Below are 71,348 nucleotides of genomic sequence, written 5' to 3'. Positions count from 1 at the left end.
GCATCCACACATGCCAGTCGATAAGTCCAATTCTGCCGCACAGCGTCTACGGCAGATCGTTCATTCGGCTTTGGATAGGCCGATAGAAACTGGGAGGAACAATGAGTCTATGCAGGTTCTTCGTAGTGCTGTCATGTCGCTTGCAAGTAGGTCATATGATGGGTCTGATTCATGCCACTGGGCTGATGGGATTCCTCTGAATCTTAGGCTTTATGAAATGCTGCTGCAGTCATGCTTTGATGCTAACGATGATTCATCAGTTATTGAGGAGTTTGATGAACTAATGGAACAGATTAAGAAGACCTGGGGAATCCTTGGACTGAACCAGACACTCCATAATCTCTGTTTTACTTGGGTTTTGTTTCACCGATTTGTTGTGACCGGACAGGTAGATTTGGACCTGCTTTCTGCAGCTGATGGCCAGCTAGCTGAAGTAGCAAAGGATGCAAAAACAACAAAGGATGCAGAATATTCCAAAGTTTTGAGTTCTACGTTGACTTCAATATTAGGATGGGCTGAGAAAAGGCTGCTTGCATATCATGAAACTTTTGACCGTGGAAATGTTGAGACCATGCAGGGAATTGTTTCTTTAGGAGTTGCAGCAGCTAAAATTTTAGTTGAAGACATTTCTACTGAGTATCGGCGAAGAAGAAGAACTGAAGTCAATGTGGCCCGTGAAAGGATTGATACTTACATCAGGTCATCACTACGTACTGCTTTTGCTCAGGCAAGTCCTTACTGTTTGTAATTGGCTTTTCCACATTGTAAAAGTTGGTAGAATTGACTTATAGTGTCACATGGTTTGGTTACATGGACATTGGCCATTTATACTTAACATAAGAGAATTGGAATCTTTTTCCTAAGAAAAAAAAAGTCTTACCTCAGCTGAGTTTCTGTAATCTTATAAAACAGGTTTTAGATTGTCAGTACCACTACAGTTTTTTGTGACTGTAAGTGGAAAAGCTACTCTATTAGCAACGAAGCATGACCGCTTCATTGAGTTGTCATGTTTACGTGTTGAACACATTTCAGACATGACATTTGTTTGACATGCATGTCTTACGTGTCCAACTATGTCTTAATAAAATATCAAAAAATATTTTGTCAGACATGCTTGGACACACCTAAATAGGATTATGAGTCGGTGTATCCAACCTTATTTTTGACCTATATTCTTCAAATGAATTTAGAAATAGTATGTATTATTAATAGGAAACATTATCTAAAATACTTTATATAATTAGAAAAAGACATTAAACATAAAAAGTTAGTTTGTTCTTTAATATCAATAAAATATCTAGATATTATAATTTATCTAAAAATTCTTTATATTTATATGTACACCATCTTTTTGTGTCTAACTAAAATTTAAAATGTGTCCTGTCTTATGTTCTATCCCGTGTCTATGTAAGTATCCATACTTGATAGACTATTAGTGGAAAAATTACTACTCTTATAAAAGCTAGACTATTAAGTTTATCCAGCAACTTATCCAGTCTAAGAACTAAGCTTAGGTGAATCCATGTTATTTGGTGTAGTTTTGGATAATACATTGTGAATTGTGATCTTGATTACATTTATCATTTTACTTGAATCCTTCAGCTATCTATCTGTCTCTATTTTCTGATACACACTTATGCTGAAATGTGCTTGTTTTGCTTGTTTATAGATAATGGAGAAAGCAGACTCAAGCAGGAGAGCATCAAAAAATCAGCCAAATGCTCTCCCACTCCTTGCCATCCTTGCAAAGGATGTAGGTAGCTTGGCAGTTACTGAAAAGCAAGTGTTTAGTCCAATACTTAAGAGATGGCATCCTTTGGCAGCAGGTCTTGCTGTTGCCACCCTTCATCAATGCTATGGGAATGAATTGAAGCAATTCATATCGGGCATCACAGAACTGACACCAGATGCTGTTCAAGTGTTGAGAACCGCCGATCAGTTGGAGAAAGACCTTGTGCAGATAGCAGTTGAAGATTCAGTGGAGAGTGATGATGGTGGTAAAGCAATAATCCGTGAGATGCCTCCTTATGAGGCTGAAGCTGCAATTGCAAATCTGGTGAAAATATGGATTAAGACTAGATTAGACAGACTGAAGGAGTGGGTTGATAGAAATCTTCAGCAAGAGGTTTGCTCTCTCCTTATTTTATGTTTTATCTAATTGATGATTTTCAATGTGTACATGACATCTGCTTTTTTTTTTGTTCTAATCATGCATAAATTGGTTACATTTAATTAAACTAACCCAGTTTATTGTGATTTCCTAGCATTGGATTGCACAAACAAATCAAGAAGGATATGCTCCATCTGCTGTTGAAGTTTTGCGGATCATGAATGAAACTTTGGATGCATACTTTCAGCTCCCAATACCGATGCATCCTGCTTTGCTTCCTGAAGTGATGGCTGGCCTTGACAGATGCCTTCAGTACTATGTTACCAAAGCAAAATCTGGATGCGGTATTATGATATTTGAAATTTAATGGTTGAGCCGTGAAATTTGACATCCTTAATAACTATTGTTTTTTGTTCTTCTATTCAGGATCACGAAATTCATTTGTTCCAACAATGCCAGCATTGACCAGATGCACCATGGAGTCAAAGTTTCAAGGCTTTGGGAAGAAAAAGGAAAAATCTCCCAATTCCCAGAAGCGAAATCCTCAGGTAGCAACAAATGGGGATAGCTCTTCTGGGATACCACAACTCTGTGTGCGTATAAATACTTTGCAATGGATCCTGGGTGAATTTGATGTCCTGGAAAAAAGAATAATTACACTTTTACGGAACTCTGAATCTGCTCAAGTAGAGGATTTTTCAAATGGATTAGCGAAAAAGTTTGAATTGTCTCCAGCAGCTTGTCTAGAAGGAATTCAACAACTATGTGAGGCAGTGGCATATAGAATTGTCTTTCATGATCTTAGACAGGTTTTATGGGATGGTTTATATATTGGGGATCCATCATCTTCCAGGATTGAGCCATTTCTCCAGGAACTTGAGCGGAAGCTGATGTTTGTTTCAGACACTGTTCATGAAAGAATCCGCACCCGTCTTATCACTGAAATAATGAGAGCTTCCTTTGATGGATTCTTGCTTGTATTGCTTGCTGGTGGTCCATCCCGTGCTTTTTCCCGGAAGGACTCTCAGATCATCGAGGATGATTTCAAATTTCTTAAGGAACTATTTTGGGCAAATGGGGATGGCTTGCCTTCTGAATTAATAGACAAGTTTTCAACTACTGTGAGATCTATCCTTCCCCTTTTCAGAACTGACACAGAGACCATTATAGAGCGGTTTAGACGAGTAACCCTGGAGACATATAAATCCTCTGCAAGGTCTAGGCTTCCATTACCTCCAACTTCTGGCCAGTGGGATCCATCTGAACCAAACACGTTATTACGTGTTCTATGCTATAGAAACGATGAAATAGCCTCTAAGTTTCTTAAAAAGACATATGATCTACCTAAGAAACTCTAAACAACACTGAAACAGTAAATGGGATGGAAAATTGGGATGTCGGTGGGAACTATGCATTCTGCTTAACAGCCTGGTTATTCTTGTATTTATTACAACATTGCCCAGCTAATATATGTGCATTATTCTTCAGGATGCGACTCTCTTGTAGCCAAAAGCTTATTGCTACTGGCATATTCTTAGAGTATGAAGTGAGGCAGCTCAAATGGTAGCTAGAATGGCTGGCTTACATCAGAAGGTAGTTGAATATATTCTTTCTGATTCATTTATTATTCTAAGATATATTTCACGGTGCTTCTTTGTTCTTTCTACGTTTATTTTTTTTGGTCTGTCCCTCGCTCTTCTCTCTTTCTCTCTCTATATATATATATTATATGAAAGTGATGTTCTTGGTCTCTTATTCTTTTGTTAAATTCCTCTGTGGGTTGCCCCATTTCTACTAGTGCATTGTATAGCTTATTGGTTGATTGAAAATAGCTTAATTGTTCTTAGTTGGGATCTAGCATTGTGTCAGTTTATTGGGAAAATTTTGTTATGTAATATATATCATTGTGTGTACACACTATAACGGTTCAGATATCATTTATCATAAATGAGATGTGAACCCCACTTAAATTAGACACGTATATCTTGCGATTACGGGGATTGAGTATAAGTTGGCGTGATGTCTCATTCATTTGGTTAAAAAATATTACTTGCAAAACAAGTCTAGTTTATTAGATAATTTGGGCTGTCGGACGCAGTATAATGGAGTTTCTACTTTGGAAGAGATGGGATGCGCCAAGTGTGGACAGCTAGAAACAGCTGCGGCTGCGTGATTGATGGAAAGTGTAATCTTGATCTGCCAGAACAATCACTTTCCGTAAATTAAAATAAGGACATTTATGTGGCCACTCATGTTGTACACTTAAATTTACACCTCCCATAAAAGGCTTGTTATTTCATTAAGTAGATAATTATCTGAAAAGAAAAGGACAAAAGAGCATAATTAAAGAAAGAGAAGAATGTTATTTTTTTTTATTTAATGTGACATTTAAGTGTACAATTTGAGTGATCTTCATCATTACAAGTTAGGGAGCTAATTTCTTTGACACGTACCCACAAAAATCATAATTACAATGTATATTTTATTTTTTTTTTCCATATATCCTCCTTTTGGAAAATCATAAATCGTTACTTTCTCTTGTAAATTATATTTAAAGTGTGATTAAATAATATTTTTAAGAGAAATTTTTGGCATTTTCGTCAAAGTACTTATAATTTTGTTATGGTGGATAACTTGGACTGTTTGACGAGCGGTACACTCGCTGTATTGGGCTATTGGCAATAAATATCCTAAGCAGCCGTAGTTAATGTGTGTATATTTTATCAATGAGAATAATCACATGATTTTGCGATGTCAACATCGTCAACTTGTACTTTATGATGTCTGCTGAGTTAAATATTAAAGTAGTTTCTGAATTTACATTCGAGTTTTAAAGTGATTTTTAAAATTAATAATTACTCAAATTCGTTTTTAAAATTATCCTTGAAACTCATAGTAATCTCTAAAATAATTTTTATCCATCATTGTCATTGAAAAAGATTGGAATGACGCCGTTTTGTATTTATTTAAAAAAAAAAAAAAAGAAAACCCGAGTCTTCCCCTCTCTAACTCGAGCTCCTTCTTCTTCCCATTTCTCTCTGTTGCCACTTCTTGTCGGCTTCCGTTACGGTGTCGTGTTGTGCCACACGTTTTCCCTTTTTCAACTTAGTCTTTTATACTCTTGTCTCCTCTCTATCTTTTTCTTTCTCTGCCTCTTCCTCTTCTCTTGTCCCCTCTCAGTCTCTCTTTGCCTCCTTTATTCCAAAATTAATTATTCCATTACCTCATTTTGTTTTACTTCATACACAACCAACCATCAATTTTCATAGATGAATTAACTAAACATTCTCATTACTCATCAATTTTCAGTCAATAAAAGCTAAAAATAAAAAAATAAAAAGGGTTAAGTACGATTTTGGTTCCTAAGGTAGGAGTTAAAAATTTTTTTCGTCCCCAACCTTTTTTTGTTTACAAAATCGTCCTTAAGATTTAACTTAATTTTAAAATCGTCCTTCGGACGAAAGTACTCTTCCCCCTTCTTCCTCAAAATTAACAAAAGCAGAACCTGAAGCTGAAGCTAAAGCTGAACCAGAAGTTGAAGCAGAAGCATATGCAACACCAATAAAACAACAACTAGAAGTACAACAAAAACAACAACAACAATGGATAATGGAATCAAAAGAACAACAACAACAAAAGCAACTAGAAGCAGAAGAACAACAACAATAATGGACTAAAACAAGAACCCAGAAAATCATCATCATCATCATCAAGAACCCAGAAAAACAAGAACCCAGATGCAGAACTCAGAACTCAGAAAAATAAGAAAATCATCATCATCGTCAAAACTCAGAACCATTGACAAAACTCAGAACTAAAATTCTTCCTCTTTCATTAACAAAACTCATATGCAATTGCAATAATCAGAAATTCCTAAATTCATCTTCAATTACAAGAACCAAAAATCCATAAATATAATTACCAAAAATTCCTTTGAAAACCCTTGTTGCAGATTTCGCACACGACCACGACCACCACCTCTTGGATGACGACGAAGAACACGAGGGTGCAGGCCAGACGCGTCGCGGCAAAGCTAGGGCGCAAGTCGCAGCGCTGCGAAGTCGAGGTGCGGCAAGATGAGGGCGACAGCGAGGCGACGACAACAGTGAAGGCGAGGAGAAACGGTGAACGACGATGAGGAGTGGCGGCGGGGAGCAGCGACAATGGCCCTTCCCCCTTCCCCTTCCCTTCCCTTCCCTTCCCTTCTCCCTTTTCTTTCCCAAACCAAACACCCCCGGATGATATCCTTCCCCCTTTCCCCTTCCCTCGTAACCCTTTTTTTCTTTTTTTTTTAGTTAGGGGTCTTTTCGGAATAAAAATAAAAAATTTGGTAAAAAGGACGATCTTAAAATTAAGTTAAACCTTGAGGACAATTTGTAAGCAAACAAAAGTTGGGGATGAAAAAAATTTTTAGCCCCTACTTTAAGGACCAAAATCGTACTTAACCCTAAAAAAAAGGAAAGAAAAATTGATGTGCTTCTTAAGAAGTGATCACTGAAATAGGACCTGTGGTTTGACATCAAAAGGTTGAGAATGGCGAACTCCGCTGCTACTCTTGTCTCTGCTACATCGGTCGAGTTCGAGAACAACTCTGACAGCAGAACGATGACATAGCGACGCAGCTGGTGTAGAAGAAAAAGCAGAGAGGCGACGCGACAACGCGCTGACTTGTTTGAGCCAAGAGTTGTGAACTGGAGTAGAAGACGCGAGTCGGTTCTATAAGCTAAGATCGACGATGGTAACGGCTCTCGGTGCAGCTGAAAAACAGAAGGCACCGAGTGCAGCGCCATAATAATAATAACGAAAAACTAATAGAGCAGTAGAAGTTGGAAAAAGGGGAGGAGAAAGGAAAGGAAAAGGGAAAGGGCCTCAAGTTGGAGAAGGGAAAGGGCCTCAGATTGGGGAAGGAGAAGGAAAAGGAAAAGGGAAAGGGAAAGGAAAATGGAAAGGGAACTGAGAATGGGTTGGGGAAGGGGAAGGGGAGCATGGAAGGGAAAGGTGAACTGGGGAAGGGTTGGGATGGGGAGTGTGTTTTTTTTTTTTTTTAATAAATACAAAAAGACGTCATTTCAGTCTTTCTCAATGGTAAGGATGAATAGAAATTATTTTAGGGACTACTATGAGTTCCGGAGGGCAATTTCAGAGATAAATTTGAGTAATTATTAACTTTAGGGATCACTTTAAGGCTCGAGTGCAAGTTCATGAATTACTTTAAGATTTAACTCGATGTTCGTTTAAAGAAAAAAGAATTAACTTATTTTCAAAAATTGTTTATAAAAACATATTAATCTCATTTATTTGAAAATCCAAAATCTAATTTAGTAATAATTTATTTTCAGAAAAAAAATTATGTCAAAACTTAAAATTTATTTTTTCTCGGAAGGTAAATAGTTGATAATTTTTATGTTAAAAGAATAAAAAGTAGCATATAAAATTATTATTATATCCCTCAATTATTATATTTCTTGTTAAAGAATTCTTTTATTGACATTAGGGGTGTTCATGGTTTGGTTAATCCAAAAACCAAACTAGTTTTTTGGTTATCTAAAAATATAGTCTTGATTAATTAATCAAATTGATTGTATATGATAAAATCGGTTATTAACCGATTAGTAAAATTTGAAACCGATTTTTAACCAGTTATTAAAATAAAAACCGATTTTCACACCAAAAAATTGGGTTTTCACCAAAAAATTGGTTTTTATACCAAAAAATTAGTTTTGCAATTAAAAATCGGTTTTTACACAAAAATTAATTTTTACATACAAAAACCCAAAAATTTTAACATTTTTTTAAATTGAATTTTTTTATCTAAATTTTTTTTCTTTCTAAATGATACGTGTAACATTTGTAAATAATGAAATACCTTCCATTGCTTCGTTCTTTTTTCTTTCTTATCTCTTTTCAGCATTTTCTATAAATAATTTTTTCTAATGTAAATAATTTTCTTTCTAAATGATACGAGTAACTTTTTCTTATCTCCATCTCTCTCCCCCTCCTCTCCCTCTCCTCCTCTCTTCCTTTTTTTTCTCTCTCTCTCTCTCTCTCCCATTTTTCTCTCTCCCCTTTCTCTTTCTTTCTCTCTCCTCTCCCCTCTCTCCCCTATCTCTCTCCTTTCCCCTTCTCTCTCTCTCTCCCTCCTCTCTCTCCCCTCCCCTCTCTTTCTCTCTCTCCTTTTTTTCCTTTTCTCTATTTCTCTCTCTCGCTCTCTCTCTCTTTCCTTTTCTTTTTTCTCTCTCCCCTTCCCTCTCTTTCTCTCGGCCGCGCCGCTTACTTACTAAGCGCTGGTTCTATCCCGGCCAAGCAAGCAAGGGGACCTAGGTGGGAATAGTGAAAGAAAAGAAAGAGATGGGGAAGAAGCAGGGTAGAGTAGTTGGTTAACTCGTTAGGCTCATGACCTGAAGCTTGCAGGTTCAAATCTTGCCCCGCCATGTCTTGATTTAAAAAAGTCAACACTTGAACCCTAGTTTCCATCGAGCAGAAGCAAGACGGACCATCTTGAGGGAAGAGGGCTGTATCCCTGATGGCTATGAATGGCGCGAAGTACTCTTGTGTACCGCAGATTTAGATCCAAATGCACTCGGCTCGCGCGCAACCCCGCCCCGTCAAAGCGTGATTTCCGGTGAAACTCCTGGCGTCAAGATCTGGCACATTTCTCCCATGCTTTTCTTTGTTGGTAAACCCAACTAGCGATTGACAACAAAGAAGTCTTTCCTCTTGTTGGGGGGAGCAGAATTCTCACGATAGGAAAAAGAAAAATGAGGAACCAACGATTCTCTCTCCTTAAACAACCGATATCCTCCACACTTAATCAACATTTGATAGATTATCCAACCCCGAGCAATCCTAGTTATTGGTGGGGCTTCGGTTCGTTAGCTGGTATTTGCCCTCTTTCTCTCTCTTATTCTCTCTCTCTCTTCCCCTTCTTCTCTTTTCTTATCTCTCCCCTTTCTCTCTCTCTCTCCTCCTCTATGTCTTCCTCCTCTCTCTCTTTTCTCTCTCCTCTCTCTCGCTTTGGAGAGAAGAGGAGAAAAGAGAGAGGAGAGGGATAGAGAGTGAGAGAAGGCTGAAAGAGAAAGAGAAAAGAGAGAGTAGAAGAAGAAAGAAGAGAAGGAGAGAGAAGGAAGAGAGGAAGAGGAGGAGAGAGAGAGAGAAGGGGAGAGAGAGAAAAAAAGAAAAGGAAAGAGAGAGGAGCGAGAGAGAGAAATAGAGAAAAGGAAAAAAAGGAGAGAGAGAGAAAGAGAGGGGAGGGGAGAGAGAGAGAGAGAGAGAGAGAGAGAGAGAGAGAGGAGAGAGGGAAGGAGAGGAGAGAGAGGAGTGAGAGAGAGAGAGGAGGAGGAGGAGATAGAGGATGGGAGAGATGAGTAGAAAGGAAGGGGAGGAGAGAGATAAAGAGAGAGAAGGGAGGGGGAGAAAGAGGGCAAAGAGAGAGAGAAAGAGATAGAGGGGAGAGAAGGAGAGAAAGAGAGAGGGGAGAGAGCAAAGGAGAGAGAGGGAGAGAAGGATAGAGAGATAAGGGAGAGAGAAAGAAAGTGGAGGTGGAGAGAGAGAGAGAGAGAGAGAGAGAGAAGGGAGGGAGAAAGTGAAAGAGACAGATAGGGGAGAGAGAAGAGGACAGAAAGAGGAGAGAGAGAGAGAGAGAGAGAGAGAGGAGATAGAGAGGGAAGAGTGAGAAAGAGAAAGAGAGAGAAGGAAGAGAGAGAGAGAGAAAAGAAGAGAGAGGGGAAGAAAGGGGGAGAGAGAGGGGAAAGAAGGGGGAGAGAGAGGGGGAAAAGAAGAGAGAGAAGGGGAGAAAGATAATGAAAAATTTAATTTGGTTAACCAATTCTAAAAAATATGGATATGATTTTTAAAATTATTTTATTAAATTGGTTAACCAAAATTTAGTTATAATTTTTTAACCGGTTAACTATATTTTAGTTTTTTTATGAACACCCCTAATTGACATTGAAGATGTTTAGAAATTAAAGATATATTCTAAAAATATATATAATAAAACATATTTGTAACTCATTCATCGTACTATTAAAATTAACTTTCAATTATTTATAATATTAAACAAACAATTTTTTATTGTAGTTAGAAATAATGTTTCCAAATATAATATTCCTAGAAATATAATTCGATGAAATATATTTTTTATTATCGAAATGAAAGCTCACTTAAAATGGCATTTTACATATGTCCTGCCGTCCTGGGATCAAATTCAGGCTACAAGGGGAATGAATACATATCTTATACATGTTATTGACACAAATTTTACATATCTTTAGGCTTAAACAATACACATATAGAACGAGGCACCGAGGATTGATGCAAGGTGCAAAATAGAATGATCAAATAAAGCGATAAGTAGGCATGCCATGCCACCCTGCAAAACTGGAACATGATCACCTAGCTCATTGCCTTTTGTGTGTTGAACAATTTGTTCCTCTCATACATACTAATTTTTCGGCTCCGGTGATTGGAGGCACTCCTTTACAATTTCCTTGATCCTTCTCTTCATTTGTTTATCTTTCACACCAGCAAGCATGTCCCGGTAGAACATTTCCAACCTCATTAGCGTCCTATGATCTGCAGTCTCCAACATGTTCTCCCATTCTTTTGCAATGTTGAATGAACCTGAATCCTTCAATGAAGCAGGGACATCTTGCTCAGCAAAAGGTTTTCCGAAAACACAACCATGAAGTATGCTAGCATATTGTTCCATTGTGGATAGCTTCAATTGAAGCTGCTTCAGCTCATTCAGTGCCGAGGATAATTTCTCATCTGTTTCTGTTTTTACTTCGGCCTCCTTTTCTTTCTCTCTGTCCTGCTCGAGGGAGCTCTTTGATTCCTCTTCCTCTGAATCTTCGGTCGCTGGAGGCCACCGCACCTTGGTGGGGGTATAACAGTCCAATTCGTTACCGGTTCCAAGAACTCCACATCGCCCTCTACCCCAAGACCACACCTTATATCCATCCCGCGCAACAATAACAGTATGTGCAGCTCCACATGCAACTTGAACCGGATCTGGAAACTTAGGTTGGTATGGAGCACAAGGTTTAAGCAAGGGTGAGAGGGCATCACCAGAATCTGATGAACCACGACCAGCATCAGGGCATAAGCCAAGACCCTTCTCCATTCCCCATGACCACACATCCCCTGATGAGGAAACCACACTTGTATGAAACAAGCCGCAATCGATACCAATAAGAGATATATCTTGCGGCAAGTCTTGAACAGGTGTAGGAAATAATGCGCTTTGTGTTGTTCCATGCCCGAGTTGGCCATTATCCCCAAGGCCAAAAGTCCAGCACTTGCTTTCCAACTCGGTAGATTTCTTTTTGCGAGTGAGCAAGGCAGTGTGAGCAGCACCACATGCTATGTCATAAATTGTCCAAGGGGACTCCTCATCAAATGTTTTCACAACTTCTGGATGTGCCCTGTTCTCCCTATCCCCCAATCCTAACTGGCCATGGTTGTTAAAACCCCAAGAGTAGCAGACCAAATCTTCACCATTGTTTGATTCTCCGGCACTAACCAATGCTACAACATGCTCATTTCCACATGCAACCTTGGCAACATTAAGGCCATGAAAGGCCAGTATTGGCATTGGAATGAAACTACTTACAAGAGAGAATTCACCTTTGCTTTCTTGTGGGCAGTTTCCCCACATCCAGAGGGTGCCACGATTATCAATAGCCATAGACATCATTCCTCCTGCTTTGACAGCATGTATCTGCCAAAATTAAATGGGCAAAAACACACATTAAGACATTCTCACGATGTTTTATGTTTTAGGATGAAATTCATGTTTCTTATTGTACCTTAATTGATCCTTTTCCTTGTACTTCAGAGACACCAGTTGAAGAATCAAGTGGGTGCGACTCGGGAAACTTATTCAATAAGTGGGGCGCTAGGTTATAAACTCCACCAATAGAATTTTCATCAGGTGTGTCCTCTCCGTCAGTGCCAAGTTGACCATCCATACAGTAGTCAAGGATGTAGATACTAATCATGAATATAAAGTAAACAAAACTCTTAAAGTAAAAATAAGTAATATCCGTAACTGAATTCGACTAAGTGACTCCCAGCATATTAAGGATACAAATATTGTAACCCCAACTCCAAACGGACCCGTCATCTGTCAACACACAGAAGGAAGAGTTATTGCGGCAAAAAACAAATTCCAATAAGATGAACCTGCCTAAGATTACACCAGATACCTAGTATTCATGGTGCTACATATCTATGTCAGCACAAAATTCCAAAGACATCCACATGATATTCACTCTTGCAAAAGCAGGGTATAGTAATTGACCCATTTTTGAAGGGAGAGAGACTGAATTCTTCTTCCCTTGTTAGCACTTATCAATGTTTACTCTGAGACCCAAAGGACATAAAAAAGGCAAAAATTGGGCATATTTATTCACACCATTACACTTGCAATGCAATTAAGAAGATGCATAAAATTTGTTATACAGTCTCAAATATTTTTCTCCATATTAATTTCATATAGTTGATGTTAGCAACTATTACTACTCAAAAAGTAGCCTTACATATAGTTTTAAAATGCAGCCAATAATACAGCAAGAGTCTGGCAACATATCATTAAAAATCATTCTAATGTCTTAGCTGACATAACAATTTATCATATATTCCTTATTCCCTTATATAAGCTTATAAAGAAAAAGGGTTCAATTGTTCCTCTTTTGATCAAATTAATTAAACATATGCTAAAAAAAGCCAGATACTACATTGTAGTGAATCTTTCATTTATTTGTTTATACCGGTTAATCTAAGAATTCTGCAATAGTAAAATGTGTTAGAATGCATACAAACCTTTAAATATCATATGACCAAACAAGTCTTCAGTATAAGCAGACTGAAGGACTTCACAAAACAATTCAACTGAATCAGTCAAATATTATAACATTTTACTCTTGCTTGGTGCAATGAAAGCCATACACCATACCCTTTATCTTTAAGTTCCACCCACAAGTACCAAGTAGTGAAAATCAAAATCTTCTCACTTTCACTCCACTCCCAACTTACCTCCCCTGTTGTCACTCAACACCTTTGTCACTTATGTTCAAATACACAAAACCATAGCTTTTTATTTATTTCTTTCTTCCGAAAAAAAAAAAATCTTTTGAAACATGATTAGAAAAGTTAAAAGATGCAATCTGCATACACTATCAGCAGAAAGTTTTACCCAGAACCTAATCTAACAGCAAAAGTTTCAAACTTTAATACATACACTTTAATTGGTCATATAAGACCACAAATTTGATTAGATGACGCTGCAAACAAGTTTACACTACTCTTAATGTATCAAAATTAATTAACTTCAAAAAAGAAAAATAATAAATAAATAAATAAAGGGAAATTGAGAAGGTGTGAAGAGTTACACTGTTACAGAACCTGCAAGAGCAAGATTATGATAAGCACCAGAAGCAATAGCAACAATTTTGGGTGTGTCTGCTTCTCCTCCATTAGGGTTCTGAAACTTGACCTGAACTGGTAAAAGCTCATCCTTTTCTGAACCATGGCCAAGCCTCCCAAACATTCCTCTTCCCCATGAGTACACACTCCCATCCCCTGCATCCAACAACACCGGAACATTATTTCCCTCTTTTACACACAGAAAAAAAACAGAGAAATTTGAGGGTCTCTTTGAATATAGCGGTGTTACCGGTAAGAAGGAGAGTGTGCGCTTCCCCGGCAGTGACGGCGATGACCTTGTGCGATGGGTTGCCGGAGTTTGGAATGTTTCCGGCGTCGTCCATGGTCTCCGGCGAGTTCGCAAAACCAGAAGCTGAGCTGCCACTCACATCACAGAACACAGATGCTGTCGACTGTTTTTCCTGATAAGCTCGATTCGATCGCGTCAATTATTGCAGATCATTTCTATTTTTTCTTATTGTATTAATTTATTCTATTTTATAGTTACTTAAATAATATAATTTCGATAGTGGATATTGTTTCTCTATAATTGACAATATTATTTTTTATTATATATTATTTCAAATTAACTTTAATAAACAATTTCTCTCATTATAACCATGGAATAAAATAATAAAAATAAAAAGTAATTTAGTTATAAAACTTTAACCCACTTTATACTCTCCCTTGGGAAATGTTATCCTTTGACAATATGATAAAATAGTATAGCAAGTAATCACATTTTTATATACGGATTAAAATATTAAAAAAATGTTAAGCTAAGTGGTAAAAGAATCCAAAAATTGTTTAATCGATTGTGATTTGTCAACGAACACTATTACGGATTCAAATATCATTTTTAATTTAAAAAAAATAATAATTCAATTCTTAAAATATATATAATATAAAAAATACTAGAATTTTTTTTGTCAATAATTAATCAATAGTATTTAAAAGTATAAATTAAAAAGATATTGTCAAATTATTAAATTATAAAAAATTAGATTAATAATTAAAAACACTGATTAAAAATACTAAATTCTGTTTGATTCTTGAAATTTTTTCTATAATGTGTGACATCAACCAAAAAAAAAAGATGAGAATATAGTATTATTTAAAATAATCATGTAAAATAATTTATAACAGGTTAGACCTTTCTATACTATAGCAAATTCATTCACAAGAATGAATAAGGATATGCGTATATCCACCATTTTGAATGCTGCAAAGAACAATGGTAAATAACATTTTATGAAGGTTGTTCAGTTGTTCCAACAGATATGAGAATAATGAGACGCTATCTAATTTCAAAAGGAAGGATAGGAATATACCTTATCCCCCAAAATAGAAGATACATACTACTACAAAAGCAGTTGGCAAAACAACAACAACATGTGTGAATTGCACGTAATGGTATGTGATTTTTGATTGATTTGCCTAGCTAGGCAGGTAGCTTAAGCGTGCTGCATGGGTAATTACCTCATCATCAAATTACGCTTTGGAATTCTCCGCCCTACAAACTAACTAAATAAAGCTTCCTTCCTTCCTCTGATCTTACTCTTTCCCTTCACGTGCCCCCAAAGACAAAGAATATTCACAGCCACAATTAACCACACCCCTTCAATTTCCCATCATATCTATAACTATATCCTAAATTCCCATTCTTCCAACTACCCCCACAAACAAACAAACAAACAAACAAACAAAACCACCAACTGTCATAACAACCCTCTCTCCATAACAATGGAATCCGTTGCTTCTAATTCTGATAATAATAATTCTTCTTCGTCATCCTCGTCATCTTCGTCGCAGCAGAATCATCACCACCACCACCCCCGGTTCAAGCCGAGCCAACCAATCTCAGACCGGATAGTCCGTGCCCTGAGGCACCGCCTCCTCCTCCTCCACCGCTCCACCACCACCTTCTTCGTCTTTGGCGCCACCGGGAACGTCTACACGGTGAACCTCTCGTCCACACCATCATGCACGTGCCCGGACCGAACCACCCCATGCAAGCACATCCTCTTCGTCCTCATCCGTGTCCTGGGCGTGCCCCTCGACGACGCCTGCCTAAGGCGGAGGACCCTCCGACCCTGCCAGGTCCAGCGCCTGATGGCGGCACCCACGCTCCCCGAGGCAGTGGCGGGGGACGCGCTGAAGCAGAGGTTCCGGCAGGTGTTCTTGGAGGGAGGAGGATCGTCATTATCGTCGTCGTCGATCGAGACGGAGGAGGGTGCCACGTGTCCCGTGTGCATGGAAGAGATGGGGAAGGAAGAGAAGCTTGTGGCATGTGGGACATGCAGGAACCCTATCCATGAAGAGTGCCTTATGAGGTGGAAGAGGAGCAGTGGGAGGAGATCGGCGAGTTGCGTGATATGCAGGGCACGGTGGCGGAATAGGGCGGAACAGGATAAGTATGTTAACCTCTCCGCGTATGTTAGCGAGGATGATGATGTCATGCCACCCCCTTCTTCGTCTCTCTGCACTGATCATCCCTAGGTTGTCAATATACTTAATGTTTGTAAAGTGGTAGCATTTAATGGGAGCTGATTCTGAAGAATAAATGTAAAGATTTAATTTATGTTGCAATTAGTGTAGTTAGAAAGTTGTGTTCATGAGAGTTATTTAACTGTGTTGTGTATGAAGTTGATTGACTTTCTGACACCACAATTTGGATCGGAACAAGATCCCACTTGGCATGTCTACTGCGGTACTGCCATCCCCTCTGGCTCTCCCAAATGCATGGATGTTATGGTGCTGCATTTTTTCTATAAGTAATATTTTTTGTGTTTTATAAAATACAGAATAGAAGTTCACTTCTCAATATAATTTTCCCTTAGTGGCCAAGCACTTCATCCCACATTAATTCTCTAGATTACTTTCATACTTTGTGCTCAAGTTTTGGAGTTTAGCTAGGCACGTTTTCCTACTGATCCTTATCCTTTCTCTTGGCTCGATCATATCTTACTTTCAAGAACAAAGGCCATTCTGAAGATTTGACTAAGTTTTCTCTATACCTTTTAAGTTTTGTTGATCTTCACTACCACCCCACCCCTTAATCCCACTACACCACTGCAATCTCACCGCACCCCAACTAAAGATGGATTCAAAATAGGTGATAGAGAAAGAAAAAAAAATTGTAGGAATGCATTGATGAAAATTTGGATTTGTTACAGGAAGAAGCATCAAAAGCCAAAATTTCCTGCATGTGGTATTATAGACCAAGAATTACTTCAACCCTCTTACTCGCTTATTCCACCATATTTCACGACTTTGGAATAATCTCATCTTGCAGAACAAACTCTAAATCATAGATGAAGCTACAAAATTGCTTCACCACTTTCTTCTGATTTTTCTGCTAGTTTGATATCAAATCCTTTGTTACACCCATCACAGCAATAAACTTGTCAGCCACACTATCATTATTCTTCGATTTAATGATGAAGAATAATAGAAGTTAATGAAGGATTGCAAGGGTTTTGGTTCCAAATAGCACGTTTTGGTTAAGGATGAAAATGTGACAAAGGTGAAAGAGCTTAGCAGTGAAAACAACACAAATATTCAATACAAGAACAATATAAAAGCACTAACAACTATATATGGTATGAGCAAGTAAATATATAAAGCAAAGCAGTAGTAAGAACACATCAAGATTTGAACGGAGAAAACTCCTTCAATGTGAGAAATAAAAATTACGAGTCGTTTAGACTAATGAAATAGCTCCATTATAGTTAAATGAGGTACAAGAGAGTCTTAAACAAAACACAAATTATGCATATAACCAGCCAAAATATCAAGATACCAAAGCTTACAAATGAGAAGCAAGAAGATGAAAAATATCTAAAAAACAGAGCTGTTATTTGAAGCATATTTCTCTTTTTTGCAGACCTTCAATTAAAATTTTCACCGTCCAGAATGAAGAACAAGATGAGTGAAGCTGCAGTTCAAATTTCAGACCAATCCAACGGTGAACAAATGAGAAACTGCTGTTCAAAATTTGCTGCTCTATATAAAAATGGAAAATCTATTTTCTCTCTTGTAAATTCAATTTCTCTCACTGAAGATCTCCAATCAACATCTTCACCGTCGAGCATAAAGAACAAGATAAGAGGAACATGTAGTTCAAATTTCAAGTCGATCCAACGATGAACGAATGAAAAACTGTTATTTAAAATTTACTGCTTTGCATAAAAATAAAAATTCTATTTTTCCTCTTCTCTCTCACTTTGTGACTACTCCCTCACTCTCAAAAAGACCCCAAAAATCTTATTAGAGTAGTGACACAAGGGTGCAAACATACACCCTAAAAAAATTGGACTTGGACCTCACAAAGGAGAGAAAAAACCCAATAAATCTTTCCCTTCTCGACTAGGTGGGGGCCCTCACCATGCCGACGATCAAACAACATGTTTCAAGCTTATCTCTTGACAATGCTTTTGTCATCATATCAGCACCATTATAATCAGTGTGAACATCCTCAAGTTCCAACAACTTGGAATCTAACACATCCCATATCCAGTGATACCTAACATCAATATGTTTAGATCTTGCACGAAAAGTAGAATTCTTGGTAAGATGAATAACACTTTGACTATCACACAATAACACATCACGGTTTTGTTTGAAACCAAGCGCTACAAGAAACTTCTTCATCCACAATAACTTTTTACATGCTTCATTTGTTGCAATAAACTTTGCCTCCGTGGTAGAAAGTACAACACACTTCTGTAGCCTTGACTGCCATGAAATAACTCCCCCTGCAAACTTGACCGAATAACCTAAAGTAGACTTTCGAGAATCAATATCTCCTGCCATGTTTACATTAGTAAAGCCAACTAACAAAGGTTTCTCACCACCAAAACTCAAACTCAAGTTAGTTGTACCTTTGAGATATCTTATAATCTATTTAACAGCATTCCAATGTTCTTTACCTGGATTAGAAAGAAAACGACTCACAGTACCAATACCATAGCATACATCAAGATTCCAACAGTTGAGGCATAAGAAATTTCATCCATTACTTGTTTCTCCTCATTAGTGGTTGGACACTGCTTGGTACTCAACTTAAAATGAGGAGCAAAAGAACTAGCGACACATTTGGCATCATTCATGCCAAACTTTTGAAGTACCTTCTTTATGTACTTCTCTTGTGACAAATAAAGCTTCTTGGAATATCTATAACGAGTAACAGTCATGTCCAAAATCTGTTTGACAGGACCCAAGTCTTTCATAGCAAAAAATTTGTTCAACAGTTTCTTCAACTCATTAATCCTCAAAACATTCTTACCCACAATCAAAATATCATACACATAAAGCAAAAGAATGATAACATCATCATCAGAAAACTTTTGCACAAATACACAATAATCTGAAGTTGTCTTACAGTAACCATGCTTACCCATAACGGATTCAAACTTCTTGTACCATTGTCTTGGAACTTGCTTCAACCCATAAAGACTAGTATTAAGTTTGCACACAAGGCCTTCCTTTCCTTTAACAACAAAATCCTCCGGTTGTTCCATGTAGATCTCGTTATCCAAATCATCATGAAAAAAAGCTATTTTCATATCTATTTTCTCAATCTCCAGATCAAGAGAAGCTACTAATCCAAGCATAGTACGAATGGATGACATCCTCACAATAGGAGAAAAAATTTTCTCATAATCAACATCTTTTCTCTGGTTAAAGCCTCTAACAACCAATCTAGCTTTATACTGAGGTTTAGAATTGTGTTCTTCATTCTTGATTTTGAATACCCATTTGTTCTTCAAAACTTCCATACCCTTAGGTAGCTTCACCAACTCATAGGTATCATTCTCAAGCAAAGACTTCATTTCTTCTTGTATAACTTCAAGCCATTGAGCTTTACTTCCTTCTTCAACAGCCTCTCCATACATTCAGGTTCTCTCCTATCAGTTAACAAAACAAACTCATATGGAGAATACCTTTACGAAGTCTTCCTTTCTCTTGTACACCTTCTGAGTGTATTTGCAAAAATTTTTAAAGCCGGTTGTTCATCTTGATCATCATCACCAACTTCATCAAGTATCAGATCAACTGTTCCATCTTCACTTGCACCTGTATCATGCTCATTATTTTGAGTTTCAACTCTACCATCTTCTACCATAGGCATAGAGAGAGTAATATTCAAGTCAGAAAAATCATCACTAGGCTGAATCATTAGCTTCTCCGCATTATCAATATCCTTCAATGTTTAGTCTTTAACAAAGACAACATCTCTACTCCAAATCACCTTCTTACTAACAGGATAATAAAACTTATAACTAAACTCATCCATGTCATAGCAAATAAAAATACATTGCCTAATCTTTACATCAAACTTGGATCTCTCATCTTTAAAAATTTGAACAAATACTTTATATCCAAAGACTCTTAAATGATCACAAGAAATATACCTTCTTTGGCACTTCAAATTGCAAGGGAACATATGGTGTCCGGTTCAAGACATGAACAACAGTGTTAAAAGCTTCACCCCAAAAGAATTTTGCCAATCCAGACTGTGACATTAAGACCCCAGATTTTTGAAAATTAAATAATAAATTATTTAATGATTTATTTTATTTATTCGAGAATATATTTTTAGAAATTTTTATATTAATTGAGTACTTTTTTATTATTGATTTAAAAGTTTTAATAATAAAAAAATAAAAAGAATTTTATATACTTTAATTTGAATATTTAGATTTTGAACTTTATATTATGAATAAAAGGAAATTAGTTTAAGTATCTCTAATTATTGAATTAGAATATTTATTTGAAAATAAATTTTAAGTTGATAATTAAATAGTATTTTTATAAATATTATTATTGGATTAATATTGGTTTTCAATTACTTTATTACCCCTACTTTTATTAAAATTACCTAAACTACCTAAACCCTAACCCTAAAACTCAACACACCTAACTCTAACCCTAATTTCTCCTTCGCAGTCACCACCCCATCCCCTTTTGTTACACACACAGCTAAAAAAAGAAAACAGAGAGAGAGAGAGAGAGAGAGAGAGAGAGAGAGGCCTTGCCACCGCCGATTCGTCGCACGCGGGGAGCCCATGGCCGTCGTGGAGAGAGGGATCAATGCGATCGAAGAGAGGTGGAAGGAGACCTGCGCTGCCGTCAGAACCAGTGTTGCCCAGTTGCCGCGCCTTGTCGTTGTCGGGGAGCCTCCATTGTCGCCGTCATCGTCGTCGGATAGGGCAGGAAAGTGGACACGCAAGAGGGACTTCTGCTGCTGGGTTGACGTCACCTCTACTGCTGTCTACACTGTCGTTGTCGCCCTCTTCACGAGCTGTCGCCGTCGAACCCATCAGAAACTGCCGCCGTCGCTGTTTGGGTTTGATCAGAGGAGAGGAGATGGCGGTGGTGGATGTTGGCGCTACTGCATGCGAGAAAGAGAGGCTGGTACACTGTCTTCAAGTTGCTGCATTGTCACCGAAGGTGCCACTGCTCTGTTTTCTCGGTTATTCATAAGTCCGGTAAGATATTCCTTGTTCCGAACCCTTTTAGTCGCTATTTCTGTTATATGTTGCTGAGAAATTTGTGGCGTTATTGCGATAGGGTTGAATTTTTGAGGTTGCATGTAGCGATTAGAGTTGCTGCGGTTATTGGGATAGTGGAGTGCAGCTGTGGTTGCAGCTGCCGCTGAGTGCGGGATGAGAGAAAAGGATTTCTTTGACGCGTTTGGTTTATGGGTTTCGATTATTCAAGGTAGGAGCGCTTTTCTTAAACTTATTTTACTTTCGAGAGTTGTTACAAGTCAATATTAATGTGAAAAGTATATTTTTGTGATTTCATAAGTCTTATGGATTGAATTGAGTTATTTTGGATGAATGAAATTGTTTGATTGATTGATTGATCGATTTAAAACGTTGAGTATTCTGAATAGCTGGCTAATGTTGTTGAATTGGTTTTTTCTTGAATTACTGGAAGAGATTTATCGGAATTCAGTTTAATTTTTAAAATGATTTGACTTTAGAAAATATTTAATATTAAATTTTGGTTTGATATTAAATCCGATTTGATATTGGGATTTGGTTTAAAACAAATTTGAAAAGGATTTGATATTTGAAACGGTTTGATTATTGAAAATGATTTCCGATTTGGCAATGATTGAGAAGGATTTGAGGGATGTTTAGATGGACCCTTGAAGGGTGGCAAAGTCTGAATTTTAGAGGAGATGCTGCCCAAATTTTTATAAAAATTAGAGGTTTCGTTTGAAATGGTTATTTAAAAAGATTTGGATTTAAGGGTTATTTGATTTAATTTTAAGTTATTAAGAAAATGATTACATTTTGAGTTTGATTTATTTAGAAAGGGATGAATTATGTTTTGAGTTAGGATTGTTGATGGATGGAATGTGATGTGTGATAATGATGATGGAATTTAAATGAAGGATGATGAGGGTTGATTTTTAATTATGAATTTAAACGAATGTGAATGAATAATAATAAATTTGAGAATGAATGAGACATAATTAATGGCAATGATGATATTGATGAATTGGATGTGGGAAAGACGGTAGGGTGCTAATCCCTCGATCATTTTACCCTGCATTCTTTGTGATTGTGATGTGTTGGATATAGGGAGGGCGGTAGGGCGCTAATCCCTCAATTTATTCTCCCGTATTCTTTGTGATTGTATCTTGTGGGATGTGAGGAAGGTGGTAGAGCACTAATCTCCCGACGTTTTTCCTCACATTCTTTCTCTCTGTCTGCAAAGTGGTAGAGCACTAATCCCTCGACCGGTATGACATGGCCTCCCTAGGGGAAGGTGGTAGGGCACTAATCACCCTATTTATTCTTCCTAGTGTATGCTTCCAAGAGAAGGTGGTATGGTACTAATCCCCTGATTTTATGCCTCCTGGAGATGCACAGTCGAGGGACAGTATCCGTGTTAGCTACCGGATGTGTCGGGTTCTGGCAGTATAACTAATGCGTGAGCTCACGGCCAGTAGGACAGGCATGCATCATATGCATTTGTATGCTTTGTTTGAGTTTGAATTTGTTTTGGTTTGCCTAATTGCTTAACTGTTATTAACTGCTATCTGGGCTATTTGCTATAACTGCTATCTATACCTATGCTTTTCTTATTTGTTTTGTCTGTGTTTGTTCTAGTGTGGTACTTTTGAGATTGAGTATTAGTGCTGAATTGTTGATAGTATTGGTTGATTGCGTGATGGGTGGGAGGCTGTGATTGGTTTCTGATTGAGGTTTAGTTAAGTATGAAAAATCAAGTTGGTTCAGCTTAGACTTAATGAACCTATGCTTGGAACAGGTTGGTCATTCATACAGCCTAAGAAACATTTTAAGATTTTCTTATACGAAAAGAAAGGTTTTGAATTTGGATAATTAACTAATTTCTTTTAAAAATGGTTTTGGATTTTGAAATGTTAAACCATTGGTTTTCAAAAGATTCATAAGACAATGATGATCACTGTGCTTGGAAAAAGTTTTCTTTTTAAAATATCTTCTTATGACAATTCTGAAAATCCGTGGTGAGACCATGTGGTTAGGTTTTCACCCTCCTACAGATTTATCTTTTCAGGAATCAGATGAAGAGGCTTACAAAGAGTTTAATTGCGTTTTGCTTATACAATATTGTTAGATTAGTTTAGTTATCATTTATTTATCCCTCACCATTAATATTGTATCTTGTAAAGAGGGTTAGGAGTTTTGATTATTATGTTTGTAAGTTATTGTATAAGGAACTTAGTTATTGTGTGTGGGTGTGTGTGTTTGTGTGTGTGTATAGGCATTTTCAAACAAAAGTATTTATATTTTTTTTAAAAAAATAGTTTATACGGTTTCAGTTTTACAAAGGCTTCTATTGTATTATTAAGTATATGGAAGTCGTCGTAATACTCCTTGCTATCAGAGTGGCGCAGCCGGAAGCGTGTCATTCTAGTAATAAGGGTGTTACAACAATAAGAACCTAACTCTTTCAACCAATGTTCTGTTCATCCTTTCAACCAAGCCATTCAACTGAGGAGTCTTCGAAGGAGTCTTCTGATGTCTTATACCATGCTCTTTCTAATAAGTATCAAATGGACCTGAGTACTCACCACTATTGTCAATACGAATGTATTTCAACTTCTTCCTAGTTTCTTTTTCAACAGATGCTTGAAATTACTTGAACAATTCAAAACTCGATCTTTGGCCTTCAAAGTTTAAACCCATAATTTCCTAAAATGGTTATCAATAAAGGTTACAAAATAGATAGACCCTCTAAGTATTTTTGTCTTCATTGGCCCACATACATCAGAATAGCACTAAGTCAAGTATTTCCAACTTCCTTAAAGGTGGATGACTCTTGAGAGAAACCCTGTTTTGTTTCCCAGCAAAGCAATGGTTGCACTTTTGTAAAGCAACCTTGTAGCCAGATAAAAGATTCCTTTTGGATAACATATTCATGCATTTCTCACTTATATGACATAATATCTTATGCCATAAGTCAGTTCCATCAACAATCTCAGTAGCATTAATAACATCTTTCACAATCTTTGCTTGAGTTAAATAAAGAGTAGAGTATCGTGTACCTCTTGCAACAACCATGGAACCCTTGGTGAGTGATAAACCCCAATTTTAGGGTTTATCTTGTGTTGAATTTAGTAAATTTTATCAACTTATCTCACATTTATTCAATGAAATAGCATGGTTTTGTGAATTTCTCCTAAATTATGCTTAAGAGTAAAAACATGCTTTTAAGACTCTTAAAATGCTAGATTTAATTTCCTTTAATTCCATTTGATGCCTTGATGTGTTTGTTAAGTAATTTCAGGCTTAGAGGGCAAAGATTGGATTGAAGAAATGAAGAAAAAGCATGTAAAAGTGGAGAATTCATGAAGAAATGAAGTTTTGGAAATCTGCCGGTTGTGCGTATGCGTGACCTTGCGCGTACGCGTGACCTGCGATTTCGCCGAGCCGCGTGTACGCATGACACGAAGCACGTGACTCACTTAAAGAAAATGTGGCTGGCAATTTCTGGACCTCATCAAGTCCAAATCTAACTCATTTCTGAAGTATTTTAGGCCAAATTCAAGAAGGAACAAGGAGGGAGCAATTAGTATAGCTTAGGAACCATGCTTTAGGTCTAGAGAGAAAAGCTCCATTTTTTCTCTAGAATTATGGTAGATTTAGTTCTAATTCTCTTAGATTTAGGTTTTAATTCTTGCTTTGATCTAGTTTCATTTACTTTTCCTTGTTCAATTGTCTTAATTCTCTTAGTTTTTGTTAATTTCTCTTTTATGCCACTTTTTAGCTTATGAACACTCTTGTTAATTTTGATTCCTTTGATGCAATTTGATGTTTCTATGTTTATTGTTGCTTAATTGAGTTGTTATTATTATTTTCTTACATTTGGTAGTTTTAGATTTTATTATTATTGCAATTTAATATGCTTTTCTTTTTATGCACATCAAGTATTTGATAAAATGTTGGCTTAGTTTTAGAGTAGATTTTGAACACTCTTGGCTTGAAAAGAGAAGTTTGATAATCTTGAGTCATTAATACCCAATTTATGTTGGTGATATAGAGTTTTTAGTTAATCTTGTTTCCATTGATGCTACTTATGGATTGGAATTAACTAGGCCTATTTGACTTTCTCTCAATATGGGGATAACGTAATAGGATTAACTCTTGATAATTATTGTGCTATAATTAATGACTAGGATAGAAGACCTTGATTCTCAATCCTTGTCATGAATACCTCTTTAGTATTTGTTATCTTTAGTTATTTTTTTATTTTATTGTCATTTATATTATTACCTTTTTATCATCAACTCCCTTGATCTCATAACCAATAACTGAGCATTCGATTGCAATTACTAGGAAGAACGATCCGAGATTCTAATCCCGGTTATTTTGTTTTGAAATGGGTTGAACTTGTGACAACCAAAACTAAACTTTGATGGAGAATCTATTGTTGGTCTAGACTATGCTTGCAACAAAGAGCTTCTTTTTATTGAGAAATTTTAGACCGGCATAAATTCAACCCATCAAGTTTTTGGCACTGTTGCTGAAAAATTGTAATGTATACTTGTTATTGGTTATTGTTCACATGTAAATATTGTGAATAGTTTGCTTTTTGTTTGTTTTCTAGTTTTGGTTTAGGAGTTTGTCTTCTTTGTTGTTATTAGCTTTTGTTTTTACTTTCTCTTTTCACTATGAAATCTCACCCTTTTGGCTATGAGTTTGGTTCAAAATATGTTATAGAAAATAAAAGTTTCAATGAGGGTTTGCATCAAGGATTTGGTAATCAAAGGTGGGAGGAGCCTCAAGCCTATGGACACTCTTCATGGCACATCTAAACATATCGTTGCGGCATGCATCACGATACAACTGTAAAGAGATGGATGGGCCACTCGTTCTACTTTTTGTTTGGGTGTGGGAGTGTATGTCGTTCTTGGCACCTATTCCTCGCAATGAGCTCGTCGATGTTCGTGTTCCACTTGCGCGCCGGTATTGTTTATCGTTATTATTGTTGTTGTTGTTGTTGTTGTTGTTGTTGTTGTTGTTGTTGTTGTTGTTGTTGTTGTTGTCGTCGTCGTTGTCGTCGTCATTCTGATTACAATCATTCTAATCTTGTTTAGGTGGAGTCATTGGCGCCGGCTAACAAAATATACGCGAAGGTCTATGACGCACTTCAGGCGACAACTCGATGACATGGGAGTCAACGAGGTAGGTTTTAACAACTTATATTAAGCTTCTTATTCAGAATAATAATTTTACTAATCAGTCTCGTGGTTACTAATGTGCAGTTTATATGGCGGCCGTATATGGCTGTGGTAGTTCCTGACGACCTCGCCATAAATTTGTTTATGTGCTCCACAAATTTCCCGTTAGTGTCATTCAAGTGTATAGAGTGGAACCCAACAGACCGAGTTAAACAATAATTCGAGCTGCAATATATTCGACCAGACCCAGCTTTTCAGATTGGTGATGCTCATTGCAGGTGGTTGACCGACCCACAGAACCATGACTGGAGAGACAGGAACAATGAATGGATTAACATGTGGAGTTCTGGCCACTATAATACACTACAGTTAAGGAACAAGATTGTCGACTTTCATCCTCTCTTAGTGTACTACAAGTGGTACACACAGCAGTACGGGCATCACCTACGATTGTCAAATAGAGTTACAGGTGAAGAGGCCAACGCGAATGAACCACAAGAACAACCATCATCACCAGCTGGACCTCAGCAGCAAAATCTTCCTCATGAGCAACAGTTTTAGGTGCCGAGATATGAGCACCAGTATCAAGCACTGGGCTATCACCAAGGGTTTCAGGTATCATTAAGGTTATTATCAGTGTTGTTACGTTATTAATTATTATTATTGTTACTGTGAATGCTAGTTTAACGGTGCTAATATTATTTAGGTTCTGGCATATGAGCACCACTTTTAGGTGCCGGCATATGACACCAGTTCTAGATGCCAGGGTATGAGTACCAGTATCAGGTGTCGGCATATGCCCAGCAGTTTCAGGTGCCGACCTATGGCCAACAGCAACAGTTTCTGGTATATGAGCAACAACAGCAGTGGCCAGTTGATCAGCAACAACCATACATACCGGAACCACAACCACAGCAGGTAGCAGAACCCTACATATCACAGATGGTAATTCTAGCCGATGGTTACTTCAGTCTGTTGGTTGGAATTTATGACATCAGCTTGTCTCAGGTCCTGAAGGACAGATTATCTATTTGAGCCAGAGCAGCAAGGGCTTGCTGCTTCTGAGAAGTTTGTTGGTTGTCGCGCCACATCAGTTAATGCTAGTGACTTCTCGATGGATCGATCTCCGGGTCATGTAGATCCTCCTTGTCCTTCTGCACCACCGTGTACCGAGTTATTCGATTTGAATGAATACTCGCAGCTGGAAGAGGAATTTGGAGGAGATGACCTGCAGCACGAGTATGAGTATGGTGGAGCGAGTGCTCCGGGCATGAGTGGTTTCTGTTTGTACAACATTGGCGGTGTCAGCATGCCAGATGTCGGTGCTTCTGATGATTGCGATGGTCTGGATGCCGGTATGTCTCAGGGTCATCCGTATAATTTATGGACATAGACTGTGCCACCAAATAAATACACCCCATCTCAGTATTCGAAAAAGGTGCCGAAGAAGTAGCCTTTTGTAGTTTATCTTATACTATTTGAGTTTAGCTTTGTATTCAGTGTTGTATCTCGTATTGTATATTTAGATGTTTCTATTTGTTCTTGTCTTTATTATCGTAAGTAGGGTTTATGATTTAGGTTAACGCATATATAAATAAATTGCATAAATACATAATAACCTTATAGAGTAGTCTAAAATAGGTAATAAACTTACATAGGTCACGAAGTTAAGCAAAAAGTTACATAAAAAGTTACATAGTTCACGAAGTTACATACTAGTTTAAAATGCGTAAATACGTAAAAAGCTTAACCACTACTAACCTCCGGCAGAGCTTGGACCTGTGCGTCGAGGATATCGGCTACGGCTATGTCCCTTCCATCCACATATAGTACACCGTGAGGACCATACATATCCCGCGAATCCATCTCATTCAGGTAGCAGGTTGACTTCGATCTTCCTTTTGTCGTGTGCCTCAATATCCAATTGACGATCACCTTCGCTCCTTCATATCTAGCCTACGTAGATTGATCACCCATCAGAACAAACTCATCTCTGTAGACCTTACAAATTTCAAACATCTTGTACACATTATGAACATATACTTGCCAATCAAGATGCTGGTTAGCGCAACATGCAAGAACGTGGCAATATGGGAGTCGCTCGACCTGAAAATGGCCACAATTGCAGTGTCGTTGCGCAAGGTTAACAGTGTAAATGGAACCATCTTGTATTTTGCGAACCTCAAACATCTCATTGCGCCTGTCGAATCGATTGATGTCAATGTTTCCTGCATGCCGAAAACTTTTTTCAACTCTTTTGGTGGCAAATTCCGAATACATAAATCCGTTGCGAACACGCTCATGAGCTTTGACGCTCTTCCGAGTAAATAATTCGTTTGGCCGATAGAAAGTAGACCTAATAATGGCAGTCACCGGAAGGTTGCGTGCACCATTAAGGACAGAATTTATGCTCTCTACCAAGTTCGTCGTCATATGTCCCCAACAATGACCTTTATCGAATGCCAACATCCATCTCTGAATACCGATCTCATTGCACCATTGAGTATATGCCTCACCCCACTCTTTAAGCCTTTGGTAGTTTTTGTTGTACTTCTATTCCGTCCTAGAATAACCTGTAGAATAAACCATATAATCATAAGTATATGCCACAATATTACTATGAATAGGACCATAACAGCGAATTCAAATACCTGTGTTAACCACGAGATTATGCAAATACGGAGCCTTGAACCTCCTTAAGAAGTTGGACCCGATGTGCCTGATGCAGAACATGTTCCACGATTTTGGTGGTGACCATGCACCGATACTGCAAGCTATTGCTACGTCGATGGAGTTATGGTGGTCAGAAATAATGCCCACGCCATCAATGGTAACAACATATCTCCGCAAATTGGTTAGAAAAAACTCCCACGCGTCTGCTGTCTCACCCTCGACTATCGCAAATACAATAGGCACAATGTTTTGGTTCCCATTTTGTGCCACTGCAACTAAAAGTGCTCCTTTATATTTTCCATACAGGTGTGTGCCATCGACCTGCACCAATGACCTGCAGTGTCTAAATACTACAATACACGGATAAAAGCTCCGAAAAATGCAATGGAGAACTCTTACACCTTGAACCTCCTCACTCTCATGATAAATGAGGAGCATTTTTATTTGAACAGGAGACCTTGGCATCTTCGCAATCATTGCTTTAAACCATATTGGCAGGGTCTGGTAAGAAACTTTTTAATCACTGAGAATTTTTGCGACAGATTTCTACATTGCAAACCAAGCCTTGCGATAACTTACAGTATAGTTGAACCTAGATTGAACTTCTGCAATAATAGACTTCACCTTTATCGACATGTCTGCTTCAACCAATGGGCTAATAGCATCTGCAATTGTGTCTGAGTCCAACTTGGCATGATCTTGTGAAATCGTCCCCATGGTGCACGTGTGTTTGCCATTGTATCTCCTGATCTCCCAACAGTCTTTCTTTCGAATCAAGCTAGCTCTGATAAGCCAAATGCACCCTGCATCATAACCCTTGCATTTTGCATAAAAAGTCTGTGGCTCAGATTCATACATAGTGTAATCAACTCCTCTAGAGATAGTGTAGCTTTTGATTGCAGATATCACCAATTCTCTAGAACCAAATTCCATTCTGATACTAAACTCACCATCTTCCACCGCAACATTGCCTTCATCTACGACATGCAAACCACCGTTAGTCGGTCAAGGCAAATAAAAGAAATGGTAGTGGTAACTTTAATTAATAACCATAACATACTCATATTCGCATACTCAGAAAATTCCAGGGCATGCATGGCTTCAAGATCCAGAGTTCGCATAAAAGACGGAACACCAAAGGAGTGCTAACTTACAATCACATGCACTTCATTTTGTACCGCCGAATTGCCTGCCAGGTCTCCGTCATCGTTTTCGTCATCGATTTCATAGTTGGCTTCAAACTCCTCTTCACTGTCGTTGTTATCTTCTTCCCAATCTATATCCCCGAGCTCATCAATATTGACCTCCTTGCCGATCGCGTCCAGCCCCGTATGCCATTCAAACTCAACGTACAGCTCTATCATCAGCACGTGAAATCGTGATTGTTGATAAATATAGAACATCTGTTGCATACATGCCTCGTTAGTGATGGACATTATTTAAAACTGTATCAGCCCACCAAATACTTGTACAGGATTTCTGTACAAAATGTTGCTCACCTTTTTCGAAATGTGACTTTGTATATTCTCACAAAGACCATTTTTGCAACTCTACAAAACTCATGGTACATAGAATAGCAAATGAAAACGGATATTCACAAACAAAAGTCACTCCTTCGTATGTGTTTGGTATAATCTCACTGTTATAATACACTCGCAAATTTGCAATACCTTCCATAACCTCAACTTCACCTAACCCAACTTTTTTGACACAATTAATTTCCAAAAAACCTCACAACTATGAAATATATGCAAGAAAGAGGAATGGGAGTAGAACTGAGGTACAAGTTTGGATGAACTGAGTTTCGTATTTATAGGCAAGGCTCTCGATTAAAATAATCTTTTCTATACAAAACCCAAGCAGCTTTTGAAAAAAAATGGAGAAATAGATTAAAAAAATAGATAAAAAATGGTGAAATGCTGACAAATGAATGCATGGCGTGTTATGCACAAATGTGGAGCTGCTATTGTCAAAAACCACAAAATACAGGCTACGTTTTGGGTGGGACGAAGACCAAGAAAGTTTAGCATGCTGCAAAATGCAGCCTGCGATTGGCAGGGCAGGCAACCAAGTTACGAAACATGCCCCGGTGTCCCCTGCATGCAGATAGGAGCAGTTGTTGACCAGTATTGGAGAAGCCAAAACGTAGGTTGTGTTTGTCAACCGTGCAGGGCAAAGCGCAGGTTGCGTTTGGTAGCCTCCCTAGCTGCATGCGTGATACGTGTCATGGAGGGTGGTGAATCTAGTTTATAAAAGCCAAAACCAAAACGCAGATAGGGGAAGCAAGAGTGAAACAACTTTACTGAAGAAGAGTGAAACGAGAGTGAGGAAGCAAGAGTGAAAAAACTGAAGAAGAAAGTGTGGGAGAAGAAGAAGTATACGATGAAGGAAGAAAAAATAATTTAGGATTTTACCAAACCAAAAAAATACATTATTGAATATCTAGATCATTCTCAATGGGTAAGATTTTTTTTAATTTTATGATTAATAAATAAATATATTTATTTATATTTTATGTATTTGTGTTTTAACTAATTATTATTATTATTATTATTATTATTATTATTATTATTATTAAATCTCGAGGAAAAAAATGTTATGATGATTACTATATTGTTAATTTTGTAAAATACTGTAGAGGACAATAATAATAAATTATTATTATTATTATTTTCTAATAATAAATAATACTATTTTATATTTTTTGTATTATTTTTTAAAAATTATTATCAATTTTTATGATAATAACCGTACTCTGTAATAAATTATAATAATACATATTGTTTAGAAATTTTTTATTAATTTTTAATAAGTTAGTATTAATTTTCATGTGATTAACATTTCTGTGTAATAAATTAAAATAAAAAATAATGTTTAACAATTTTTTATTAATTCTTAATAAATTATTATTAACTGTTATGATAATAATAATACAATACTAATTAAAATAAAGAAGATAGTGTTTAATAATTTTTTTATTATTATTATTGTTATCATGAGTAACGTCATTATTATTATTATTATCATTATTATTATTATTATCATTATTATTATTATTTGCATTGTTATTAATTATTATTATTATTATATCATTATTATTATATTGTTATTATTATTGTTATTAGTATTATTAGTAACCTTGTTATAATAATTAGAGTTAAGTATGATTTTGGTCTCTAAGGTAGGGGTTGAAAATTTTTTTTCGTCCTAGGCCTTTTTTTTACTACAAAATGGTCCCGAAGGTTTAACTTAGTTTTAAAATCGTCTTTTTTACCAAATTTTTTATTTTTATTTTGAAAATGCCCCTAATTAAAAAATCAAAAATAAAAAGAAAAAAAATAAACTGATTAAGGAGGAAGAGGGGGATCACGCTTTGTGCGGAGGGGCTTCGTGGGGTGGGGGGGTTTCCAAGGGAAGGGGGCTTTCCCAAGGGAAGGGGAGGGAAAGCGTCGTTGCTCCTCGTCGCCGCCGCCGCCACTGTCGCTGCCGCTCCTCATCGTTTGGTCACACTAACGGGAGAGGGAAAAGGTTCCAGATCTCACTCGCACAAACAGCCAGAGAGGAAAGAGCAGAGGGAAAGAGGAAGAGAAGCAGAGAGGGAGAGAAGAGAGGAACGAAGGTGCTGAACCGCCGTCGTCGTTTGCGAGCCGCCGTCATCGTCAGTCGCCATCGAGCCCTGTCCTGTCGCCGCCGCTGGAGTGACTCGACACCAGCAGATCCGCGAGGTTGGACGGTCGTCGATGCTCCTTGCCGATGCTAGCAGATTGGTGTTTAAATGTTGTTGCTTCTACTTTCTATTTTTGTTTTTTGCTTCTTCTTTATGCTTCTACTTCTGCTTCTTTTTTGCTTTTGTTGTTGCTGTTGTTGATTCACCTTGTTGATTCACCATTCACCATTGTTGTTGTTGTTTTATTGTTATTGTTGTTGTTGATTCATCATTGTTGTTCACCATTGTTGATTTACCATTGTTGCTGTTGTTGTTTCTGCTTCCTACTTCTGCTTCTATTTCTCCTTCTGCCTCTGCATCTGCTTTTGCTTTCTAGTTGATTTTTGGGGAAGAAGGGAGAAGGATATTTTCGTCCGAAAAATGATTTTAAAACTAAGTTAAACATTCGGGACCATTTTGTAGCAAAATAAAGGCGGGGGACGAAAAAAAATTTCAGCCCCTACCTTAGGGACCAAATTCGTACTAAACTCTAACAATTACTATCATGAGTAACGTTGTTGTGATTATTATAATTATTATATTTCTTTTTGCAGGCTATTAGAAATTTGTTGCCCAGAAAACTAGATCCGCCAGAGACCTTTAACGAAGTAGGTGCAGCGTCACTAGCACTTACTGGGTTTCAACACGTTTCGCGAGTAGGAGAAATGAGAGGCCATTCGGCACTCCTAAGTGCCTTAGTTGAACAATGGAGGCCGGAAACCCACACATTTCATCTTCCAGTCGGTGAAGTGACGGTGACGCTGGAAGATGTGACATATATTCTTGGCCTCCCGGTTAATGGGGAGCACATTACGAGTAGATCAGACAGCAGTCACCAGTTTTTGGTGGAGAACTGCATCGCTTGTTTCGGTCGGGAGCCCGGTCCGCAAGATCACGTATTGAGTAAGGTTAATCTGGCATGGGTTTGGCGGTGTAAAGACACCGAGCCGTGTGACACGCAGGAGTCTGTTGAGCGGTACGTCCGAGCTCACATTTTCTGCGTGCTCGGAGCGGTTGTGTTTCCGGATAAGTCGACCACTTCATTGAACTCGAAGTTTCTGCCTCTACTTCAAGATTTCCACCAGATTTTAGTATACAGTTGGGGGCAGCTAGACTGGCACATTTATACAAATCGTTGTGTCATGCATCCCGATTCAACTCTAAAGAGATGGATGAGCCACTGATACTACTATTTGTCTGGGCGTGTGAGTGTAAGCTGTTTCTGGCACTTATTCCCTGCGATCAGCTCGTCGATGTTGGGGTTCTACTTGCGCAATGGTATTCTTTTTAACTGTTATTATTATTATTATTATTGTTGTTGTTGTTATTATTGTTGTTATTATTAAGAGCACCGCTAGGGGGCCAGCAGTTTTCTCACTTTTGGGCTAGCAAACAACCAGCAATAGTAATTTTATACCTCACACAAAATAAAGCCCAAACCCATAAAGAGAGTGTGTATTCACGCTCCTTTACCACGCTCTCTTCTTCTCCCCCAAAATTTTACAGTCTCTCCTCTACACTCTTGCGCGCCATCTTTGTTGCTCTCAACGCTGGAGCACGCCACGAATCAGCATTCTTGACCTCGCTGTTCATCTCAAGTAGCGTCTCCAATAGCAGCGGCATTACTCTCTGCAACAGCACCTCTCAGCTCTCTATCCATTCTCCTTCGTTTCTAGTAATGCGTGATGCTTCTTCAAGATTAATGTGAAGGTTAATGAGTTTTGATTTTTGTTCATTTATTACTTTCTTCAACTCTTACCTTCTTGCTGTCCATCATTTTGTATCCATTCAAAACATGCAACCAGAAATTCATAATAAACACCCAAAAATATTACTCAATGTTTCCTGTCTATTCATGAAAAATCTTTAAGTACTCTATAATAAAATTTCTTTTGATTTTGATTTTGATTTTGATTTTGATTTTGATTTTGATTCATCATTAAGTTATTATCTCAGTTGTTAGTAGAGGTTTGTTGTGGTAGAGCTTTGGAAATTGAAGCTGAAGTTTAACATGATAAGACGCAGCAACACCATTTTCATGAGTAGATTGCCCACCACCTGTTTGAGAAATTACCGCAGCAACTCTATAATAACTCTTCTCTTCTTCTGGAGTGTCAAAGGTTAAACATATGACATTGAATGTGGATGAATCATAATAGTAATATTGCTGGAACTTTTAATTTATAAATCTTTAAAAAAATTCATTAAATTATTATCTCATTTGTTAATACAGCTTTGTTGTGGTAGAGCTTTGATAATAGCTACTGCATAATTGATTACTAACTTTTATATTAAACAACATTCTTTGCTGATCTCATTATTAGCTTTCTTCATACATGAATATAAATTGAGTTTGCTTTTTCTTGTTTTTAGACTTTTTGAGTTCTTAGAAGTGGAGTTTTTTGGACAAGAAGTGGGCCTTCTAAGTTTAATTTGTTCTTCTTCTTCTTCTTGGTTACGCACACAGAAAAAACCAAGGAACAAAAAAAATTGCATAACTAGCAACTGAAGTAGTATATCATCAAAGATCATTCGGAAGTTATTCATGATTCAGCCAAAGTACTCAAGCATACACAATACATGATATGACACTAACACTAAAAGTCTAAAAATAATACCAATACCAGTCCTTATTTATTAGAATGAAAAGAGGAATAGTATGTGTATTGTGTTCACTTCACTGGGCACTGAGGACTTCAATTTTTATTTACAATTTTTATTTGTATAATTTCTTTATTGATGCATGCCACTGTTCTTTGCTGTGTCCACACTGTGACATCCAATCAAATTTAGGCGCATGTGTGTGGGATATTTACAATTTCATGTTTTTGAAAAGGTTATCAAAATTTTAAGAAAATTGTACTTACTTTATTAATATAGCTATTCTTCTTGATTTCGTAGTCTCATATTCTTATTACTAGCTTTGTTAATAGTATGTTTCTTATTAATATGCAGTGATTATTTGAAAATGGAAAAAGATCTAGATACTAAGATTCCGCGAAGAAGTACAACTACAAAGAAATCTGAAACAGGAACTAGAAGGAAAATGCAGCAGAAAACTCTTGAAGAACTAGAATCTCGGTTATGAACCAATTTAAAAGGAGATTTTGCACACTTTACTCAGGACACTTTGCATCCATTTGAATGAAATTTTGCACACATGAATAAGATAGTTTGCACCCACTTTAATGAGAATTTGTACACCTTATTCAGCATAGTTTGCACACCAATATAATGTTTTTTGCACACATTTTTTGGACAGTTTGCACCCACTTTAATTGGATTTTGCACACATCAATTTTACAATTTGCACCCACTTTAGTCAAGTTTTGCACACCTTACTTGCACAGTTTGCACCCAGTTTAATAAAATTTTCCACATATCACTTAGCATAGTTTGCACCCAGTTTAATAAGATTTTTTACTTTATGTTTGCAGAAAGTGATAGAATGTCGTTGTTCTCCCGTTTCGGTTTTCACAACGATAAATTCTCTTACAAAAGAGCAAAAGCTTGAAGTTGATAAAATGGGATTCTCATCCATGAAGGCTATTCAAGATTGGAAAATTGATAGGCGGTTATTCCTCGCACTTGCTAAAGCATATAACACAACAACAAGCAAACTGGAATTAGTGGTGGGGGATATCGATGTGACAACAGACAAAATTGGGTTAGCTCTAGGATTACCTTCAATTGGTAAAAGTTTTCCAAAAGAAGAAGATTGGACTTTAGAGCAAAAAAGATTAGTTGCCCCGTTCAAGTCTGTGACAAACCCATGGTTACAAGAAGTATTACATTCAAGAGAATGTAATGTTTCAACATCCAAAGGGAGAGATTATTTTAGGAGAGCATTTACAATATTCATTATTAGCTCATTTTTGGCACCAACAAGTAGCGCTGTCACATCCCCAAAGCACTTACATGCCATTGTTGATGTAGAGAATATCACAAGATACAATTGGGCGAGATTTGTGCATGATGAGCTTATGAAAGGGGTTCAAAAATTTAAGGAAAAAAATACATTAAGTATTGATGGTTGTCTTTATGTTTTGATGGTAATCAGTCTAATGTACTTATCCTTTTTTCCTTTTTTGATTTCTTTTTTGATGATAATCATTACATTTATTATTTTGCTTGTAGATTATCTATTACCACAAAGACACATTCGGAGATAAGGAAAATTATATGGGGCCTCCACCACCATGGATTGCTTATTAGGATAAAGAAAAACTTGCAAAGAAGTTGACACATGAGTCATCAAAGCAAAGGCCAACGGTTTGTTTTATTTATTTTATCTTGTTAATTCGCTTTTTTTTTTTTTAAATTGATGAACCCCTTAATGCACATTTCTAAGTTGAATTCTTTTCACTTCTAGTTATCAGCTACGTTTTGTTTATCCAATAGGAAATATATTAATTAGGTTTGATTCTTTATGTGTTCTTGTGTGATGTGTGATGTGTGTGTTGTTTGAGATACATACAACTGTGCTGAATTCTTAATTCTTGAAATCCTGCTATCTATATAGAATGCTCAAATGGCATAGTTATAGTTATGATAGTGCCTCAATTTTATTCTAAGTCTTATATTTGCATGTCGTGTTTTAGAAGTTAGTAAAATGACATTCCAAGGTTGTTGAGTGCAGATGTGGATTAGTGAGTATAATTGTGTTGTTTTGTGGTGTGCTTATTAGTGAAATAGTGTGTAGTTATTTGCTCTAAAGATTGAATGCAGTGTGATAAAAGAAAAATAGTGGCAAGTTTGGTGCAAACTGCAGAGAATACAATTACAATGGTAAATAACAAAGTTGAAACTAAACTGGATTTAATATGTGATCTCTGTTTTTTATTTTCAATTTTTAATTCATGGAATGCTAGTTATGCTACAACTCTTTTCCGTTGGCAAATGGAAAGCATTATAAGCTAAATATTAATTTCTAGTGAACTGAACTTTTTCTGGATTTTTTTTTTCTGTTTTGCATAATATGATGAGTGTATAATATAATCTGTGTGACTATTATTGTAGGGTATTGTTACCCTTTTAGTTAAGCAAGGTGGTGTTGATGCTAAATTTGCAAAGAACACAAGAGCACCAACTAATTTGGCTAAGAAAAGGGGGGCGAAGGAGCTTAATAAAGATAACACAATGAAGGAAAAGAAAGAAAGGTAAAAAAAATAAAGTTTTGGAATGTTATAAATGAAAGGATTGAAGCCTATGTGTATTACAAACACTCTTTATTCCTAATTAAATTTCTTGTTTATAGATTTGATGAACAAAATAATGATAACAAAATGTCAAGGGAAGATGATAATGTATCAGATGAGCAAAAAGATAAAGAAAGGTAAAAATTAGTTTTGATTTATCTTTTGTAATAAAAGAGAATGTAAAGTAAAATATAGTGTATTCTTCTTTATAGTGATGCAAAGCAAGATGAGGAGAAGGAGGTCAAAACAAGGTAAAAATAGTGTGTGCTTTTTTATAGTTATGATTTTTTTTATTTATTGTTCTACAAATCTTTAATTATTGTTTTTATTGATTTAATAGGGAAGACAAAAAAGATGAAAACAACATGAGAACGCCAATGAGATCGCCAATGCGATCGCCTAGCAATATGGGTATAAATTATAGTTCTTAGTGTTTGTTGTTTTGTATTATGTATTATTTGAATATATATGAGATTTTTGTTATGTAATTTTGCACACATGAATCAGCAAGCTTGCACCCTATGTAATGAATTTTTGCACACATGAATTTGATGTTTTGCACCCGCTTTAACAAATTTTTGCACACGTGAATCAGCAAGTTTGCACCCTATGTAACAAATTTTTGCACACATGAATTTGATAAATTGCACCCGCTTTAACGAATTTTTACACACATGAATCAGCAAGTTTGCACCCGCTTTAACGAATTTTTGCACACATGAATTTGATGTTCTGCACCCACCTTATTGATATTTTGCACACATAAATCAGCAAGTTTGCACCCGCTTTAACGAATTTTTGCACACATGAATCAGCAAGTTTACACCCGCTTTAACGAATTTTTGCACACATGAATTTGATGTTCTGCACCCACCTTATTGATATTTTGCACACATGAATCAGCAAGTTTGCACCTGTTTTAACGAATTTTTGCACACATGAATCAGCAAGTTTGCACCCGCTTTAATGAATTTTTGCACACATGAATTTGATGTTCTGCACCCACCTTATTGATATTTTGCACACATGAATCATAGTTTGCACTCACATTCCTATTATTTAGATTCCACTTTCTCTCTATTTTAAATCTCATTTTTGTGTGCATTCGTTAATATAATTTTTGTGTATATGTTCTGTTTTATGCTTTAGATGATGCAATAAAACCTGAATGGAGAGAAATTGTACAAAGTGCAGTCCAAACATTCTTAGAAATAGAAGACTGTGATATATATACACCTTCTCCAATCAAGAAGACAAAAGAACCTGTGGGACCATCAATTCCATCATTCTCCCTAATGATAGATGAGAAAAACAAAATAGGGGAAGAAAAAAAGGTGATAGATGAGAAAAACAAAATAGGGGAAGAAGAAAAGGTGATAGAGGACAATAAGTTAACAGAAGTAGATAAGGATAAGATATACTTTTGGGCAACAGACGATAGGTTGAACAAGGATGAGACTTTGTGCATCTTGAAAGATATACCTAGAGCAATGCTTGTTAGGGAGGATATCATGTCAATGTTGCCAAGACATCAGATAAACAATATGGTTAGATTTCTTGACTGTGACATGTTTTTGTTTTTTTTATATATTTTTATGTGTATTGTGTTTTGGAACTAACATTAGATTGTAAAATGCAGGTTCTGAATTATATGGTCTTTTTTTCAACAAATTAAGGCCACCTAGCTTTGATGTCTACTGCATAAATGCTTTTGTTTTGGTGTGTATAGAAAGTTACAAACTACTTTTTCAGTTTTATAATTGGAGAGTTTAAACTTTATAATCTAACTATTTCTTTATATATAGGGAGAGATGTTCTCACATTGGGGACACTTGGTCAAAAGAAAGAAAAAAAGTTATGTACTTCTTCCCGATGATTTTGGAAAGAATGGTGACAGCTTCTTTGAGCAAAAGGAAATTCCAAAACATAGATGGTGAGTAAAACTAAAACTATTCTCTATGTATTGTGTTAATTTTTTTGTTTGTGCCAGAGCTATATTTGCTATGTATTTATTTTGTCGGTGTCATGCTATTTGTGGATTAATTTCATTCCTTCCATGTCATAGTTGAAACTTCTCTACCATAGTTGAATCCCTTAAAGATTATAGTACTAGACCCAAAATATTTACCTTTATTTAATTCTGGGTGTGTCTATTCCCTGTGCTCTGCACTTTCTTCAGAACCCTGTTTCTATCCACATACCCTGTCACTGTTACCTTGTGTTAATTTTTTTTATTTGAATGCTATCCTCTGTTTTTGGACTAATAACAATAATTGGCCATATAAAGTTATAGACATGAATATATTACTTAATGCTATCCTCTGTTTTTGAATCTATACTTGATATATGGGCATTGGAGCTTCTCTTTGTTTATACATTAAAGTTAGTGATGCCTCCTTTTGCCTCATTTAAATCTGCTGACCATAATCATGAGAAGTATTTCTGTATCCTTTGGTACTTATGGTTTTGGACAATTTCATCATTACTTTGTTAAATTATAAATCGATTTGTTGGTCAAGACTTTCACTTCTAATAAGAAAATATGATATAATGCAGTTATTGGTGCCGTGCTGCTATGACTATCACTGGTGGCTATATGCTTATGACATCTATGAAAAGAGACTTTTTGTCTTGGATTCCTTGTATAAAGAGGCCAAAGGAGATAGGGTGCAGTTAGACATATATGCGGTATAATTTCATTTTGCTCACATGATATTATATTATGTGGTTTAATAGTTTTATTTATTAACAATGAACCTTTTTCTAGAGCAAATTGATTCAACAAATGGTCTCGATAGCTGTGCCAAACTATGAGCTACCAAAGAATGATCCGATCCCAATTTATTTGAATCTCCTTAGACAATCAAATAAGTAAGCATAATATTAATTATGTTATATTATAAATAATATAAATGTACATGATAAGACTAACCGAATTCTAATTCAATTGTTTTTTCAGCTATGATTGCGGATTGTTTGTAATAAAATGGGTAGAAATGTGGAATCCTAGTAGTATCGAGATTAATGTGTCCAACATGCCAGAATGGGAAGAAGTAAATGTTTTTTTGTATAGTTTTTATTTTTGCTTTTGATGTTCATGTTTTTTTATAATTTATGATCTTTGTGAACATTGTTATTGCAGTTTGAGTGCGTTAATCTAAGGAAGCAATTGGTCATCCAAATGCTTACATCACCTTCAAATGCCCTTCTTAAGGATGTTATAAACAAATCAGAGAAATATAGAGTGGTAAAGCCAACTCCAGCTCAATCAAGTCCTTACATAGTATGTAATACTGATGAATTGATGATCCAATGCCTTGGTTCGGCTGGGAAGGGCTTTAGAAAGAAAGCTCTCGTTAAGAAGCGCAAAAACTGAAATTTAAGACTTAGAGTTACCATCTCTTTTTAGGGGTTATTGGATATACTTGTTTTGTATATAACAGAGTTCAAGGGATCATTAGATATACTTGTTTTGTAGAAAGGTATTGTTTTGTAGTTTTTACTATATAGTATGCACTTACTTTCTGAACCTCCAAGCTGATTAATTGCCTCGATGAATCTTTGGGGAAGTTCAGGAGTCCATTTGAGCCTTGGCTTTGGCATCAGTTGCGAGAACCAAGTGCATGCTACTTTGCACATTTTTCATTGTGTGTTGCTTCTTTTAGGAAAGAAAGTTAGACTGTAGCATGTAATGTAAGCAAACACAAGAGAGACTTTTCAGTTTTCAATGAATGAATAATTCCTTTTTGAGCTATGTATGAATCCTATATGATCTTATATATAAATTGGAGTAGTTGTTATGTCCCATGATCTCATTCTCATATCAGAAAGCATGAGTGGGGTTATATTACAAACTAATTTTATATCTATAAATAAGTTTAATTTGCACCTATTATAATAAGATTTTGCACACATAAATCAGACAGTTTGCATTCATTTTAACGGAATTTTGTACACCTTATGAAGCACAATTTGCACCCGTCTTATTGAAATTTTGCACACCTTAGGAACACAATTTGCGCCCGTCTTAATGAGATTTTGCGCACCTTATGAAGCACAATTTGCACCCGTCTTAAGTATAATTTGCACCCGTCTTAATGAGATTTTGCACACCTTATGAAGCACAATTTGCACCCGTCTTAAGTGTAATTTGCACACACATAAATGAGACAGTTTGCACACATGATAGTTTTTATTTTTATATAACAAATGTTAAAATTAAGTAAAAAAATTAAACTTTCATTTGAAAATAATAACTAAAAAATTAAACTCTTTCATTTGATTTGAAAATAATAATAAGTTTTGCACACCTTATTAAGTAAAAACTCGTTCTTAATATATAATTATTATTATTATTATTGTAACTGGTACTTGTTTTAATTGGGTAAGTTAGCAAGCTATAAATTTGGTACTAGTTAATATAGTTATATAAACACATTAATTATTATTACTGATAAATAGAATAACAGGAGCAGCAAGGTGCTGTATTGGAGTTTGAAACTAATCAATTTTATTATTTCTTGTCCAAAATAATAATTGTCTCATGAATCATCAGCTAATTGAACTCTTTAATGTATTGCGAAATAAAATTCTTTTGGTTCGACATTATTTTGCTATCAATCGACATTTGAGAATTGGTATGAATGGATTGAGTTCAATAAGGACATGAATCCTCCCATTGATCCTCCCATTGAATCAGATTCAAATCCCTCATTAACATTGTAGTTAGCATCTTGAAGCTGAAACAATTTAAAAGAAAAAACAAATATATTAGATCACATGTATAAAATTCATATGTTTATAAATCACAAAAATCACAAACTATTGGATGAACCTGTTCGTTGAAAGGGAGACTTTGACTATCTCCAATATGTTGATTATCCTTTATATACAATAGAAAAATCTATCACTCAAGTGTAAGTACTAAGTAATAACAGCATGGCTGTAAAGTACAACTGATTAACCTTTATATATACCTTAAGGAAGTAGTTTCTACATCTAAAGTCTATTTATTGTAAAAAAACAGCATGGGTAACAAAAATAAAATAATGTTTTACCTCTTTTTCGGTTATCTCACTTTTTCTCTTCTTTGCCTCGGTCTTCTTTTTTATCATCTTGTCTTTTTCAGATCCTAGCCTATTTGTTGGACGACCCTTAGTGGACACATAAGGAGGGCTTTTAATATCTTGAATGCTTATTATACAGCCTCCTACAAAAATGGACAGTGCATCTTTACCACCATCTTCTAATGTAAGCAAATTATCTAACTCATTGGCATTAGATGATGAGTTAGCAACATGCTTTTGGCACTCCGCCATAGCCATATCAAGATAACGATGTAAGATATCACTTGTTTCCTTTGTTTGGGATGCAAATTGAGCAACACTGTTTGAATGGGAGCATAAATCATCAAACCTCTTTGTTTTTGGATCCAACAAACTTGGATCATGGCTGCTCTTAATATCACTGTGTCTTCGCTTCACAAGTTTGCTCCAACGGTCCAAAATATATCTTCTTGGAATTTCTCTCACGCGTTCATGCCCTAGGACAACCAAGCTATGACGGCATAATATGCCTCTTGATTCAAACATTTGACACATGCATGTAATATCCTTCGTTTCCGCATTGTAGTTAACTTCATAAACCCTCTCTTTAGAAGTAGATACATCCTCCAAAATAGAATAGACTTTAGATGTAGAAACTACTTTCATAAGGTGCAAAATACAATTTGCTTTCTTTCTAAATTGCTTTTGTACTTCCTTAAACTTTGCATTAGTATATGCACCTTGAAATTGCTTCTCTATTAAGGAATTAGTGGCACAAGGTATTATTGATTTATAGTCTTCAACATCAGTCTCCCTTTCTTGTTGCTCTTTCCATCCAAGACAATTGTCATATTGTTTGACAAATTGAATCAACAAGCTCTTGTTATTTATAAATTTGTCAAAATATGAATGCATACTCTCACTTCGTTGTGTGGATCTCATACCAGCCCAAAAAAAGTTGTTAAGAAAAATTGGAACCCATCGATGTCTTTCTTCATAGATATCTATGTATCATAGTAAACAAATATACATAAAAAAAATTGTAAGCAAACTTAACAAAAGTGGATGCAAATGTTGTCATAAACATGTTAATAATGCAATGAAGCTTAAAAAATATTAGAATAAGAAAATTGTCATATTCAAACACATGTTAGAATTCTAGCAAATAGAATATGATAGCCACTTGATACTTTTTAAATACTAATATGCTAATTCCTATGTGCAAAATATAAAAATTCATGTTTAGAGAAGTACCTGATAGCCACTTGTTATCTTCTAGACCATATTCAATCAGAAAATCTTCCCATTGATTTTGAAAATCATCTTCTGAAATAGACTCCCAAACAATATTATTTAAATCACTTTGTAACTCTTCATATCTCTTGTGTCTTTTGAATTTTTCTGAAATCTTTTTCGTAATGTGCCAAATGCATAACCTATGACGTGTCTCTGGCATCACATTCTCAATTTCAGCTTGTATTCCGAGGCATTGGTCTGTTATAATGCCTTTAGGAGCCTTTCCATGCATACATGTAAGCCAAACATTAAATAACCAAGTAAACGAGCCTGAATTTTCCTTAGTCAACAAACCACACCCAAGAAGCACCGAGTTACCATGGTGATTAACCCCCACAAAGGAACCAAATGGCATATCGTAACAATTGGTTTTATAAGTAGTATCAAACGAAACTACATCACCGAAGTACTCATATGCTGCTCTACTTCGAGCATCAGCCCAAAATATAGTTTTGAGACGCTTGTTTTGATCAAGTTCAACATCAAAATAAAAATAAGAGTTCATATCCTTCATCCGTGTAAAATACTTCAACATCTCCCTAGCATCCATTTCTTCCGTAACATTGCGTACCTTTCTGCTGAGATAGTTCCTAACATCTTTTTCCATTAAGTTTATCTTAGAAAAACCCCCCGCTGCACCCACCAATACTTGATATGTTTTGCTTGGTCTCACACCTGCTTCATCATTCCTCTCAATGACTCGACACATGTGCATAGTCATCTCTCTATTATGTGTCAACAGTTTTGCCATCTCTGGATCACAAGGATGTGAATGATCCAAACACACCTTCGATATAATCCAAAGACCCTCCTTATTCAACCTAATAGAAATCCTTGCGGGGCAATTGTAGTTGTTTCTAGGGTTGGTCTTTTCTATTGGTGAAACTCTAGACTTGCGTTTCCCCTCCCTATTGCAAGTGATCATTTGATTCTTAGGAACCTTATCTTTACCAACTCTTCGGGTAAACCTTATCTTAGTAACAAAACCAATGCGCTTGGCATAATTCTGATAAAATTGATTTGCATCTTCAATGGTTCCAAAACACATGCCAACCTTGGGCACATCCTGTAAAAAAGTTAGCATACATCAGATAGTAAATCAAAATCTGATTAAAGTAGGTGCAAACTATGTTAAGCCATGTGTGCAAAATTTCATTAAAGTGGGTGCAAACTGTCTGATTCATATGTGCAAAAAATAATTACATTGGATGCAAACTGTGCTGAGTAAAATGTACAAAATCTGATTAAAGTAGGTGCAAAATGTCTGATTCATGTGTGCAAAATTACAAAGATAATCCCCTGTTTAATGTTCATACAATATTAATCTCTTTCCTTCTCTCTCTCTATATATATATCTCTTCAAATATTTGTTTGTTCATTCCTCTATTGATTGCACTTTTTTACTTTAGTTACTTTTAGACTTTTATGGAACTAACTGTACAAAAGAGAATGCAAAACAAGACCCTACAATAACAGACCGCATTTGAATGCATCACAAACCCAACCAAAACAAAACAACTACATAAAACACAATACTACCTATTAACTAGCTTAGCCTCACTTTCCTAACCCTTGGAAATTATGTACCTCCAACCCCAAGAAAATCATAGAACATGTTTACTGTTATAGAACAATTACAAATTTGATGATTCTACTTCTACTTTAAGTTCTTAGCAGCTAAGGTTAGATCAGTTTCATTGAGCATGCATCTTGTCTTATTATCTATTTTCCTTTCAATATTGTGAGGTAATGTTATTTAAGGTATTAACTATTAATGGTTAGGGCTTTACTACTATGTACTCTAATAGGGCTTAATTACGTGCATTCTTAGGGTAAAGAAGAGGAACGCCTTTGAATAGAGTTTTGGGTGGAGAATTTGCACATATCTGAAAGTTTTACATGGAAATAGTGGATATGTATATGAGAAGCATGCAAACAATTCACAGAGTCCTTAGCAAGAATGAAGCTACCTATGGAAATTGACAAATCTGAAAGAAAAGATAAAGATTGTGGTGATGTGATTCAGAATCATGAAAGCAGCAATAATAACAACATCATATCAGAAATTGATGATGTTAGTAATAATAGTAAGAAGAAAAAAGATGGATCAAGAGTGTTTTATGGTAGCAGGGCATTCTTCTAAAACCATTATTCATTACTCAGAAATAACAAACAAGAAACACTAACATTGTTTATATTTTCTGTCTTAGTCATTTCATCAAACAGTTGGTTTGCGTTAATTGTGGATTGTTGCATTATGAAAATCAAAAGCGAATAAGGTATATTTTGGATTCTGTAGATTCAATTTAAACTCTATTATGAAAAAGAAAAACAGCATGCTTTGCGAGCTCAGAAATTCATAATCATAATCATCATTGTGTTCATTGATGCACTATGAAAATCATTACAAAAATCATGAAATTAGAAGAGGGAGAAATTGCTTACTTCAATATTCTGTTCTTCTAACACTGATTCCATCATTGACATGGAGAGAGAGAGTGAAATTCTGAGTTGTTCTACAGCTGAGAAGGAATGAGCGACAAAGAAGAAAATTTTATCCAAGAGTAAAAGGTGAAGCTTCAAGCTTTGTACGAAACTGCGATCGTAGAAGAGCGTATCTGGCTTGCGGTGCTCTCCGGCTAGTTCCTTGGAGAGGAGCGTGAGAGAAAGCCTTTTGTGATAGCGCGTGAGAGAAACCCGTTTGTGATAGCGCGTTACACAGTCCTAGTATAAAAACGCATGCTGGCTGAATGATGGTTACATATTGATATATTTGCTGGTCCTTGAGAGTTTCCCTATTATTAATATTATTATTGTTGTTGTTGTTGTTCTTATTGCAATTGCTTTAATTTTGTTTAGGTGGAGTAATTGGCGCCGGTATACAAGATACATACGGAAGCCTACTCTGCATTTTAGGCGAGGACTTGATGACATGGGAGTCGACGATGTAAGTTTCAACAATTTATCTTAAGCTGCGTATTTAGAATGATAATTTTACTTATCAGCCCCGTGGGTACTTATGTGCAGTTTATATGGCGGCCGCATATGGGAGTGGGGGTTTCAAATGGCCTCGCTGTCCATTTGGTGGTGTGTTCCATACAGTCGCCATTATTGTCATTTGAGTGTGTAGAGTGGCACCCAACAGATCGAGTTAGATGAGAGTTCGGTCTGTAAAATCTTCCACCAGGCCCGGCATTCGACCTTGGTCATTATCATTGCAGGCGGTTGACAGGTCCATAGAACCATGACTGGGGAGCGAGGAACATGCAGTGGGTTACCTTGTAGATATCTTCCCGCTATAACACACTACGGATAGGGGAGAAGATTGTCAACTTTCATCCTCTCCAGGTGTACTACGACTGGTACATACAGCAATATGGGCATCACTTGCGACTGTCAGATAGAGTTGCAGGTGGTGAGGCTAACATGAATGAACCACAAGAACAACAAGAAGAACCAGCTGGACCTCAGGAGCAGAATCCTCCTCAAATATCATTAAGGTTTATTATCGATGTTAATTATTATTATTTATATTGTTATTAATAAATATTATTAATAAGGTTCATTAACTTTTATTAGTTATTGCTAATTATTATCTAGGTTCCAGCATATGAGCACGACTTTCAGGTTCCGGCATATGAGCATCCGTTCCAGATGCCAGGGTATGATCAGCATTTTCAGGATCCATCACATGCCCAGCAGTTCCAGATGCCGGCCTATGGAGAGTAGCAGTTTCCGGTATATGAGCAACAACAGCAATGGCCGGCGTAGGTTTAGGAACAACCGTACATATCAGAACTACAACCACCTCAGGCAGCTAAACCATATAGACTACAGATGGTTATCCCAGCAGAAGGTTAGTTTAGTCTGTTGGGGTTTTCGAACACCCTCAACTTATCCCAGGTCCTGAGAGATACAGATCATTTGTTTCCAGAACGGCATGGGCCTACTGCTTCTCATCAGTCAGCTGGTCGTCGCGCCACATTAGGTCATGTCAGTGACTTCGACATGGATCGATCGACGGGTCATGTTGATCATCCCCGTCCCTCTGCACCACCTCATCTCGAGTTGTTCGATTTGAATGAATACCTGCCGCAGGAAGAGGGACAGTTGGAACATGACCTTCAGCACTGGTATGAATATGGTGGAGTGAGTGCTCCGGGGATGAATGGTTCCAGTTTGAACAACACTGGTGGTGCGAGTTGGCCAGATGTCGGTGCTTCTGATGGTGGTGGTGGAATGGACCACAGAGTGTCTCAAGGTCATCCGTATAATTTACGGACACTGACTGTGCCACCGGATAAATACAAGCCATATTTGTATTCGAAGAAGGTGCTGAGGAAGTAGTCTGTTGCAATTTATGTTGTACTCTTTGACCTTAGCTTTGTTTTCAGTGGTGTACTCTGTTTGAGATTAGTCTGTCGCACTTTTAATCTAAATATTTATTTATTATTTAGTGTTTAACGCATACAACCCTACTCTACACAATAACATAGAAAGCTTACACACTAGTTTAAAATAGATAATGAAGTTACATAAAAAGTTACATAAGAAGTGCAACTACTATTGACCTCCGGCGGAGCTTGGACCTACGCGCTGAGGACATCGCCTGCGGATATGTCCCTCGCGTCCACATATAGTACACCGACGAGGACCACACATATCCGGCGAATCCATCTCATTCAAGTAGCGGGTTGACTTCGGTATTCCTTTTGTTGCGCACCTCAATGTACAGTTGGCTATCACCTTTGCTCCTTCATATCTATCCCACGTAGATGGGTCACCCATCGGAACAAGCTTGCCTTTGTACACCTTGCAAATTTCAGACATCTTGTACACGTCATGCACATATACTAGCCAATCAAGACGTTGGTTAGCGCAGCATGCAAGAACGTGGTGACATGGGAGTCGCTCGACCTGGAAATGGCCACAGTCATAGTGTCGTTGCGCAAGGTTAACAATGTAAACGGAACCATCTTGCATTTTGCAAACCTCAAACATCTCATTGCGCCTGTTGAACCGATTGACCACAATGTTTTCTGCACGTTGAAAGCTTTCTTCAACTCTCTTCGTTGCAAATTCCGAATACGTGAATCCGTTGTGGACACGCTCATGAGCCTTGGCGCTCTTCCGAGTAAATAATTCGTTCAGTCGATAGAAAGTAGACCTAACAATGGCAGTCATAGGAAGGTTGCATGCACCCTTCAGGACAGAATTTATGCACTCTACCAAGTTTGTCATCATATGTCCCCAGCAATGACCCCCGTCGAATGCCAACACCCATCTCTGAATACCGATGTCATTGCACCATTGAGTATATACCTCACCCCGCTCTTTTAGCCTCTGGTAGTTTTTGTTGTACTCCTATTCCATCTTACAATAGCCTGTTGAACAATTTATTTAACCGTAAGCAGATACCACAAAATTACTATGAATAGGACCATAATAGCGAAATGAAATACCTGTGTTAACCACAAGTTTATGCAAATACGGAGCCTTGAACCTCATTAAGAATTTAGACCCGATGTGCTTGATGCAGTACATGTGTCACGCTCTTGGTGGTGACCATGCACCGTTACTGCGAGCTACTGCAGCGTCAATGGAGGTATGGTGCTCAGAAATAATCCCCACGCCATCAATGGTAACAACATATCTCCGCAAATTTGTTAGGAAAAACTCCCACGTGTTTGTCGTCTCATCCTCGAATATCATAAATGCAATGGACACAATGTTTCGGTTCTCATCTTGTGCAACCACAACCAGAAGTGCACCTTTATATTTACCGTACAGGTGCGTGCCATCAACCTGCACCAGTGGCTTGCAGTGTTTGAATGCTACAATACACAGATAGAAGCTCCAAAAAATGCGGTGCAGTACTCTTACACCTTAAACCTCCTCACTCTCACGGTAAACGGAGAGCATTTTAATTTGCACACGAGACCTTGGCATCTTCGCAGTCATTGTTTTCAACCATACTGGCAGAGTCTGGTAAGAAACTTTCCAATCACCGAAAACTTTTGCGACAGATTTCTACTTTGCCAACCAAGTCTTGCAGTAACTTACAATGTAGTTGAACCTGGATTAAAGTTCTATAATAATAGACTTCTCCTTTATCGACGGGTCTGCTTCGACCAACGGCCTAATAGTCTCTGCAATTGTGTTTGAGTCCAACTTGGTATGATCTTATGAAATCGTGCCCATGGTACACGTGTGTTTTCCATTGTATCTTCTTGTCTCCCAACAAGCTTTCTTTCGAATCAAGCTAGCTCGGATAAGCCAATCGCACCCTGCACCATAGACCTTGCATTTCGCATAGAATGTCTGCTGCTCAGACTCATACACAATGTAATTAACTTCTTTAAAGATAGTGTAGCTTTTGATTGCAGATATTACCGACTCTCTCGAACCAAATTCCATTCCGACACTAAATTCACCATCTTTCGCCGCAGCGTTGCCTTCACCTACGACATGCGCACCACCATCAGTCAGACAAGGCAAATAAAATAAACACTATAGGTAACTTGAATTAATAATCATAACATACCCATATTCGCATACTTAGGAAATTTCGGGGCATGCATGGCTTTGAGATCTAGAGTCCACATAAAAGACGGAACACCAAACGGGTGCTGGCTTACAATCACATCCGCTTCATTTTGCATTGCCGGATTGCCTGCCAAGTCTCCGTCATCATTTTTGTCATCGACTTCATAGTTGGCTTCGAACTCCTCTTCACTGTCATTATTATCTTCTTTCCAATCTATATCCCTAAGCTCATCAACATTGACCTTCTCGCCAACCGTGCCCAACCCCGACTGCTGTTCGAACTCAATGTATAGCTCTATCAGCGGCACATGAAATCAGGTTTGTTGATAAATATATAACATCTATTGTATACTGGCATTGTCAGTGATGGGCATTATTTGAAACTGTATCAGCCCACCAAATACTTGTACAGGATTTCAGTATAAAATGTTGCTCACCCTTTTCGAAATGTGGCTTTGAATGTTATTACAAAACCCATTTTGCAACTCTATAAAACTCATGGTACATGGAATAGCAAATGACAACGGACATTCACAAATAAAAGTCACTCATTCATGTGTGTTTGGTATAACCTCACCGTTATAATACACTCGCAAATTTGCAGTATTTTCCATAACTTCAACCTCACCTAATCCGACTTTTTTGACACACCTAATTGCCAAAGAAACTAAGAACTACGACATATGTGCAAGAAAGAAGAATAGGATGAGTAGAAGTGGAGTCAGGCAAGTTGAACGAGTCTTACTTTGTATTTATAGGCAGGACTCTTGATTAAAATATTTTTTTTTATACAAAACGCAACCTGCGTTTTTAGTTTTCCAAAAAAAAAATCTGACAGTTCATAAAACGCAACCTGCGTTTTGCATCTTCCAAAAGAAAAGCTGATACAAAAAAGCAAAACGCAAGCTGCGTCTTGTTATTTCAAAAAAAATTTACTGCCCATCACTAAACGCAGGCTGCGTTTAGGCTAAAACGAAATAAAAAAATTTGAAAATCTTGCAAAAAAACAAAACGCATGCTGCATTTTGTTTAGTTTTTGAACAATAAAAAAATGAAAAAAAGAGTAAAATGTAGGTTACATTTTGGGCTAACACCATAATAGTAAAATTTTGTCCATATATCCATTTCATTGCACAACACCAACAGTTTTTTCATAACGAAAAAAATCAGCCAATGCAACCTGCATTTTTGAATTTCAAAAAAATATTAAAAAAGAAAAAGTATATGAAACCAAGAGGTTACTAGCCAAAAACTAAACAAAACTACATTAAGTCACCAAAAAAAAACAAAACTACATTAATTTATATTAATAATTAATTTTAAATTTTTTAAATTCAAAATTTAAAAAATTTAAAATTAATTAAGTAAACCTAATTAAAACGTCTTTTCTCTCACATTAACCTACACACTTCCAACAATCACACACACAGACCTCTCTCTCACCGTCAGGCCCTCTCCGCCTCCCCACTACGATCCACTCCTCTTTTATCACTCTTTTATCACCGACATCTGGCTTGTCGGATTTGCCACCGTCGACAAAAACCGCTTCCCTTTCGCGAACCAGATCGGATTCAAGGTTATATTCATATCTCTTTTGGTTCTTTATATTCTCCTAGGAGTTTCTTGACTGTTATGATCTAGTTCCCTTCCATGGAATGCGCCTCTTTTATGTTTGGACACACTCTTTTCTTATTTAAAAAAAATATATGTAATTATTAATCTCCTTGAGATTTGAAATGAAGGGAGAAGAGAATTTTGCTTCCTCTATCTTTTCCTTCTAATCCAGAAAAATAGAAAAAAAATTTTCAAGTGGCCTTTTACTTGATCTTTACCATGTGCTAATTGGTATTTATTATTTGCTGCGTTGTTGAAACACAGGAGTTAAACACTGCCGAGGATTTCATCACATTGTATGAAGAGATTCTACCTTGTAAACAATCGTTTTGGAATATTAGGTGCCGTGTTGATGATTAAAGAGACTGCAAACTACACACTTGATCTTAGTCAAAAGGAGTCCTTGAACAATTATAGAAATATAAAAAAACATTCATTTAATATGAAAAAAAAAAAAACATTCTAATACTTAACAAAAGAAATATCCAGTTATATTTTAGCAAAAATAATTAAATATCTATAAAATTTAAAAAAAAATATAAAATTTTTAAAGAAATAGAGACAGTCACATTTGTAATACAAAAAAATTCGAAAAATATATAGAAGAACATTTATTTAGTATGAAAAAAAAACATTCTAATACTTAACTGAAGAAACATCCATATATATTAACTCGTAGAAATTTTAAATTTATCCAAAGATATTTAGCTGGTTTTTGGTTAATACCCTTTTGGTTCCTACCATTGTTCATTGAAAAAATACTGATTTGATAAACGCAACTTGTGTATGGGCTTATTTCAAAAACAAACAAAAAAAATTCAAAAAGTTGCCCGTCATAAAAAACAAGCTACGTTTGAGTTGTTTCATAAAAAAAAAATAAAAAAATAAAATGTAAATTGCAATTTTGACTGATATTATAATAGCGCAAATATTTCATACACATCTATTTCATACACATCTATTTCGTGAATTTTTTATTTTTGATATTAGAGTGGTAATGATATTTTTTTAAAATATGAATTGTTGGATATTATTCTCCTCAAATGTAGAATCGTTTAATTAGAGAAGTAAAAATTGGACCATCTGATTTGTTAGAAGTACAGAAATTAAACCGTTCGATTTGTAGAAATATAGGAATTGAATCTTTCAATTTATATAGGTACACAAATCGAACCGTTCGATTTGTAAGAAATACCGAAATAGGACTGTCCAATTTGTTTTAAAAAAATAAAAAATTTAAAATACAAAAATCAAACCCTCTAATTTATATATTTTCTACAATTTTAAAAAATATCAAAAATTACAATATTAAAACATATCACCACTTTTACTTTGATATAAAATAAAAATAGCCTCTATTTCGTTGCATTACCCCGTAATTATTTTCTATATGGAAAAAAATCAGCCTCTTTTGATACCTAATTAGTAAACCAATTCTAAAAGTATAATTACTTGAATAAATTTTTAGTGCATATATGTATATTTCGGTAACTCAGGCTTATCTTCTTCTTCTTAAGTTCTGAACCCTTTTTCTGCTGATAATACGAAAGCAGCTTCAAGTATTCAACTTTCAAAAGGTCATTCCATTTTTGATGTCCCTTCTTCACCAAAACCGTACAATTCCCGATGGTTCGTTTCGTCCTAAAATCCACTGAACCTGGGGAACAGGTTTGTTACTAACTCACAACTATCTCTATCACTCTCCTCAATCCTTGTTCCCTGCGTAATTTAATATTCAGGGGGTATGCAAATTGCTTCCTTTTAATGCTTAAATGGGTTCATGGAAGCTCCTTTATAATTATATAACCTTCTCCTTAAAAGGGGTTGTAAGAAGTTTGTGATGTTCATTTTTTATTTATGTTTTCCAACCTTTGTTAAAAGCAGCAACAGCAAAAGCAAAAGGGAGAATGGCTAGCAGGGAGTTTCAAGCCAGAGAACTTTGTTCCGGGTCTTGTTATTGGTTTCATTTTTGGGTTGTTGTTGGACTTGACAAAGCCCGGTAAATTTCATCTTCCCAAGAAAAATTTCTCATCTGGCAAGGCTCAACACCAATTGTCAGTATCTAGTAATGGTGATCAAGACCTGAAAATGGTTAGTCCTTTAGTTTGTTATAATCCGTTTCATCATCAATTTCTCATATTATGGGAGTCTTTTTGAGTTTTGATTTTTAGTTGGTTATTAGGTTAATGTATCTGATTGAAATGGTGACTTTTAGTATGAAAAGGATTCGTTTATTGAACTTGTTGGATGGTTGAATTTATACGATGTAAAATCTCAAAAGTTCAATCTGCAATTCTACAAAAGAAACAACCTATGAAACAAACTTTTGAGGTGAATACATAAATGCTATTGATACTGGGAAGAATTGAACCAGATTGTGTTGCATAAATAAAAAGAAAGAAAAAGAAATCAAAGATTGCATAATAAATTTTGAAGTAGTGTATGGCAATGGCATCAAGTCTCTGTTAAGGATCATGCCTCTGATTAGTTAGCATTGGTAGTTAGGGATTAGAATAAAACAGGGTGATAGAGATACAGATATTGGAGTTTAGTAAATAGGAATTCAGGAATTTAGTTTAGCAAGCAATTTCTTCAATGAATAGTCCAAACTTTCTGTTGATTCCATGCTTAATTCTGGTGCAGTTCTATCTGTTTGCTTTTAATTCTCAAGGAAAAAAAAGGTTCTGATTTCAATGGCAACCTCTGTCAGGTGCTAGTTGTAAGGCAAGACCTAAAGATGAAATCTGGAAAGATTGCGTCGCAATGTGCTCGTAAGATAAGAACCAATTTGTTAATTTCGTCAAGGATCTACTTCTGACCATTGCAAACTTCCTTATGCCTTTGCTTTTTCCGCTTTTTGCAGATGCTGCCACTGGCATGTATGCTGAATTAATCCACAGGTACTTTTGTTCTGATAAGTTTCCTTATTCCTTACCTATAAAGCACGAGCAAATGGAAAAACTTATGTAATTTTTGTAAAATGTTTCCCATTAGCCATGAAGATGATGATCATTTTACTTGATGGTGCATTTGCTGGTGTAATAAAACTCAACTACTGAATACTTTTGCAGCAACCGTTCACTTTTGAGACAATGGGAAAGCTGCGGCCAGCCAAAAATTGTTGTGACTTGCAGGAATCAACAAGAAATGTAAGCAGATTATTTTATTCTAAATACTTTAATTTCATTTCTTGTTTTCAGAAACAATGAACCTGATAATTTTAATCAGGAATAAGCTGAAGGACACAGCTGATAGTATTGGCCTTCCAACCTTTGTTGTTGCTGACGCTGGGCGAACACAGGTAATACTTATTATGTGGCATAAAAATGGAGAATATAATACCATGTTTTCACAAACCTCTATCAGGGAGTTAGTGGGTTGTAGCGAATTCCAAGTGAAATTACTAATAGTTACTTCTTAAGAAATGTAAAAGTGTTAAAATTTGAATGGTCGCCTTTCATCTCCTTGCACCATTTTGAGGTAAAGAGATTACTTCCCATATTTGGGCATAAGAAATCTGAATCCACAATTTCCCAAGAGTTATTGTGATAGTTACAGCTGCAAAGTCCTTTGTAATAATCTATACTCCTTGAACTTTATTTTAGGACCTTTATAGTCCTAACTTTTACTGCTAGATTTTAAAACCCATGTTATCCATTGGAACCTTTATTTTATGATTGTATCATTTGGAAAATTTAGTGTTGCTGGTTATTTATAGCAATATAGTATTGCTAAAGCTTTAATATATGCAGGTTTCGGCAGGATCAAAGACTGTTCTTGCTGTTGGACCTGGTAATCTTCTTGTTGCTTTGTATTTCATGTATGATCAAACTTGTGCATGAAAAATCATAATAGGAAAATTAGGAATGTAAATAGCATAGAAATTGAATGCCTCTCTGCCTTGGATTTGATGCCGATGTTTACTTTCTATTTTGAGGGTTTGTTTAAGAGTGCTTAGAAGAATTAATAGGGTTTCAAAATTATGTCTTCAGGGCTTGTTTGGGTGAGTTTCTAAGAAAAGATATTTTTCGAGTTATCTTTTTTTAAAAGATCTTTTAGAAAAGTAAAAGTAATTTTATTTTTGGATATCTCATGTAAAAAGATCTTTTTATCTATCAATTATGTTTGGGTTACAATAAGATAAAAGTACTTTTTTGTTTATTTATTATGTGAAAAACATCCTTTTTTATAAGGAAAAAAGATCTTTTAAAACAAGATGTAAATTGTAGTTTCTCAAAAAATATATTTTTTTATTTTTTTAGTGCTTTTTTACTTTTACTAATAGAAATTTGCCAAACACACTAAAAAATACAAAATGATCTTTTTCATTGAAAAAAAATATTTTTCTATTGATTTAATGGCGTCCAAACAAGCACTTAATGCATCGAAAAAACTTACCACACTTGAAACCTTAAGAAGTTCATTTAAGCCACTTGCAAGCAATATCTTTTATTCCAAGTGCTTGTGTGTCATTGAATTCACTATAATATGTTGCTTTCTGATTCTGAATGAATGGCTAAAACTTTATTGCTGATTTTGTTCAGGACCAAAATCATATGTAGATTCAGTGACTGGGAAGTTGCCCCTACTTTAACAGAATTCAGAAAAATAAACCTTGTAATGATAAATTTCATGACCTTTCCTCCCATTTGTATCTTCATTTTGGCCATTGCAACCTCACTTTAGGTAGTTTATAGTTGGTAGCACTCAATAGTACTAATTTGTAGTTGGAGCTTATTTTGATTCCCTCATATTCATTGCTACATTTATTTTTATATCTCACATTATTCAGAATTTCAGATGTATGAATTTCTGTATCCTGATCACCAGAGATGAATAGAACACTATTTTTGTTTTTTTTAGATTTATTGTGAGAAAGTAAGGGAACTATTGTTCGTTAAAATGTAACAAAAAATTAAATTTTAAAATATACACATCACTTACTTTTTAAATATTTTATGAAAGTCTACATAAAATAATTGTCACAAAAAAGTTATAAATTTTAAAAAATACCAATCACTATCTTTAAACTAAATTTTGCATCAACTTGGTCTCTGTTTATTTTAGCGAAAGTCAACACTGCCTCTAATAAAAAAAATGTTCTATTAAAAAATCAGTTAAATGGTAACGTAAATTAATTGTGGGATTTTATTTGTAATTAGGATTGGTAATACTAACTCTATTTGTAGATATTCAATAGGGTCTGTTTGGATAGGTTTATAAGTGATTTTTTTTTTAATTTTTAACTTATGAAAATGTGTAATATTAATGTCTGGTACAATTTTTAAAATAAAATTGTAATTTTTTAAAAAGCTATTTTGGTGCTTAAGGAGAAGTTAAAAAAAAAAGACTTCTCTTATAATAAAAAGTTTTTTTATCACTTTTTTTTAAAATAAATACTTTTAGAACTAAAAATTAAACACAAAATAACTTATTTATAAGTTACTTTTAATATAAGCATTCATTGTGAACAACTTCAAAATAAGTAACATCAACATTGTGAACAACTTGAAAATTTTTTAAGCTTTTAATATTACTAGCTTTTAACAAAATCCAGTAAATTGATGATTGTTGTATTTAATTAAAATTTTGCTTCATCAATTCTTTAATCGTGTTTCATAAAGATTCTTGTATATATGAGGTGGTGCAAGTTTATTTAATTTTTTAATCAATATTACCTTCTTTAAATCAAACTTGCAGAATAAATAATTTCAAGCGTCTTCTTCAATTTATAAAATAACTTGATCTTCAAAGACTTTGTAAATATATCTGCTATTTGTTTTTTAGTAGGACAATACTTGATAACAACTTCTTTTTCATTCACGAACTCTCTAATTTTGTAAAATCGAATATTAATATGCTTTGATCTACCATGAAACATTGGATTTTTGTAAAGTGCAAAAGCTAACTTGTTATCACAAAATATTGTTGTTGGAATACTTTGTTTCTCGTTCAATTATTTAAGAATTCTTTTTAGCCAAACTGTTTGCGTTGCACAACTTGTTGCTACTATATATTTTGTTTCTGCGGTAGAAAGAGCAACTACTGATTGTTTTTTCGATGACCATGAAATTACACCAAAACCAAGATGAAATACAAATCTTGAAGTACTTTTTCTTGTTTCTATATCTCTTGCCAATCACTATCAGTGTAACCGATAAGATTCACTTTACTAGTATTTTCATAATAAATATCATCATTTAAAGTACCTCCGATATATCGAAGAGTCCATTTTACAGCTTGCAAATGGTTAGTATAAGGTTCATCCATTAATTTGTTAAGCAATCCAATTCCAAACACGAAATTTGGTCTAGTCGCAGTCAAGTACCTTAGACTTCTAATCAAGCTTTTGTAATATGTGAAATTTACTGATCTTTCTTTATCTTCTCTTTGTTGGGAATAAGACACCATTCCCCCTTGAGAAAACACCTTTGACAGAGAAATAAAATAGACACAATCACAACACAAGAATTTAACGTGGAAACTCCAATTACCGGAGAAAAAACCACGGCCGTTGTCAAATGACAACCAGAGAATATCACTATGTGAAAATTGTTACAACACATAGACTTCTTTCTCTCACCGGCACCCCAGTACACCCACACTCTCTCAAAGCAAATATCTAACTACACCTCACAACACTCTCTAATCAAAGAGTACAGAGGAAAAGAAAAATCAGATACAAGCTTAAAGTGTTTCTGACTGGTGCAAAAACAAATGGAGAACTTAGCCTCATATTTATAGCCTAGGCCACCCACTCCATTTGCTATCCTGAGTAATGTGGGACTAATTCAACCAAATCCTAACAATCTCCACCTTGATTGAAATAGTCACACATCTTCAGCTTCCATTGTCAACACCAACAATTCTTTGCTGCCATTGTCTATACCGACAATCATAGTTCAGAGAACTATCATACTCAACCATGAAAGTATACTCACTTGGAATTAGACCACTCCAAGCATTTCACCTTGGTACAGATCGAAACCTTGCTGAAAATTCATGGTGCAACTTCCAAATTGGCTTTTCCTGGAAGTTCTTCAGCTATCGACCTAACTCCGCCACACACCTTGCATCTTAACGCCAACAATGCCCGTGTGCAATTGTGGACCCGATTGCCACAATTCATCCTTATCCATGGCAGTGCGGTAATACCATGAGGATACTTCTTGTCTTCTAGAGAACATCATCTTCTCTCATAGAGAGAGCAATCAGAGATCTTCTCCTTCAACGCCTTGTGCAAACTTGATTGTATCAACACATCCTTGACTTGTATTTGCCACAAGCCAAAATTGATTCTTCCATCAAATTTCTCTATTTCAAGCTTCACAGCACTTGAATATCCTGACATTGTTGCAACCGTATACTGGAATAGTATAACTCAACCGTGCACTAGGAAGGGTCCCCAGGAAAGCGAGGTGGGTCACAATGGACACACTTAAATACCAAGTCTTTCCTTAGCCAGAACCTTTCCAAACAGCACTCTCACAGTGTCACACTGCCTTCCAGCAACAACAACAGCAACCAAAGATCAACCTCAAGCCACAGGACAAAATTCTTTTCTGATGTGGAAGGTCAGACTAGGCTACAACCACAGAGCATACTAAGAATAAATCCCACCGAACCGAAGCTCTTGATACCACTTGTTGGGAATAAGACACCATTCCCCCTTGAGAAAACACCTTTGACAGAGAAATAAAATAGACACAATCACAACACAAGAATTTAACGTGGAAACTCCAATTACCGGAGAAAAAACCACGGCCGTTGTCAAATGACAACCAGAGAATATCACTATGTGAAAATTGTTACAACACATAGACTTCTTTCTCTCACCGGCACCCCAGTACACCCACACTCTCTCAAAGCAAATATCTAACTACACCTCACAACACTCTCTAATCAAAGAGTACAGAGGAAAAGAAAAATCAGATACAAGCTTAAAGTGTTTCTGACTGGTGCAAAAACAAATGGAGAACTTAGCCTCATATTTATAGCCTAGGCCACCCACTCCATTTGCTATCCTGAGTAATGTGGGACTAATTCAACCAAATCCTAACACTCTTAACATACAACTTGAACTTCTCTTCGATTGGAATAGGAACTGGTTTTAAATTTTTTATATGAAATTTTTTTAAAATATCATTTGCATATTTCTTCTATGAAATAAAGATTCTATCATCTTTTTGAACTACTTCAATGCCAAGAAAATAAGACATCAAGACCATATCCGTCATTTTAAAGCGTTTTATCATAGTTTTCCTTAATTTTAAAGTATTTTAAACGCGAGACATTTAAGTCTCCCAGGAACTAATTTGTCCTTATATATTTTTGACGGATAAATTTAAATATTTCGTATTTTAGAAAGTCAATGACCGTTTTGTATTTTTAATTAGTTAGAGACTTAGAATTTGTTTGAAAACTATTTAACATGAAAAAAGAATTCTATTTCCTTTAAGAAAAGAATCATTTCTATTTAAAATTCAATTCTATGATTTAAAAAATGATTATAATATATTAATATAATAAAATTAAAATTTAAAAAGTATAAAAATTGATTTAAAAATTAAACTCCTTTTGATCTAATTTATAAATAAAAAAATAAAAATAAAAATTATCAAAAAAATTTTAAATCATTCATTTTTAATTATTCTAAAATAAAAAAATAATTTAATTCTTGAATAAATTCTAATTCTTAATATTTTAAACAATCTCTTATATATCTTTGAATTAAAAAGTGGAGGATGTATTAACTATTTATCTTTTTTTATATAATAATGATAACAATAAAGAAATAAATAATAAAGAGAAAAACCTCCGAAAAACCCTTGTCCTGCAGCTTCTTACAGCTGACTGGAGTCTGAAAGCCCTAATTCCTGCTGCTGATTTCTCCAATGGCTTCTCGTTACAGATCTCTCTCGCGACCCGCATTTACCCTCATCAAATCCACACTCACCAAACCCACTGCCACGCCAAAGCCCTCACCTTCCCTCCTCAACACTTCTACTTCTTCTTCTTCCTCCGCCGCACTTTCAAGGCAAAGTCTCGTATTTCCCCCCAATTCAATTAATAAAGGAACCGCTTTTCAGAATAATTGTTTCCTGTTTCGATTCAGTGCTCAATCTTTTCTATTTTTTGTATATTTTTAAATTGTTTTACAGGTCGGTTTCTCGGCTGGGGTGCGTGCAGTCCCTGCTTCCGCTGCACTCGGCGGTGTCTTCGGCGCGCCTGACATCTTGCCTCGGCGTTGATTCGAGGAGCTCGAGATCGTTGTCTCAGGGTATGCTCTGCAGTGCCAACCCCGGAGTTTGATAAAAATGCTCCAAATTTGTTTTTTTGTTTCATATCTGTAAGCAACTTTTTAACTCTAATGTGTGTTTGTTTATTTCCTTTACCCCTTATAGTCTTGCATTGCATTGTGTTTGAATCCTTTTCTGTGCTTGATATCATAAGTATGAGTGTGCTTGACTGGGTGCAGGAAACTAGGATTGTAGAAAATAGAATGAGCTCATTCATGATTAGGTTTGAGGTTTTGGTTATTCATGTTATTCTGAGCTCTAGCTTGGAAAACACACTGAGTGTAACTAGGAGAACCAGAATGACTCTGAAGCTCTTTGTCATTTTGTGGGTCAACTTATTGGCTACGAGGCTACGACTTTGAGCTGATGAAGGCTAATAGTTTGATTGTTTTTTCCTTCGATGGTTTTTGTATGCACGATGAAGCAGATGATGAGTCACTATTCACTATGCAAGGGATATGTGCTTTAAGTTCTAGTCCAAATGTTTGCACAAGAGAAATGAAAACAAATATACATGTTTAGCTTCTGAGTCTCAGCCTGTTTCATTTCCTTCAAGGTTACGTATAGTGTACAATTTTGCAAAACAAAAATGTTGTCATAAGGTTTCTTTAGTCAATATAAGATTATTGGTTTTGCTTAGGGGGTAGGCTTGATCTATCAAATATTCTCATTTGTGATGTATGATGTGTTTGTTTAAGTAAACATAATCTGGTTTTATGGGATTTTTTCTTTTAAAGAGTACTTTTATTCAGAAGTTACCCTTTTTAGTTTGAGTTGGGAAAAGATCCACTAAATGCTCAAAGAAACAAGCCTTATTCATATAATCAATTGCCAGTCAGGCATTGTCAGCAATGATTAATCAAAGGAGATTACAGATGGAGTTCCTTTATGCATGTCAAATACCAGCCATCATGAATTTTATGTAAAGATGGTTCAATCTGTTTATGCTTATTAAGTCCTTTTAAGCATGTGATTTGCTTTTATATTGATTTATTTGAGTGATTGTATGTTGTATAGATGAGTATACATACTAGTCAAAACAGAACTGAAATGGATCAATTGGAGAGAAAGTTGTTTAAGCATGTATTTTGGAAGAATATCGTCTTAGGTTGGTTTGAGCATTTGTGGAGAAAGCCTATAGAAGCCCTAATAGTAAGGAGCATAGATCAGCTGGAGGATAATCCAATAGCTTGAGCCAGTGAGAGTTCAAGAAAACAATTGAGACGTCAAAAAGGTGTAGATTTCAATGGTTCAACAACTGCTTGTTTAACGATAGAATACTAGCATTGTTTGATCCATGTATCCAAGATCAATAGCAGCTAATATTTTCCTATGTTGGAAATAATTGTGTATAGGTCCACATTCCAGCACAAGCATTTCTTGGGAGTGCCCAACTAAATCATTTTCACTTCTTTGCTTAATGAAGACTTCCTATTTATTTCATGTTTCAAGGCACACTGGCGGTCTACTTTGAATCTTTGATATTAGGTGTGAGTTATTTAATTTGGTAAAGAGGTGAATTGTTTTGGTGACTTTTGTTATTGGAACAAACAATGCGACCTTTTGTTGCTATGACTAGTTTTGTTAGTTAGGCAGGATAAACAACAATAACAACAACAAAGCCTTATTCCACTAGATGAAGTTGGCTATATGAATCAAACGATATCATTGTGCCCTATCATATATCATATGAAAAAGTCTAGAGAGCTAACTACGATATAAGCCAACTCAAGCCAACCCCCTTTTATCTCTAATTTTGAAACTCGGAAAATTAAGATAGTGGGAAGTTATTATTGTTTTTTGGTAATAGACTTGTTTTTCAACTAGTTTTCTCTAGTTGGCTACACTCTTAGCTGGTTCCCTAGCGGAACTCATCATATTTATAGTGAGTCCAATTACACATAGATCTCCTTTGACCATCTCGTGTATGGTCTTTTTGGGTCTTTCTCTATCTTTCACTACCTATCTACTTTCTGATCCACCATCCTAACCAAATGTTCTACCGATCTTCTTCCCTCATGTTGAAGCCACCTAAGACAGGATTTTACTTCTTTTTAATAATAGGCACTACTCAAACTTTCTCTTTTATATTCTAGTTCCTTATTTTGTCCATACATGTTTGGTTGCTTGTTATCTAAGCATCCTCATATATGCCACACTAAGTTTATGTTCCTATTCATCTTTTGCCGACCAATATTTCATTTCATATAACATAGTTGGTCTAATGGCATTGCGATAAAATTTACTTAGGCAGTATAACATATGCAGTAAAATTCAAATCCTTTTTTCTAAGAAGGATGGAAGGATACAAAGGAAATTGGTTGTTTGAGGAAGAACTATTAGTGACGAGTTCTTACCATTACCCTTAGCACACATTTCACTAACTCATTCTTCCACTATATCAAGATGAATCAATGTTTTGCTTGTAGCTTGCTAGTTTCATCGGTGCGTTTTTATTTTTTTAATTTTTTTATTCATTGACTTGTTTCATCAGTGTGATAATGCAACTATGCTGCAGTCCACTTTTTCAATTTTCTTAAGTCAAAGGATATAATGGTAACACATTACAGATTTACCCTTTATACTTGCCCTTGTGCGATGAGTTTCTCGATGACGTTTGTCAGTTTTAATAATACCTATAGACTCTTTACATATTTATATTATATGTTGAAGAAACAGCATTTAAGATTCTTAAATGTTACATTCATCTCTATCTAGGGTAAAAGTGGTGTGTGTTAATTTGTTATCTCCTTTGCCTAGCCATTCTTCTGTAGAAGAAACTTTTCATCTGTAAGCCAGTGCTCATAAGTGTTTGTCTCTTTTCGATTTTCTCAGAAATGGGTCTCGGCACGCCTCGATAAGAGATGTAGAAGATTGTTGATTGATGGATTAGAATCATCATTCATTTTGCTGAGATGCTTCTTTATGCTAATTGTCTTATGTTTTCAGCAGTTTGGTATAATAGCCTATAAAGTTGGAAGGCTCTGTGGTTATTGTTTCAGTGAAATCCTTGAAAATGTTAAAATCATTACTCTATTACTTGGTTTAAAGATCAAAATTTTGGCAATGTCACTTGGTGAATAAAAAAATATATTGCTGATTCAGTTCCCCATCAAATCTGCTCAATTCCAGATTAAATTTGCAGTTATAATCAGTGTATTTGCATGTCATGGTTAAGTGGAATGAACAATTTGATTTTCATTTAGGTATGAAATGTATGTACCCGAGAAAGAACTTCGTTAGGGGGGAAGCACTTTGCCATCTTCTCACATGCTAAATGCCTCATTCGTTTCTATTATTCTTATTTTTATTTTCACTGTTGTTTTTTTTTTTTTAATTTTTTCATAAAATCTTTAACAGGAAATATTCAAAATAAAAAAGAAATCAATCAGACGAGAAAGATGTCTATTATTCTGTTAAAATGTTATATGCACACTAAAAATTAGTTAAATTTATTACAATGAATTTATATTTTAACGTGTACGTGTATTTTATATTGGTTACTAATTTTTAGTGTACATCTAATTAATATGGTTGTATTTTATTTGATTTTTATTTTATTTCTCGTTTCCATTATTTACTTAACTAAATATGGGTCGGAGAACATTTATAATTTAAACAAAAACCAAACATATCCTATTATCTTTGGAGTATTTTTCAATTTTTGAGGGTACAATATTGGGTATATCTTTTAGGTTAGGGGATGTGCACGTGCAAAAGTAGGAAGATGTAGACCATCAATGGCAGTGTCTCCAAGTTTGTGTGTGAAACAGCCTTGATGAAAGGGATTATGTCTCCATGATAAGCATACATTTGCATGTGGGAGCATCACTCTTATGTGCCTTACACTATACTACTTTATTTCTCCAAATGCCTAAGAATCCATCCCATGTGTAAACCTTACCCCTCTTGTTTTCCTGCACTTTGAAAGCTTCATCATTAAAATAAACTACTTTCAATGAGTTTTTTGAGTTTGAGTTTGAGTTGGACCTAGTTATTGCTTTTGTTAGGGTTTAGGGTTAGCACACATGCGCGCAAATTATGTTAGGCTCCATTTGATTAGTGTATACTGCGAGAAACAAATACTAAGGATTAGTTTGGCTAAACTTCTTAAATAAGTTCTTTTGAAAAAGGAGCTTAAAATATAAGGACTTTTATTAATAACAACTTTTAAAGTGTTTGGAAAGTTATTATAGAAGTCCTTGTTTTAAAGTTGTGCATTAAATATGAGTGATAAAATAGCTTTTGAAAATAGGAGAAGTCACATTTTTTAACTTTTTCAAAAGCTCTTAAATAACTTTTTAAAAAGTTAGAAGTTTATCTAAAAAATTATACCAAACACTATTAATGTAACTTTTTATAAGTCAAAAGCTAAAAAAAAAAGTAGCTTTTGGAATTTTTCAAACGGACCCTAAGACATAAACACCAAAGATATATACACAGTACTAATGTCTACCTATTATGTTTGACAAAACAAATATATAAGATACACATTGTGGAAGTGGGGAAGTACGTTGTAGATCTATGAGGAGGAGAAGGAAGAGGAGAGGCGGTGAGAGGAGGGGAGGCACTGAATTTCAATGGGACGAGAGAGGGACAGGGCAGGCTGAGGGAAGGTAAGGGAAGAAGAGAGATAAATTACTCTTAAAATTTGAATGGTAAAACTATAAATATGAAAAATAGTAAGGGTAAAAATATTAAAAAAAAAGTTAGTGTCACTAATTAAAATATATTTAAGTTTAAAAGAGAGATACTAAATACATATATTTTGTATGTATTTATGTGTCAATGTATCTATTAAAAATTTATGTCGCACCAAACAGTGGGCATGAGTACTACAAAGTATAATATTATTGTTAAGTGTTTAACAAAGGAATTAATTATTTGTTATCCCATTTCAGTTTTTTCTTGTTCAAAATTTCATTTTTACCCTACTTTCACATTCGCTCTTCTCACCCCTATCTTTGTTCTTCTCTGTTGGAACCACAATACCATTGACGGCCACTCGTCAACTCCCCAGCAGCCTAATATACACCCAACAATTCTTAAAAATTTAATTTTGATGTCTATTAATGTAAAATAATTTTATACGTGCATCTAATTATATAATGTTACATTAATAAAAATAACTATTTTTCACATTAACTACGTAAATAGTCATTCAAAAGAACGGATATGATTACTCGGCTGTATTTGCCCTATTAGTGCATCAAAATCTATTATCTATTAAATATAAATCTTTAATTTTAGAGCCAAAATGTGTCATATGTCACTTTTTCATTGTAACTGGAATAAAATCTTTCCCTTCAAAATTAAAGAATTCTTTTCTCTTCCTTACTAATTTTATAACAAAAATGTGCTATATGTCACTCTCTCGTTATATTTGAAATTAAATCTTTCCCTCCAAAATTAAAGAATTCATCCCTTCTCTTTACTAATTTTACAACCAAAATGTGCCATATGTCACTCCTCATTTTAATTGAAATCTAATATTTTCTTCCAAAATTAAAGAGTTCTCCCCTCCTCTCTCTTTCTCTCTCTATTTCTCTCATTCCTTCAACCACTCTATCTATTTTATATATCATTATCAATAATTAATAATTAATTACTAATTTGACAATTAAAATGTGCAACATGACATTCTTTAATTGTATTAAAATTAAAATTAAAATTGAAATATATCTATATTATGTATCATATATTACTATCTAATTTAATAATCAAATGTGTCATATGGCACTCTCTTATTAAAGTTGAGAGAAAATATTTTTTTTTCAAAATTAATAAACTCTCTTCCTAAATTATCTCATCTACCTCTCTCGATTTTTCTATTTCTCTCTACTATTTTTATTCTATATATAATTTATATTTTATATTAGTAATTTGACAAATCAAAATATATCATCCGATATTTTTTTACAATTAAAATAAAAATTTTTCTTCCAAAATTAACAAACTCTCACTCTCACTCTCACTCTCACTCTTCATCTTTATCTTTCTCTCTCTTTTCTCTCATTCTCTATTTTGTTATCTTTCTCTTCTATAGAAAATAAAATTAATAAAATAATATAATTATTTAAATAAAAAATATTATTATTATTGTTATTATATGCATAGTTTTTTAGTTTTTTATTTAGTTTTAAATTTTCACCGCTTATCTTTCTAATCTATATTTTTATTTTTCTTCTTTCAAATATTTATTACATATGATTTTGAGAGAATACTAATGTTATAATTAAAAATTTGAATCAAGATTCAATTATTTAAAAAAAATTAATTTTGAATTAATTTTATAAATATTTTAAAAAATTAATTTTGAGTGAATTTTATAACTATCCGTATAATTTTTTATGCTAATATCTAATTATATTTTTATATATATAGAACAAAATATTATTTTTAAATAATAAGTATAAAAATTAATTATTTTTATTTGCGCAACAGATTTAACAGTTAACATATACCTAATTAAATATAAAAGTATACACGTTAAATTGTTTTAAATTTTAGATAACGAATGTTAAAATTAATTATTAATAAAAAATTATACTTTTTTATATAAAAATAATAACAAAAAATCTTATTATTTAATTTTTTATCTACAGATACTTTGGTCTTCTTAGCCAGAGACTTTTGTCAACCTACGACTTTTTTTGTAAAAGTAATTTAATTTTATAAATCTTTTATGTTAGGTATAACCCATACTGTTAGAACAAAGTAAATCATAATTTTAAAACATTTATATTTTCGTAATATTATTACGGATAAAAATACTAGTTAAACTCTAATTCTTAAACCATCAAAATGAATATCCAAAACCTAACAGTAAAAAACTATTCAAAATTTCACTTAAAACAAAAAAAAAAATTCAAAAGTGAGATACCATGAAATGTGTGATTCCAAAATTTCGAAAATAGTAGAGACTATGGTAAAAACCAAGACCAAACAAAAAATAAAACAAAATAAAAAACACATTTAAAATTCAACATAATGAACTAATAACCATGTTAGATTCATTTATGGTAAGTTAAACATTTAAAATTTTAATAAATTCAAAACCTAATAAATGTTGAAAAATTTTCAAACCATCAAAATGAACAAACAAAACCTAAAATTAGAACATGCAGTAACCCACTAAAAAAACTTCCGAAAGTGGGATAAAAATTTGTCAAATTTATTTATATTAGATTAAACATCAAAATTCCTAAACCATCCAAATGAACATCCGGGAACATTCATAGTAATATACATACATATCATATGAAGGGAATTCTGTTTTGAATTTATGTAATTTGGAATGGGTTATGGGTTAAAGTAGCTTCCTCTTGTTTATTTCTGAAGGTTCGTAAAAAGACATGTTATAGAGACACCAAATATCTATCCTTGCTTTTCCATGTAGATATGGCTTTCTACTTTCTTTAATTAAATCTTGATAGTCTTGGAATCAAATGCCAAACATAAAATTTAAAATTCTCAACTTTAATTCAAATTTCACGAGCCAAATAAACTCTTACTATAGAACCAAGTTGTTATTTAGTATCTGTCTATTGCAGCTAATAGAGACGGTAGAACCAGATTGGATGCAGTACTTTTTGTTTTCATGATACTAGGGTGATTGAATTCCAATATAGTTAAAACGAAAAAAACCTTAAACTTTGACTTGGGAAAATGGGTTATGGTCCTGTAAAGAGTGAAGTGAGAATAAATAAAATTAATTATGTTACATAAAAATGCATCCCAATGGTAACAACACTTATAATTGTGATGATAAATCTTTTTTCTTGTGGTGACATTTATAATCTAATCTTGATGGTTAAAAGCCGAGCAAAAAAAAAAAAAAAAACAAGTTTATTAACGGTTTTATTTTTTGTTTGGTCTTCAAGCTGTCAATTGCAGACTTAATTTTTTTTTTTCAGTAAGATGCGTTGGCAAAGAATCTTTATCTGACCAATCTATTATCTTATATTAATTATCAATTTTCACAATTAATAAATTTTTCCTCTCTTAACTACAAGGTGAGAAGCAGTTAGGCAATGCAAGCTACTACTGCATTTAGCTTCTATTTTATTTTTAAAATGTTTTGTAATAATTGAAAGAATAATCATGTCAATATTTTGAATAAAGTGGTATATATATATATATATATATATATATATATCCAAGTTCATCAACCCCCGGGAAGAGGCTGAACATTGCACAAGAGTTTTTTTTTTTTTCATGATAGCATTTAATAAAAGCAATATTGGTACCTAAAAAGTGGAATACAGTGGCTTGTTATATCCACACACATACACCAAAAAAGATTTAATTTGTTATAAGACTACGTGATATATGCATCTTCATTTTAATAGATAAGAAGCTCCACAGTTGTGTAAATAAAATAGCACTAATTCATTCATATAAATCACAATACACGAACAAACGCACAAGGCCACGGAAATACACGTGATCACTGCATTTTCTAGCTTCATTATTCTCACTCTAATAATGTATCATTATACACATATAATAGTATAGTATACTTTATCTTCTATTTAAATAATTAAAGAGTAGGGTAAATTAATCAAGCCTTCACTTTAATCCTTGCCCTTAGAACCTTTATTCCTCGGTATATCCTTTTGGGATAAATATACTAACACATAATGTGTGACTTTTCAGTAAGAAAAAGTGAAAAAGAAAAAAAGAAAAAAAAAGAAGAGAGGATTCATGCCTGCCTACTAATATTTTAGTGATTAATTCAATAATAGTTAACTATTTCTATAACGGTCCTCTGGATTTGCGATGCCGCACTATAATATAATAAAGCTAATATAACATGTATCCATGAAATTCCTTCACTCTTTTTATGTTTAATCATTGTAAACCATGTCAGTTTAGAAGAATTTTATATACGCAATCAAACATTATTCATTAAAAGTGATTAACTTCATATTTACTATCTTATATCTATATATATATATATATATATATATATATATATATATATGTTTTATTGATAACATTTCTGATCAAATACATTTGATACATAATCATCAAGGAGTTGTGACCATTATTACGACAATGTGAGTGTGAGCACCACTGAGATAACAAGTTGGTAAGTAAGAACAAACTATATAATTTTGCTAATTACATGTCCAATTTATTTTAACAATCAATAACGAGATAACTGTTCTAGCACTCTTTAAAATTTAGGGTACATTACCTCCTATATAATAAATTTGATTATATATAAATCTAATATGAAATAAATGTTTGTATAATTTAGTTAAATATAGATTATTGTGTTGTGTTGTGTTGAGTTTTAAGTATTTTTTATTCTTTTGAAAATATAGCTAACTTGAAAAATATCTCCATAATTTTGCAATACATTTAATGCGTGTTACAAAAATTATTTTTATCCACACTTTATCTATAGATTACATTAGTTAAAAAAAATGGTTATTTATATATTAATGTTGAATAAAATAGTTCTATTACATAATGATGCTTCATAAAAAAATATTTTATCTTCTAGTTTCATGAGAATAGCGAAACAATTTCTACGTAGATATACTTGTGATATACTTAAGTTTCATATCTACTGTGATGAGATAAAATGGTCAGGAATGCTATGTGGATAGAGGGCATAAAAGGATGCAAGTCATGGATGTGATTCAAGAGTGGTTTAACTCTTGAAAGATCTAAAAGAAACAACTACTAACTAATTTGGGTTATTCTAAGTAGTTAGTTCCCTAGTCTGCAAAACT

At 35.0% G+C, this 71,348-nt stretch overlaps 7 protein-coding genes across 8 annotated transcripts in view; 5 read left to right on the top strand and 2 right to left on the bottom strand.

Annotated features, from left to right (window-relative positions):
* The window catches only part of LOC107622805 (elongation factor Ts (DUF810)), a 5,601-nt gene extending 1,484 nt beyond the window's left edge, over positions 1–4,117 (top strand). Inside the window, exons 2-5 of the mRNA XM_016324844.3 lie at positions 1–727; positions 1,670–2,125; positions 2,265–2,454; positions 2,537–4,117. The exon at positions 1–727 is cut by the window's left edge and continues 137 nt beyond it. Of these exons, the coding sequence (XP_016180330.1) occupies positions 1–727; positions 1,670–2,125; positions 2,265–2,454; positions 2,537–3,468 (2,305 nt within the window). The 3' untranslated portion in view covers positions 3,469–4,117. The remainder of the gene's footprint in view (positions 728–1,669; positions 2,126–2,264; positions 2,455–2,536) is intronic.
* A 6,114-nt stretch (positions 4,118–10,231) lies between these two features.
* Positions 10,232–14,016, bottom strand: LOC107622892 (Regulator of chromosome condensation (RCC1) family protein). The gene is made up of 5 exons (XM_016324960.3): positions 13,788–14,016; positions 13,517–13,693; positions 12,201–12,236; positions 11,920–12,077; positions 10,232–11,831 (listed from the first exon to the last, which is right to left on the bottom strand). Exons 1-5 carry the CDS (start codon positions 13,879–13,881, stop codon positions 10,554–10,556), a joined length of 1,743 nt encoding a protein of 580 aa, XP_016180446.1. The 5' UTR covers positions 13,882–14,016; the 3' UTR covers positions 10,232–10,553.
* A 1,085-nt stretch (positions 14,017–15,101) lies between these two features.
* LOC107621708 (SWIM zinc finger family protein / mitogen-activated protein kinase kinase kinase (MAPKKK)-like protein) lies at positions 15,102–16,363 on the top strand. The gene has a single exon (XM_016323724.3). The coding sequence runs from the start codon at positions 15,281–15,283 to the stop codon at positions 16,034–16,036; it is 756 nt and encodes a 251-aa protein (XP_016179210.3). The 5' UTR covers positions 15,102–15,280; the 3' UTR covers positions 16,037–16,363.
* A 24,224-nt stretch (positions 16,364–40,587) lies between these two features.
* On the top strand, positions 40,588–41,178 carry LOC148581668 (uncharacterized). Its single transcript, XM_088501464.1, has 3 exons — positions 40,588–40,673; positions 40,762–40,855; positions 40,945–41,178. Exons 1-3 carry the CDS (start codon positions 40,588–40,590, stop codon positions 41,176–41,178), a joined length of 414 nt encoding a protein of 137 aa, XP_088357590.1.
* Positions 41,179–42,418: 1,240 nt separating this feature from the next.
* Positions 42,419–45,327, bottom strand: LOC107620859 (protein FAR-RED IMPAIRED RESPONSE 1-like). Its single transcript, XM_016322961.1, has 5 exons — positions 45,316–45,327; positions 44,102–45,209; positions 42,860–43,851; positions 42,625–42,684; positions 42,419–42,541 (listed from the first exon to the last, which is right to left on the bottom strand). The coding sequence occupies exons 1-5, from the start codon at positions 45,325–45,327 to the stop codon at positions 42,419–42,421; spliced, it is 2,295 nt and encodes a 764-aa protein (XP_016178447.1).
* Positions 45,328–53,760: 8,433 nt separating this feature from the next.
* LOC107624107 (Peptidyl-tRNA hydrolase II (PTH2) family protein) lies at positions 53,761–57,165 on the top strand. The gene is made up of 8 exons (XM_016326565.3): positions 53,761–53,971; positions 54,188–54,394; positions 55,014–55,074; positions 55,167–55,203; positions 55,375–55,452; positions 55,532–55,604; positions 56,056–56,095; positions 56,848–57,165. The coding sequence occupies exons 1-8, from the start codon at positions 53,930–53,932 to the stop codon at positions 56,895–56,897; spliced, it is 588 nt and encodes a 195-aa protein (XP_016182051.1). The 5' UTR covers positions 53,761–53,929; the 3' UTR covers positions 56,898–57,165.
* Positions 57,166–61,117: 3,952 nt separating this feature from the next.
* Positions 61,118–64,719, top strand: LOC107624530 (protein NONRESPONDING TO OXYLIPINS 2, mitochondrial). Of its 2 annotated transcripts, none has more exons than XM_088510294.1 (3): positions 61,118–61,340; positions 61,465–61,583; positions 64,438–64,719. In XM_088510294.1, the coding sequence occupies exons 1-3, from the start codon at positions 61,198–61,200 to the stop codon at positions 64,461–64,463; spliced, it is 288 nt and encodes a 95-aa protein (XP_088366420.1). In that variant the 5' UTR covers positions 61,118–61,197; the 3' UTR covers positions 64,464–64,719. The 2 variants fall into 2 exon arrangements, with proteins under 2 accessions (XP_088366420.1, XP_088366419.1); XM_088510293.1 differs by having other exon boundaries at positions 61,465–61,652.
* The last annotated feature ends 6,629 nt before the right edge of the window (positions 64,720–71,348 follow it).

Source organism: Arachis ipaensis, chromosome B10 (genome assembly GCF_059453495.1).
Source record: "Arachis ipaensis isolate K30076 ecotype BB chromosome B10, ASM5945349v1, whole genome shotgun sequence".
NCBI lineage: Eukaryota > Viridiplantae > Streptophyta > Magnoliopsida > Fabales > Fabaceae > Arachis > Arachis ipaensis.
Note: the sequence above shows the minus strand (reverse complement) of the source record. Positions and strands in the feature narration are given on the sequence as shown.

What these genes read in the sequence shown, in the direction of transcription:
- LOC107624530 (XM_088510293.1), top strand. Translation starts at nt 61,198, where the DNA reads ATGGCTTCTCGTTACAGATCTCTCTCGCGACCCGCATTTACCCTCATC. An exon ending in TCCTCCGCCGCACTTTCAAG is followed by an intron (nt 61,341 to 61,464) that starts GCAAAGTCTCGT and finishes ATTGTTTTACAG; the next exon opens with GTCGGTTTCTCGGCTGGGGT.
- LOC107622892 (XM_016324960.3), bottom strand. Translation starts at nt 13,881, where the DNA reads ATGGACGACGCCGGAAACATTCCAAACTCCGGCAACCCATCGCACAAG. An exon ending in TCATAATCTTGCTCTTGCAG is followed by an intron (nt 12,237 to 13,516) that starts GTTCTGTAACAG and finishes GTGTGTTGACAG; the next exon opens with ATGACGGGTCCGTTTGGAGT. An exon ending in GAGTTGGGGTTACAATATTT is followed by an intron (nt 12,078 to 12,200) that starts GTATCCTTAATA and finishes ACTACTGTATGG; the next exon opens with ATGGTCAACTTGGCACTGAC.
- LOC107620859 (XM_016322961.1), bottom strand. An exon ending in AGATAACAAGTGGCTATCAG is followed by an intron (nt 43,852 to 44,101) that starts GTACTTCTCTAA and finishes TATGATACATAG; the next exon opens with ATATCTATGAAGAAAGACAT. An exon ending in ACGAACAGGTTCATCCAATA is followed by an intron (nt 42,542 to 42,624) that starts GTTTGTGATTTT and finishes AAATTGTTTCAG; the next exon opens with CTTCAAGATGCTAACTACAA.
- LOC107621708 (XM_016323724.3), top strand. Translation starts at nt 15,281, where the DNA reads ATGGAATCCGTTGCTTCTAATTCTGATAATAATAATTCTTCTTCGTCA.
- LOC107624107 (XM_016326565.3), top strand. Translation starts at nt 53,930, where the DNA reads ATGGTTCGTTTCGTCCTAAAATCCACTGAACCTGGGGAACAG. An exon ending in TATGCTGAATTAATCCACAG is followed by an intron (nt 55,204 to 55,374) that starts GTACTTTTGTTC and finishes ATACTTTTGCAG; the next exon opens with CAACCGTTCACTTTTGAGAC. An exon ending in CTGACGCTGGGCGAACACAG is followed by an intron (nt 55,605 to 56,055) that starts GTAATACTTATT and finishes TAATATATGCAG; the next exon opens with GTTTCGGCAGGATCAAAGAC.
- LOC148581668 (XM_088501464.1), top strand. Translation starts at nt 40,588, where the DNA reads ATGGTCTCGATAGCTGTGCCAAACTATGAGCTACCAAAGAATGATCCG. An exon ending in CTCCTTAGACAATCAAATAA is followed by an intron (nt 40,674 to 40,761) that starts GTAAGCATAATA and finishes TTGTTTTTTCAG; the next exon opens with CTATGATTGCGGATTGTTTG. An exon ending in ACATGCCAGAATGGGAAGAA is followed by an intron (nt 40,856 to 40,944) that starts GTAAATGTTTTT and finishes TTGTTATTGCAG; the next exon opens with TTTGAGTGCGTTAATCTAAG.